The 68,957-nt window shown below is 48.2% G+C and overlaps 5 protein-coding genes and 1 pseudogene across 11 annotated transcripts; 1 reads left to right on the forward strand and 5 right to left on the reverse strand.

Moving 5' to 3' along the window:
• Positions 1-675: 675 nt before the first annotated feature.
• Positions 676-5,521, reverse strand: LOC118621915 (HLA class II histocompatibility antigen, DM beta chain). Its single transcript, XM_036249352.1, has 6 exons — positions 5,266-5,521; positions 4,383-4,664; positions 2,927-3,211; positions 1,485-1,601; positions 1,308-1,343; positions 676-1,002 (listed from the first exon to the last, which is right to left on the reverse strand). Exons 1-6 carry the CDS (start codon positions 5,318-5,320, stop codon positions 986-988), a joined length of 792 nt encoding a protein of 263 aa, XP_036105245.1. The 5' UTR covers positions 5,321-5,521; the 3' UTR covers positions 676-985.
• Positions 5,522-14,307: 8,786 nt separating this feature from the next.
• LOC118621193 (HLA class II histocompatibility antigen, DM alpha chain) lies at positions 14,308-17,714 on the reverse strand. The gene is made up of 5 exons (XM_036248529.1): positions 17,571-17,714; positions 16,109-16,378; positions 15,277-15,555; positions 14,923-15,051; positions 14,308-14,599 (listed from the first exon to the last, which is right to left on the reverse strand). The coding sequence occupies exons 1-5, from the start codon at positions 17,656-17,658 to the stop codon at positions 14,595-14,597; spliced, it is 771 nt and encodes a 256-aa protein (XP_036104422.1). The 5' UTR covers positions 17,659-17,714; the 3' UTR covers positions 14,308-14,594.
• Positions 17,715-23,894: 6,180 nt separating this feature from the next.
• On the reverse strand, positions 23,895-25,447 carry LOC118620895 (amine oxidase [flavin-containing] B-like). Its single transcript, XM_036247943.1, is given in 2 exon segments — positions 23,895-24,073; positions 24,076-25,447. Coding segments are annotated over 2 exon segments (1,551 nt in total).
• Positions 25,448-34,412: 8,965 nt separating this feature from the next.
• Positions 34,413-46,254, forward strand: BRD2 (bromodomain containing 2). 7 transcript variants are annotated; one of them, XM_036247942.1, is made up of 14 exons: positions 36,706-36,971; positions 37,338-38,649; positions 40,220-40,523; positions 40,776-40,867; positions 41,141-41,278; positions 41,725-41,863; positions 41,944-42,158; positions 42,249-42,623; positions 43,127-43,255; positions 43,451-43,690; positions 43,816-44,081; positions 44,796-45,100; positions 45,297-45,419; positions 45,527-46,254. In XM_036247942.1, the coding sequence occupies exons 5-14, from the start codon at positions 41,168-41,170 to the stop codon at positions 45,661-45,663; spliced, it is 2,040 nt and encodes a 679-aa protein (XP_036103835.1). In that variant the 5' UTR covers positions 36,706-36,971; positions 37,338-38,649; positions 40,220-40,523; positions 40,776-40,867; positions 41,141-41,167; the 3' UTR covers positions 45,664-46,254. The 7 variants fall into 7 exon arrangements, with proteins under 7 accessions (XP_036103830.1, XP_036103834.1, XP_036103829.1 ...); XM_036247937.1 differs by lacking the exons at positions 36,706-36,971; positions 40,776-40,867 and adding an exon at positions 34,413-34,865; XM_036247941.1 differs by lacking the exons at positions 36,706-36,971; positions 40,776-40,867 and adding an exon at positions 34,461-34,693.
• A 6,986-nt stretch (positions 46,255-53,240) lies between these two features.
• On the reverse strand, positions 53,241-54,143 carry LOC118621320 (annotated as a pseudogene).
• A 4,428-nt stretch (positions 54,144-58,571) lies between these two features.
• LOC118621486 (HLA class II histocompatibility antigen, DO alpha chain-like) lies at positions 58,572-62,780 on the reverse strand. The gene is made up of 5 exons (XM_036248793.1): positions 62,643-62,780; positions 60,861-61,109; positions 60,155-60,436; positions 59,943-60,066; positions 58,572-59,709 (listed from the first exon to the last, which is right to left on the reverse strand). The coding sequence occupies exons 1-5, from the start codon at positions 62,722-62,724 to the stop codon at positions 59,706-59,708; spliced, it is 741 nt and encodes a 246-aa protein (XP_036104686.1). The 5' UTR covers positions 62,725-62,780; the 3' UTR covers positions 58,572-59,705.
• Between the last annotated feature and the right edge of the window lie 6,177 nt (positions 62,781-68,957).

Genomic DNA, 68,957 nt, shown 5'->3' on the forward strand with positions numbered 1-68,957 from the left:
GCTAAGGGCACGTACCAAAAGGAAAAAAAAAAAAAGAATTTGCTATTTTACCTTAGATTATTTAACCTGTGTGAACACTTTCTTCGTGTGTGACGCAGAGGGACCACCTGTTCGCCGTGGGGTTATGGTGAGACAGAAACAAAGCTCTCAGCCCAGGGCAAAGTCATGGTGGGCCCTCCAGCTCTGTTCGCTTCCCGCTTGGGGCCTGGAGGAAGCAGCTGCCCAGAACTCAGATCTGAAGTTAAGCTCTGGCCCCCGAGCCCTGACTGCCTGAGGTTCTGTCAGGGTCGGATGAGGGTCGTGAAATGATGGACGTGAAGCACCGGCCCAGCGAGTCGGGTAACTGATCACAGCTAGTGTCGCTGTCCTGGCTCGCTTTGTGCCACGCAATGGTCAGTCGTAGCCATTTACCAGTACGAGCTCATTTAACCCTCATAAGATCCTGTATGAAGTAAAATGAACTGTTAATCCCTTCCTCCACCTTACTCTGTGATTCCATCCCACCATAGTTCAATTTCTTATAAATCATCAATTTTAAAACTGCCCCAAATTCTGTCTTTCTAGATGGAGAAATGGGAAAAGAACTCCTCCACTCAAGTAGGAAAGAATCAACCCCAGCTCCCAACTCTGCCCGTGGCCCCTCCCCAGAGCCTCAGGAAAAGGCAGGGAAAGCAATACGTCCACCAGAATTTATTCCTCAGAGGAATCACCAGCGCCGCACTGCCGTCCGTGTCACAGCGGCCCCAGGGGGCCTTTAGCCTCCCTCCCCCGATTATATTCACCCCAGAAGTATGGCCTTGGACAATAACTTCGTTACAGAATATTCCCGAAATAAGTTCCCCCAAGTTGCTGAGGTTACATAGGGAGGACACTGGGAAACTCAAAGGATTGGATGGTGAAACCATGGAGTTCCAGAAAAGTTGGAGGTTTTGAGGATGTTGGAGGGGTGCAGAGCACTTGGAGTGGAAGTTGTAGAATCCTGCCTCTAGGAAATGTGCCGACCTGCAGAAGAAATAAAAAAGAGATAATAAGGCTTCAAACCAACTTGACTCCTTCATGCCAGAGCCCTTAATAGAGTAATATCCTCCCTGTAGACACTGCAGTGGGTGGAAGGGGAGCGGGAGGGGTCTCTCCTCTTTCCTGCTCCAAACCCAACAATGGTGGCTTAAATCATGCTCTTGGTCCCATCCCATCTGGAGGGGGAAGCTCACCCCTCCAGAAGCACCACTAACTGAACCCAACGCTGACCCCTCAAACTTCACCCCTTCCAAAGGACCAGTAGGCAAACAGACCAACACAGATGTTACCTTCTGGATAGTTGGACCCAGGGAGAGCGGTGTAGCCTAGGAGAGGAAAGTATCTGATTAGAGCGCAGCCTTTGTGGGTGAAGGTATCTGGCATCATTCACAGCGAACGATGCAGCAGCGGGAGAACCCCTCGCAGACAGGAAGGGAGAGAAGGTGGGAGTTCAGGAAGCCACTCACCCGAGGAGCCAGCTCTCCGCCAGCTGAGCAAACCAAGGGAGAAGATGATGAGGCCCAGGCCCAGAGTCGCTGCAGACACAGAAACCTTCACTATCTGTACCGGAGACAGTCCAGGTGCTGCAGAAACAGAGAGTCCCCAGGACTGCTCTATGCTGCTCATTCCCAGAGCACTTTATTTACTTCAGCCCCCGCCTAGCAGATTCAAAGGTGCTTTATCCCTGCTCCAAGGGTCTAGCTCACACCACCTCACTCCTCAAAACTCCCAACCTGTGAATCTCTCTATTCCTAGAGTACCTAGGGGTCCCCTAGAGTTAGCACCCTGGCTTCTAGTTCCTCTCTAACATGGTGGGGCCTCTCAAGGCACCCTACTTTCTTTCTTCACCCCAAAGGTACCCTCGCCAAAGAATAAAGGATTCCTCATTCCCCTTTCCATTGACCCCCATGTGACAGTCTGTGCTCCCTTACTTGCTCTGAGTTTTTCTTATTCGAATGTCTTTCCACCTTCCTGACTGCCAGCGGTTCTGTCCCGAGTGGTTCTGTCCCGAGTCATGTCTCTTCCTGTCCACATCCGATTTCCCAGGTGCTCTTCCAGAACCTGTCTCCAGCCCATTCACAGTCCGAGAGCTGACCCTCACCTGAGTCCTGTCCCACCTGGACTCTCTCCTATGCTGAAACAAACATTTCCGCCAGCAAAGGCACCTTCGTGGGCAGGCTGTGAAGGACTCGCCCAGGACAGCCCGGAGCCTGTGGGCTCCACTCTGCTCCTCGTGCCCCCTCAGCTGCCCAGCAGGGCACACGCGCCCCGCAGGGGGAGGTCTGGTCTCAGCAGCCAGTCCGGGATCCTTTGTGGACACCCTTCTTCTTCTCTTTCCCAAGAGTCCCCAGACCCGTGTGCAACTTCTCTCAGTTCCTTTAACTACTTCCGATCCCGGGGTTTGAGCAATCGTGACTGGCTCCTTGTTCATACCCCCAAGCATACATGTCCAAGCGTCTACCGGCCACGGCCTTTCCTCCTGCCCTATGCCAGGAGAGAGTCCCCTTTCTTCTAGAACCTTCTTTATTTTTCTAATTCCCATTCCTGACCTGACAAAAGAATAGTTGAAATCTGAGGGTCCTAGAATATTACATCACAATTTTTGGTTCCAACATCTACATCCTCTTTTCAGGACAGTCCTGCTCCCCTCCCATCCTCAGGCAAGCATGTGACATCGACCAACCACCATGGCAACAACAACAACTGACTTTCTGCCCCCGCATCGCATTGCCCCGTCTTCAGTCATAAACCCCCCATAAGCCGCTCCTCATTCGCAGCACCTGCCTCTCCACCACGCACCAGGGACTTCACATCTCGCTCCCTCTGCTGAAACCGTGTTCCTTGTCTACCGCCACTTGCAGACCCTTTCTGCTTGAACCCTACGTCCTCCCTCCTGCCACGAACTTACTCCAGTCCTGAAGGATGGGCTCAGGAGCCCCCGCGTGCTCCACCACACAGGTGTAGGTGTCCCCGAAAGAGGGGGTTGTGGCTAAATAGGAGAGGGTCTGGTATGTCCAGTCTCCATTGGGCTGGGCAATCTTATGGGCATGGCCATGAGGGGGTACAAGCTGCCCATTCTTCTTCCATGTGATGGTCACCTCCGCTGGGTAGAAGCCCCACACGTAGCAGGCCAGCATCACGGGCTCCCTGGTGTTAAACGGAGTGGCCTTGGCTACTTGCACAGATGGCGGCCCTGCACAGAGGAAACGTGGTCAGGATGGAGGGAGGGCCTTTTCTCCAACCTGGCTTCTCTCCTTCTGTAATTCTTCATGGATTTTGCCAAACTTCCCTCCCCACACCCACCCCCGGCCACCATGCATCCCTTTGAAAACAGGAATTAGAATTTACTCCTGCTTCTCTCTTTTTTGCTCCCATCCCTTCACCACCCTTTCTGTTTTTCTTCTCCAAAATTATGTCTGATCACAAGCATAAGCCGGGTCTGAGCTGCAAGCTGTTCAGATGGCCCTGCATTTATCTCAAACACATAAGCTGACGGATGTGAATTGGGTTTTATGCAAAGGTAGAAAAAAACTTTTGTCTTCAAACCTCATTTAACAAATTAATTTGCTAAATCAAGCCCCTTTTCCTCCGATGATTTGAGGAAACAAACCAGAGCTCCCTTAAATTTGGATAAGTGTAGTTCAAATTAATGAGATTGTTAATGTATACATGTTTTACTAGTTTATTCTCCTAGGTCACCCTCTTGTTTGCCTCTTTCTTGGTGCTTTCCGAACAAAATCCCAGAAACTGTGTTGCCATGCAGATTCCCTAGCCCGCATCCCCAGATATGTTCATTCCTGCAGGGCTCTCAAGGGCTTGCATTTTTAAAGAGCAACTTCCCAGGAAGTTCCGAGAAAGGTGGGTCAGAAACCACACCTCAAGGTACAATACTCCGTCCTGTGGAGATCAAGTTCCCTTCCACCAATCTCAAGTCACTCTCAGCGCGGGGGTTAAGGGTGACAGAGCACACATCGTCTGAGGCTTTCCACAGACCCCATGGCTGGGTCCACCCAGACCTGGAAGCTCAGATTCTGGGGCGGAAAGGCATGCTCGGGAGAAGGCCATTCTGGCTATTCTGACGGAACTGGGACCTGCCTCGTGAGAAGCCTGCCTAGGAGGAAGACATTCCGCCTGCCCCTCAAGGGCTCCTTGCGGACTCAAGCCTCCCCTCCCCTCCTTTATTCCTGCTCCACCCACACCAGTCACCTTGTGTCCCGGTTAGGGTCAACCCTCCCTCTTTCTATAGTCAGGTCCACACATTTTCTGCCCAAATCTTAAACTCCTTGCCTGCTGAGGGATCCTCCCTGGCCTCCCCTCTCTTAACTGTGCTTCCTAATAGCCCCTCTGTACCCCTCTCTCCTTACGTGTCCTTCGGGTCAGTGATCCCCAAAAGGGCTTTGTGTGTGTGGCACAGTCCTGGAGCCCCTCAGACAAGCGCTGGAGGAGGTTTTCTTGCATGTTGAGGTGAGTTGAGAGTTGAACGGCCAACTGATACAGCACCCCAAATTCACAAGGGGCCATTGCTCTCTCCTTTGGATCCCAGCAGGTCAGCAAATCCTTGTTGAAGGAGACACAATATGTGAAGTCCAGTGGAGTCCCATCATCATCCAGCAGACAAGTGCTTTCCACATGGGCCACAAAGCCACCTGCAGGAGCCAGAGAGGGGCGCGTCAGAAGCCAGACTCGGTGACACCTAGGGAGCGGGGTACACATTTCCCGCCTCAAGCAGCATCTACTGACCAAGCTCATGAACTGGAGTCCCCAGGAGCCCTGATTAAGAGATGAGATGGTATTAGTAGAGGTGTTTTTAGAACCTGTTTCCTCTTTATGTGAGACTAAGTATAGGGACAGGAGTGGCCCAAGATTATTTGCATTTTTAAAAATGATGACTTACCTGGGACAAGACCTTCACTAAGGCACATTAAGAAAAGGGGTCAGGGGGAAGAGTCAGCCTTGTTCTGTGCTGCATGTGTTACTAAACTCCGTACATAAATATGAAGTGCGGGCTGTGTGCAGGCACTGCTGCAGGAGCTGGGGATGCAGCAACAAGACAGGTGTGGCCCTCGCCTACCTCCCAGCAGTCCTGTACTACACGAACCATTACACAGTTTCGCAGTGCAAGTACTATCGGAGTATGTAATAGGGAGACAAACAAGTCTGGGCCGTTCAAATCCAATAACAAAACTGAACCTCCTCACCTGGAAACAGGAGCAGAGGAAGGCAGGTCCCAGGAATTAATGTCCTTACCTGCTCCGGTGCAGCCCAGACTGAGGCCCAGCAGCAGCTGCAGGAGTGTAGTCATGATCTGCTCTGAGAAGACACAGGAAATTCGGTCCCCCGGACCAGCTCTTCCAGGGGCCTTGAGTCCTCACGTGCCCCAGAAACCCCAGCCCGGTAGTTGATCTCCAGACCCTGAACGGAATATGCTATTTCCCTACTACATAAGTGATAGATACTAACTTGTTTCTACCAGCTCAACTAAGTCACATCCGAAACTGAGGGTTGTCAGATTGGCTAGGTAGTCCGGGACAAACGTACAGACAAATCGGTGAGTGCCTCAGCTGAGTGTCATCAGTTGCTAGGTAAATCTCATCCTGCCCTAGGCTCTACACTCCTGTCTCTTTCTTAACTCTTTGTTGTGGGACAACTAGTCTGTTGGTGAATGGCCCTGGGCCCCTGGAGGGAACACTCCCAGTATTCTCAGGATGCATGTAGCCTGTTCTGCCCACCGGATGAACTGTTTCCTCTCAGTGTCCTCCCCGAAGACCAACTAGATAACCTCTTTTGTTCCTTAAAGGGAGGTTGCTTGGGAAGATATTCCATAACCCTTGGTCTGCCCTGTCACTCAGCAGACAGAGGGCATGGGCCCTCTGGGGAGGGTGGCAGAGGCAGGAATGCTGAGAAGGAAAGAGGCCCGGGAGAGTGCAGGGTTTGCTCTGGCCCTAAAGCAAGACAGCAGAATAAGGAAGGCGGTTCCACCCAGAGTCAGGGACATGGGCCTAGAAACCCCTCTGGGCCTCCGGTCTTCTTTTGTCCAGACAGTAGAGTTTCATTTCCTCCTTTCTGCTTTCTGGAGCAGGAAACCTTGTCCTCCTACGCTCTGAGCCACCTCAGGGCAGCTGGCAATGGGCCAGCGCCCAAAGCTCCCTTGCCCCAACCTCAAAACTCCCCTGTGTGCTTCCCTCACTGGCCCCATCTGAGCTGGGCAGGCTCCTGCATTATGAAGCCATGAAGAAAGTAAGATAAAGCTTCCCTACTTTTCTTCTCCTGGAAAAGACGGATTTAATTTTATTCTTTATTTATTTATGTTTTTATTAAATTTATTGGTTAATAGGGTCATATAGGTTTCAAGTGTCCATTTCTATGATCCATACTCTGTATACTGCACTGTGTGCCCACCACCCAAAGTCAAATCATCCTCTGTCACCATATATTTGGTTCCTTTCCCTTTACTACCTCCCACCCCCTTCCCTCTGGTAACCACCACACTGCCGTCTGTGTCTATGAGTTTCAGTTTTATATCCCACATATGAGTGAAATCATATGGTTGTTAGCTTTTTCTGACTGACTTATTTCACTTAGCACAATATCCTCAAGGTCCATCTATGTTGCTGTAAATGTCTCTATTTCATCTTTTCTTATGACTGAGTTGGTAGTATTTCCATAGTATATGTGTACCACATCTTCTTTATCTAATCCTCTATTGAAGGACACTTTGGTTGTCTCCATGTCTTGGCCACCATGAATAATGCTGCAACGGACATAGGGATGCATATGTCCTTGCATATAAATGTTTTCCAGTAGATACCCAGAAGATGGATTGCTGGGTCATATGGTAACTCTATCCTTAATTTTCTTAGGAACCACCATACTGTTTTCCACAGTGGCTATACCAGTTTATAATCCCACCAGCAGCGAATGAGGGTCTCTTTTTCTTCACACCCTCTCCAACATTTGTTATTACTTTTGTTGATAACAGCCATTCTAACACGTGTGAGGTTGTAGTTCATTGTAGTTTTGATTTGCATTTCCCTAATAGCTAGTGAAGTTGAACATCTATTGGCCGTTTGTATGTCTTCTTAGGAGAAGTATCTGTTCAGGTCCTCTGCCCATTTTTTAGTTGGATTGTTTGTTTGTCTGGTGTTGTGCTGTATGAGTTCTTTATATATTTTGGACATTAACCCCTTATTGGAGCTGTTGTTTGTAAATATCATCTCCCATTCAATAGGCTATCTTTTTGTTTTGTTGTCAGTTTCTTTTGCTTTGAAGAAGCGTTTTAGTTTGAAATAGTCCCATACATTTGTTTTTGCTTTTACTTCCCTTGCCTCTGGGGTCAAATTCATAATATATTCTCTACAACCAAAGTCTGTAAGTTTAGTACCTATGTTTTCTTCTATGTAATGCATTGTTTCAGACATTTAGGTCTTTGATCCATTTTGAATTAATTTTTGTACATGGAGACAAACTGTAACTCATTCTTTTGCATGTGGCTTTTCAGTTTTCCCAGCATCATTTATTGAAAAGGCTCACTTTTCTCCTTGTGTGTTTCTGTCTCCTCTGTCAAAAATTATTTGCCCATATACATGTGGTTTTATTTCTGGGCTCTCAATTTTTTTCATTGGTTAGTGTGTCTGTTTTCCTGCCAATAAATACTATACTGTTTTCATTATCGTAGCTCTGTAGTATAATTTGAAGTCAGGTAGTGTGATACCTCCAGCTTTGTTCTTTCTTCTCAGGATAGGATTGCATTGGCTATTCAGGGTCTTTTGTGGTTCTATACAAATATGATGATTAGTTGTTGTATTTATTTTAAAAATGACATTTGGGATTTTGATGGGAATTGCTTAAAAGCTGATGGACATTTTAACTATGTTGATTCTTCCAATCCTTGAACATATATCTTTCCATTACCTTGGAAAAGAAAGATTTTTAAGTGGCAATTCATTCTTCATTCCCATTGTGAACTATACCATTGGTGGCTTTTTCCATCACAAGTTTATAACCCTAAATTCATTTCTCTCTGCTTCCCAACAGGCTTCAGTGTTGCCTCTTCTCACTTGGTTTCTGAAAGCTCTTGGGTTTGATTTAATAGTGAGTTAAACAAAAGAGGATTAGGAGGGAGCCCCCGTCACCACACTTGTCTGTCCTCCACCCCAAGAGATTTCTGATCTTTATGAAGAAAAATGGAAGCAAAAAAAGCATGCATCAAAGGTAATAATAAGATGAATGAATATCAGAAACAAAAGACTTTTGCATATAACTGAGCTTAGCTGAAGGTGTGCCTGGTTCCCAATCACCCTGGTGATAAGACTGTTCTAGACTCTAACTCCTCTAATGAAACATCATGTGTGTTGGAGTGGGCAGAAAATGGGTTAGGGAATCCAGAATTTGTTGGGCTTTTACTTTGGGACAGATACTTTTACATGCTGCCTCATTTCATCTTAAAAGACCTGTTAAGCCCTGGCCGGTTTGGCTCAGCGGTTAGAGCATCGGCCTGCGGTCCGGAGAGACCCGGGTTCGGTTCCCGCTAAGGGCATGTATCTCGGTTGCAGTTTGTCCCCGGCCCTGGTTGGTCGTGCGGGTGGCAGCCACTCGATGTGTCCCTTTCACGTCGATGTTTCTCTCTCTCTCTCTCTTCCTCTCTCTCCCTCCCACTCTATCTGTGCAAAAAGTGGGAAAATATCCTCGGGTGAGGATAAAAAAAAAAAAAAAAAAAAAAGGACCTGTTAATTATCCTCATTTTATAGTTTTGGAAACAGGTCCAAAAATACAAACCCAAAGTTTAGAGGTACACACACACACACACACACACACATGCTTGAGTGTGCCCACACACTTGCTACCTCCTGGGATTAAGAAGATACACATAGCTAGCTAGCGGTGGCCTCCACTGAGCAAAGGAGAAAGGGAAGAGCCACCAGCTCCATCCAAGTTTTGTCTTTCCTGTTCTCAGAACTCCTTCTGCTCTTAGAACAAGTGTCTCTTCCACTTTCTCTTTCAATGGTTTCAAACTGGGTGAATTCTCCTACATACACACACCGTCCTTGCCTCCTCCCCCTCCCCCTAGGTAGAAGGGATCCTAATGTTGCAGGAACTAGGCCCTGGGATCCTTTGCATGTGTACAAAGCCTGGCCTGGCACAGCACTGCTCACCGCCCTGTGGTCCTGGGGCCACTCACATAGGCGTTGACCTTAGCCAGCTCGCTGAGGCTGAATGCAGTGCCCTCAGGCGCTGAGGTCTCTGCTCTGGCAGCCCAAGGAGATGTGAAACCTGTAAGGCAGCAGCAAGAAATGTAGATTTCACATCTCTATTAATGAGAAGATTGAGGGAAATTTCTAGAATAAAGAAGGACAGAAAACCCAGCCACCTGTGCCCAGTGAAGCAATTTCTTCCTTCCCCTCTTCCTCTTAACCCTACTATATTTTTACAGATATAGTTCTGTCTCCACCTCCAGTCAATCCAAAAGAATATTGCAAATGCCCTGGCCTTTGTTGGTGATTTGACAACTGTATGTAGCACTAGGACCGAAGAGGTTGGGGAGCCTCAGCTGGCTTCCCACACTCTGTCCCAATGTCACTGCTACGAGGCAAGGGCGCCAGGAGTGAGTCCTTCCTTTCCCACGTGCCAGACACAGACTAACCAAGGCGTTTACACGCAAAGCACTACAGGGAATACGCAGAGCTAGGAGATATGGTTTCTGCTCCGATCATTTGTCATTCACTTAGAGGTCAGTTGGGGAGTGAAAATAAACATCTATAAGGAGAAGCATTTACATTAAAGCGAGTAAGGAATAAAGTCAGTGGATTTAAAAGAGAAATGAGAAATCACGGTGGGCGTGGCAGACAGGGAGTCCCCTCCATTGAGGGGTGGGATTCATGCCAGAAAAGAGAAGGTATTGGAGTCTCAGTCACCGGCAGGTAGCTCCACAAGTCTGGCCATGTTGTGAGGTGCTGTCCCAGGTCTACCAGGAGCCTGAGCTGCTCAAACAAAAATGAACTACAATAATGTCACTGGCATTGCACATTGAAGGAAGTCACAAATGTGATCTCATGCTTTTCCTGAGAGTATGGCCATAATAATAGATCTCTTCTAGGTACTTCCTAACGTCACTCCCCCCAAGTTCTCAGTTCCTCTTCTGGACAGTTGATTTTTAATTCAAGCCTCTAGTTTATAAACTCAAAAATTGCTCAACCCATCAATCATTTGTAACCTAAAACCAGTAGTGTGAGACCACATTTGTGACTTCTTAAAACTACAACACCTGCATCTTCAGGGATTACACTACTCCCCAGTTTGCCCAACCTCCCCTCCCCTCCTCCCACTCCCTCTTCCCTCCCAGGATTCATGCTCTAGACCTTGACCTTTGGGTTATAGTTGCTGTAACTAGTTCACCATCCTTCTATCCAGCAGCCAAATTACTTGAACTACTAGAGGATATCCTACCTGATTTGCCACCAAAACTCTTGACAAATATTTATCTCAATTTTAACTATGAGAGAATGGAGGCAGAGAGAAGTTAGTGTTGCCCAGATTTACCCAGATATGAAGTAACAAACCATAATTTGAACTCAATATTTATAATTCTAAATCCTATACTCCTAATAATTGATTGAAAATTCCCAACCATTTGTAATAGTAATAAGAAACATAATATATCTAAAAAGTAACATAAAAGTATAAGAACTTTATGAGGAAACAACCTGTATTAAATTACATAAAGACCTCAAGAAATAGACATGTCATTTTCATGGATGAGCATCCTGACATATTGAAAATGTCAATTTCCCCCATATTGCTAACTGAAATGATGTCCTAACTAAAATTATAGCAGGATTTGGGGAGAAATTGACAAGTTGATTCTGAATTGTACATGAAAATAAGGTCCATGAGTATCTTAGACAATTTTGATAAAAAAGAGCATATTACAAAGCTATAGTAATTAAAACAATATGATGCTGACACAGGAACTGAATGACCCATAGACAAATCCATGCATATAGGGAACTTGGTGTAAAACCCCCGGGAATAAATTGAATATCTGGTAATTCATATTAGAAAAATCAATTTACTATTTGGAGGAAAAGAACATTATATCCTTACACTGCATAGAAAAATTCTAGATCAATAGAGATATCAATATGAAAGGCATATCACATACAGACAGATAAATGTAAGGCCAAGTTTTTTATCCAAACTTATCAGAAAAAAAGGAATTACCATATATGTAAGTCCTTAGGATTTTTTTCTTTCCAAATTAAGACCATTTCTCAAAGATTTTTGAAAAGATATATTATCCTAACATGATCTCAATAAGTTCATGCACTGGCCAATTTGACTCAGTGGTTAGAGTGTTGGCCTGTGGACCAAAAAGTTGTGGGTTCAATTCTGGTCAAGGACATGTTCCTGGGTTGTGGTTCATCCCCAGCCCTGGTCAGGGTTGTGTGGAAGGCAACCATTCAATGTGTCCCTCTCACGTCAATGTCTCCCCCCCCCCCCCCATCTGAAGATAAATAGAAAAATATCCTCAAGTGAGGATAAATAAATAAATAAATAAATAAGTTCATGAGAAGAATTAGAATAAAATGTGAGAGTAGAAACAGCAATATGCCTACATTAATATATTACATTAGAAAATGTGATTTTAAATTTGCAAGTTTGTAACTAAATAAAGGTTTGACTATTTGACTATTTCCCTATAACTTCTATATCCCTAAAATTTTATATTTTAAAATTTGTAAAAAAAAAATAATAATAATAACTTTAAAATATTCTCATTGAGAAAGTGGAATTACCTTGTCACTTTATATTCCAGTAAAAATTGTAACTTTACTGTCTTGTGGTTGGAATGGATTTCTTAAGATCATGAAAGCATAGACCATAAGCATTTTGAAGGTCAAATTTAAATCTATTCAGGGAAAAAAAAACTGTGTATAAATTTAACTGATGAGCAGCAAATGGAAGAAGGTATTTTCAATATTATACTCACATAAGATTACTATATAGAATATATTACAAATCCCCACAAATTCACAAGAAAGACAAGAAAATGCAAATTTTTAAGTAGACAAATTATGTGAATCAGCAACTCACAGAGAGAGAGCCCTGTGGGAAGATGCCAGCCTCGCTAATGAGAAAAGCGACTTAAAACCAGATACCACCTTACACCCACCATATTGCCAATGTTCAAAAGCCAAACAATCTCAAGGGTTTGTGTCAAGCAAGGAAAATGAGAACTGCCTTGCTCTGCTAGTGGGAGTGTAAACAGTTTGTGATCCCTGAATTGTAGAAATTACAAGACTAGTTGGGTGAAAAAAGTTAACATGTGAAACAAGGCAGGATATCCTTGAGAGTAAAGCCTGGGTCGAGCACTTCCAAGAGTTCAGTAAAGACCAGTTAGGGCTGCAGGGCCAGGGAGAGGTTCATGGAAGCGGTCAAACCTGAGTTGTATTTACAGCCTTGGTTAAAATGGAAACAAACAGAGCAGAATAAGAAAGGCATTCGGGTGAGAGAAAAAACCTGGGCAAGTGTTCTAAAGTAAAGACAGACAGGATACTGTTGAGGAAGAGGGAGGAAATTTGGTCATTGAAGAACAGGACTCTTGCTGGGAAGAGTGGGTGATATTTTTTATTAGAAGCTGGACCCAGAGTAGAGAGGGTCTGGAATGCTTCTCGAGTATTATAAGTGACAGTCTAACAGACAAAAAATAAATAAAAAGGAAAAAAGTGACAGTCTAATAGAATGCTTGATCAGAAAGCACCTAACCTAAGCCCATTGTTTACAGTTGAGGCATTTGAGGCCTAGAGAGGGATGTGACTTGTCTAAGGTCACCCAGCATAAAGGCTTCACTGGCAGGAATTTCTGGATAAGTTGGAAATAAATAGAAATCAGGACAAAGTAGAAAGCAATAAGAGACAGATGTAGAATGGTAAAGTGGAAAGAAAAATATCTCAAAGGGAGAAAATATAATACTTGAAGATTCTGAGTAGGTTCCAGGAAAGAAAAAGAAATCAATCATGCTGTTACATCCCCCTGTGAAAATCTTTGCTAAGTTATTGAGTACCTTTTCTGTGTGCCAAACACTGTTCTAAGCATCTGACAGGTAGTAACTTATTTAAGCTTCACAACGATCCTGTTAAGGTGGACACTACTGTTAGCATCATCCTTTTACAGAATATGATACCAAGGCACAGAGAGGTTAAGTAACTTGTCCAAGGGTACACAGCTAAAATTTGACAGTCACGATTGAATTCCCAGCAGTCTGGTTCCATAGTCCCTCCTCTTAACCAGTACATATGCTGTTCTTAGAAACGAAGTGGTTCAGAGAGCTTCCACTCCTAGAAAGAACTAGGTTAGATTCACTTAGGTTAGATTCTGGTACAATGCAAAGAACAGAGGCTCCCTCATGAAAACCAAATTAATTGAACTCTTAACTTAATGCCCATGCCCTCCTCCAAAGCAATTCCCAGACCCTAAAGAAAGCAAGAGGCAAAGCATATGCAAAATGATTTAGCCCAGTAGCCACGTGCCCCTGGCCCCACTATGGACCCAGGACAGCACTGTCAGTTCTACTTAGAGGAGCCACTCAGGCCAAAGAACAGACCGTATGGAAGGACACGTGAATTCTGGGCCCTTCCAGGATGCTCAGACGTCACTTCAGGAATCTGATTATACTGCTTTCACAGAACGGAGCTGATGAAATTAGAATAACCTCTGGCCCAGCCAGTGTGTTTCAAGTGGTTGGGCATTGTCCATGCACCAGGAGGTCACAGGTTAGATTCCTGGTCAGGGCACATGCTTGGGTTGTGGACTCCAGGGCGGGGCAGGCAGGAGGCAGCTGGTGGATGTTTCTCTCTCATCGATGTCTCTCTCGCGCGCGCGCTCCCTCCCTCTCCCTTTCTCTCTAAAAAAAGTCAATAAAAACATTAAAATTCATCTGAAGGCTGGCTTTCCCCTCCCCTGCACTCTGTTTCCCGGCTGCGGTGAAGGCGGAAGGGAGCTCTTCTCAAGGCAGTGCATCGCAAAAAGGCCCACAAGCCAAAGCTGCACCGTTTTGTGAGCTGGCGATGAGGAGCAGCTCTGCCTGCGTTCCTGTTTGCACACACTGATGGGAGTGGAAGCCCCCGCGCTGCTGAGACCAGGCAGCAGCAGGCAGCTGAGGAGCCAGGGGCCCCCATTTCCCTCCCTAAGGAGGCCAAGGTGTTCAGGTTAAGGCATGTTGAATTTCAAATGACAACTCACTCAAGCTGAGATATCCAGAAACAAACACCATGAATTAAAAAAGAAGCCACACCTGTAAAAAGTAATGAAATTTATTGCCTTGACGTGGGAAGGATTGCAGTCATGATAGAAAGGCACTCTGGGTTCCCCAGGATACAAGCTGGGGACAGCAGAGCCCCCAGCTGAGAACCCTGCGCGCGCACACACACACACACACGCGCGCACACACACACACACACACACACACACACGCAGGCCTTTGCTCTGAGAAGGAGCGATGCTGGCCAGGATGTGAGAAGTCTGAGCAGCCACTGCTAGGGAGGCCGAAGGTGCTGCCATCAGACTCCGATCAGGAAGACTCAGTCTGAGGAGAGAGAAGGGTGGAGGAAAAGCCCTCAGAGGGGTCTCCCTCCTCCCCGAAGGCCCCTCCCTGCCTGCAGCACACCCTGGGAAGTGGAGCTCTCCTTGACCCCAAATCATCTCCGCACCCTTCCTCCAGCTCCCCATGTCACTCCTCTGTCACTCAAAGCCATCCCTGGGACCCATAACTGTGTGTGTAACTGGGACCCCAACCAGGCAGTGCCATGGTGCCGAGTCAGCCTCCCCACCCCAGGATAATCCCGGCCCGCCCACGCACGCGCCGCGGTATGGCTCCTACGCCCCCAGCCCCCCGGGGGCCTGACGTACCGCCCGAGCAAGGCTTCCGGAACCTGGTGATGAGGACGGAGCCAACGATGATGCCCAGCACACCCAGGCCGAGGGCCACTCCACACAGCACGTTCTCCAGAAGATCTGAGGGCAGCGCGTTGTGGGGCACTGGAGACAAAGGGGAGCAAGTGGGCGCCGAGACCTGGTTGGGGAGCCCCCACCCTGGGGAATGATGGGGTTTCTGGGATGACAAGGGAGAAACTGAGGTGTGGGTGACAGGTTGCCTCAGAGGGAGAACGGACTAAACAAGGTCCACGTAGAGAAGAAGGCTCTCCCGTGGGTCTGTCCCTTTGTGCCCCCAAACAACCAGGCTTCCAGGGAGGAGGGTCTCACCCCAATAGGCAATTGCTGTGTAGCCGTCGATCTGATGAGTCACCAAGCAGGAGAAAAGGTCCGAGGGTTCTGGTGTGAAGTTCAAGTAAGAAAAGGCCTGGAAGCTGAGTCCATCAACGGCTGAAACAAAAGTGGGCCCAGAGCCTTCCACGGGGCCCAAGTGGTGCTGCCAGGTCACCGTCAGCGTGGGTGGGAAGAGATTACTGACAAAACACACCAGCGTGTTGGGCTTGCCGAACTCCAGGGGCTTCAGCGTGAACACCTCAGCGACAGGAAAGCCTGGGGAAGGGTCGAGGTGTGAGGGCCCGGAGGGACTAGCTGAGATGGCACCCCAGTGTTTGGAGGGGAGTGACACACGGAGGGAGGGCAGAGGCAGTCCACCGGGCTGCCTTTGGGGAGAAGAGAGAGGTACTGGGGTTCTGAGACCTTCCAGCCAAGAACCAGAGCTGGACCTAGAGCAGAGCCAGGCCCGGGCCTCTCTGCAGCCCACCGGACTTCCTGCAGCACTTCCTGTCTAGACCCCCCATCTCATCACAGGCTGTCTTCTCAGGGGAGCACCAGCACATGGGCAGGTGCTTCTACTCCCCTCTTCCTCCTGCTGAGAAGGGCAGCCCATCGCCCACGGTTCCCACCTCACCCGGTGAGTGCCCCGCCCCAGGCACTGTCTTCCGACCACCCAGCCGGGCTCAGCAGGGGCTGGTAGAAAGGGCAGGCCCCCGGGCAGAACCAGGGGGCACCAGAGGTGGGGGCTGGTGGGAAGGGGAACACTTCGGTGTAGAGATGAATGAGGGTAACAGTGCAGCTCCCACCCTGCCCCTGAAAAACCCCTGACCTCTGGACACTGGGATTTGCCCTTCAAGGGCTGGGCCTACTTCCTGGACCATGGCTTGGCAGAATGCCTTGTCGAAGAAAATGCTGGGAATGTCTCCGGACGGCTGGGCCCAGTCCGCAAATTCGGGCAGGCGAGGCACTCGCGTGTTCTGGGAAAAGTCGAAGGAGAAAAGCAGGTCCTCCTCGTAGGCCTCGGAGAGCGCCACGCCGGGGCTCCAGTCCTGACAGTACACGGTGTGCCGGAACGTGTGGTTCTGCAGGTCCCGCCGCCCTGCAGCGGGCAAAGGAGACAGCGGGGTCCAGGGAGGGCCGCCCCTCCTCCTTAGCTCAGAAATAGGCTTGCTGAACCCGAGGGGCAGGGGTGGGTATAACCCCTCTGGTGTTTGTTATTTGGGCTCTCCCACCCAGGGGGGGTGCAAAGGAAATTACTGGGGTCTCTCCAAACCAGCCCGCCCATAGGAAGGCCAGCGGTGTCACGCTGTGGGGTGCGAGTGGCCGCAGTTTGCAGTGCCACAGCCGGCTGTCTGCGTGCGCACTGCTGGCGGCTGAGACCCAGCCTGCGCTCTGCTCCGGGCCCTGCATCCCGGCCCCGGGCGCGTCCTCCCCAAGGGGGACCTTGGTCTGGTTCACAGGCCGCCACGGTGACTTGTGAAGGGCCTGGATGGGCTTCCCAATCTCAGAAGGTGCAGCAAAGGGATGGTCACGGCCTCCCCAAGCTGTAGAAGACACCCCTCCCTCCTCTGCCCAGACACACGGTGAACTGAAAACAGTCTCCAGGCTTCTTTTCAGCCACCTCGTTGGCACCAGGCCTCTGAAAACATCTTCCCCTCACCCAGCTGTCCAGCCCCCCACAATGACAGGACTGGGGGAAGTGACCCCATAGCTTCACGAAATGATCCCTTTTCTGTGAAACTTCTGGCAGGATTCCCCGCAGTGAGCAGGAAACCTACCCCATACCCAAGACCTAGAACAACAGGCATTTATAGTAAGAGGGATCTTCCCGATTATTCTTCCATTCTGCCCCATCCTTCTCAGGGAAGGAAATTAAGGACCGGTGAAGATCCTTCAAGAACCGCGTGGCAGCGCTGACCAAGTGCAGTGACTCGAGCGGAACAGTGGACATAACATTTGCTTTGTTCAAGCCCCAGTGCGACCACGTCCCCATGTGTGAACAGCACACGTTCCTTAAACTCTGAGTCTCAGTTTCTCCACCTGGAAAGTGGATATAATAGTCTCTGCTTCAAAAGACTCTTACACAAAATGTATCAAGTACCCTGACACTGCCGCCCATCCATAGCAGCTTTGCCCTCATCTACTAGTTTTCCCTACGCGGCAGCACTTCCCACCACTCACAGAGCGTGGGCGCTCTCCCAGTGCTCTGGCTGGGCGCCCAGGGCTGCTCTGGGTGGGCTCCCAGGGCTGGAGCCCGGCAGGACTGCAGCAAAGGGGAGGTGCAGTCATACCCTGAGCAGCGGTCCAGGAGAGAGGCAGCAGCCACAGGACGTGTAGCAGCCACAGCAGCGCAGGTCCGGGGCCCCACTCATGATCCATCGCTTCACCCACACTGTGGGCGAGGAGCTACCCCAGCTCCCCAGCTCCCTCCTAGATCAAGTTCCGCCAGCGCACTTCCAATTGTGTCCCTACCATTTGGGCTAAACCAATCACAGAAGTGAAGGCTTTAACATCACCAGTCTCTGGGGAGAGAGGCCTGGGACCAGCAACCTCCTGAAGAGGGCTCCTTCAACAGGCCAGAGTGGGTGTGTAACTGGGCTGGGTAGGCTGGCAGGAACGTGTGCCTCCTAGTGGGGATCCCTCTCCGTGTCTGCTCATCAGCCTGGACAGGAACCCGTGCGGGTCTCTGCATTGGAAATCCCCTCTTCCCACAACAAACCCCAGGACTCTTCAGACTCCACTTTCTCTGAGAGGTATCCTCCTTCCATCATTAGCTCCAGTGTGTCCTGCAGTGCTAGAAAACACAAAGGTGAATAAGACAAAGTCCTTCCTCCACAGAGCTCAAACTCTAGTGGGGTGGTGGTGGTGGTCAATGAATAAGTACACAACAATGTAATGTGTTTAAATCAGAACATGCGAGTGTTTTGGAAGTAGTGATTTTATGAAGTTGAAGGAAAAGGTGAGACATATCAGGACACCTTCTAAGAGTCTTGAAGAAAAAAAAAACAATTAGACCGCCCTGGCCGATTTGCTCAGCAGTTAGAGCGTCGACCTGCGGTCCAGAGAGACCTGGGTTCGGTTCCCGCTAAGGGCATGTACTTCAGTTGCAGTTTGTCCACGGACCAACCCTGGTTGGTAGTACGGGTGGCAGACACTCAATGTGTCCTTTTCACCTCTCTCTCTCTCTCTCTCTCTCTCTCTCTCTCTCTCTCTCTCCTTCTCTCTCTTTCTTTCCCACTCTATCTGAACAAAAAATGGAAAGGTGTTTTCAGGTGAGGATAAAAAAGAAAAGAAAAAACAATTTGACCAACAGAACATGAGGGAAGAGAAAAGCATTTCAGGTCAAGGGATAGGCGAGTGTGTGAAAGCCAAAGGCATCAGAGCGCCTTCCTCTGGGGCCCTCTGAGAACTGGACGTTGTGGAGACTGCTCACGTGTCCCTGTTCCTCTTGGGGATGCTGGGGTGTCAAGAGGAGCTGGAAATTTAGGCAAGAACAGATCACATGAGCCCTGTTATGTCACAAGGAGGGTCCAGCTTTAATTTAGCAGATGATGGAGATATTAAAACTGGTGCACAATCATTTCAACCTTTTAAAAGAACTGTTCTGATATTTGAAACAATGGACTGGAGTTTAGAAAGAATTGATGTAAAACTGCTGGTCACAAGTCTGTAGTATATGATATGAAAATAAAAAGTTGTACACACACACTGCCCTCTTGTATCAATATAACAATGATTTAGGTGATGAATGTTAAGATCCTGAGTTAAGTCATGAAGAGAGGACATGGGGGAGTCGAATACTGATATAATTAGGAAGTAGAATCTAAAGGGCTTGGTTGCAGGTTACATATGAGGTGAGATAAAGGGTCAGGGATAACACCCAGGTTTCTGATTGGGTGGCAGGGTGAGTCATGAGTGATGGACAGAAATGAAATAGAAAAAAATGCCATAAAAGCAGGTTTGATGATGAAGAGAATGAATTCTGTTTGGGACATGTTGAATTTGAGATGCCCGTGGAACAGGCATGCAGGAGGCATGAGGTATGTGGGTGTGGATTTCAGCTTTGGGCTGAAGAATTTTCATTTGAGAGTCACAGGCACAGATGTCGAAGCAGAGGCGGTGGACGAGATCACCCCAGTGAACTGTGCAGAGACGAGCAGGGTGTGCCACAGGACACGGTCTGCATGAGTTCAAACGCCAAGCCTCACACCTGCCAGGATCCAGGATTCAGTCAGGAGCACATAACCACACTAGGTATTTCAGACTGGCAGGTTTACTCTAGGGTTTGTTACAAAGGCAAGAAGTGCAAAAGGGGAAAAGAGGGTGGCTGGAGGTGCACGTAGGAGAGGAATGCCTGGGGGTCAAGAGCTGCTGTGGCCCCTGAGCTGGAATCTGTGTCTGCACCTGCTGTTGCCCTGGGGGACACACTGTCATAGTCCATTCTGGATCCACTGAAAAGCTGTCATCTCCAGCAAGGCTGGCTCATCGAGAAGTTACGTCCTCTGCCCAGCAGGCTAGACTCCAGAATCACCTGTTCTTGCTGCTGCTACAACTACTTGCTACTGCCAGTCTGTTGGAGACAAAGCAGGAAGCCTTGGTTTCTTCTGCCTTCTGAGCTGTCTCCTGCTGAGAGAGTCTAACAGGAAGCCGGCTGCCAGGAGGCTGGAAGTGCACACCTGCAGACCCCTGGGCTCAGCCGCACGGAGCAGCGTAGGAGGGCGCCAGGCTCCGACGCTCCCTGGAACCAGTGCACTGAAACGCGCTGCCGGAGCATCTGGTGGCAGCAGGAGCATCCAGAGAGCGAGAAGAACGAGGAAGAAGCAGATTAAGAGAAATAGAGGTGTTCCGTGAAGAATGGCAAGGTCCCCAAGTACTCCCCTGAAGTCGGGAAAACGAGAAAGTGTCCTTCGATGTGGCAGTTGTGAGCCGGTTAACGAGTTTATGGACAGCAGTTTCAGTGTTGCAGCGGGAGCAGCTCCAGATGGTGGTGGACTGAGAAGTGGGAGGTGAGGAAGAAACTGTTGGTGTATAGCTGCAAGTTTGATAGAGAAGAAAAGAGACAGAAGGGGTGGGGGAAGAGGCAGTGAGAAAGATCTAATGTGGCAATTAAGGAATCAGAAATTGATCTATGTGAGTATGGTCCATCCATGTGTCTGAGACTTTCAAAATCCATACTCCCTTTTGAAAGCAATAACAGCCCAAAACAAAACCAACCCCATGACCTCCTAGATATTCTGAGATGTATGGGGGTGGGGGCAGAGTGCCAGGGTCGGAGTAGGGTTTGGAAATCACTATATTACACTGCAAAAAGCAGAGCATTTCCCCAGTGTCCCTCTTTGTGGACTAACCCATGCTGGTTGCTGTGGTGGGAAGATTCAGGCCCCTAGGAAACAGTCTGTGACATGCCCTGGCCTGGAGCGGGAGGTGTATGGCACACTGCCACCCAGGGTGTCAGCACACTTTGGCAGTGAAGGACCAGATAGGAAATACGTTAGGCCATCTGGGTCCTGCATGCTCAGCCCGCGCGCAGACAGCCCTAGGACCGCGAAGCTGGGAGAGCAAGGCTGGGCCCTTGCCTTCCGCTCCTTCGACTTCTCTGGCCTCTCCTTCTGGCTCCTCCCTTGACTCCTTTCTTTCAGTTATTTTTTAAATATTGGTGTCCTTGGAGTTTTGTTCTTAACCTTTTTACTTATGGACACTGAAATTTAAATTTCATATAATTTCCATGAGTCACAAAAGATAATTTTTTTCAACTATTTAAAAACTGTTCCTAGCTCTCAGGCCACGTTAAAACAGAAAATGGGCAGGATTTTGCTCACAGACCATAGTTTGCTGAACACTGTTCTACGCATGTGGCCAAATTGGGATGGGAGACCCAAAATAAACCCACCCTCCAAAGAAGACCCCCAATGGCCCTTGGGGATGACAACTGGTTAATGAACACACCGTGCCCTGGATACAAGATCCTTTGGGAGGCCTGGGTGGGAGGAATGAGGCGAAGGGTAGAGGACAAGACCAGCATGAGAACTATAACCCCACCACCTGGATAAGTGGCAAAATGTTCACACTTATAACTACCTTTCCCTTTATGTGATCCTTCTTCCAACCAGGGCCCTCCAACAACAGCCATAATAGATGATCTCAAAAACAGCCTCTCACCAGTTTGGGGTGATAATTGTGGGCAAGAGGAGCAAGGCAGCCAGGTCAGCCTTCCAGAAACCGTCTACTTTGGTTTTCAGATACGAATGCCTCCAAGAACACCAGCGTCACACCATAAACCCAGCAGGCCACGGCTCTCTGACACTCGGTTCTCCCATCCTTCTTTACCTAGCAGAGTCGAATTTTCTAAAAAAGTTGCAGCAACCATCTCTCCACTTTCATACTTGCCTTTTAATCCTTAACCCTCCGCAGTGAAATTGTTCACTAGTATTTTTGTGTTGCTGAATCATGTGGATTCTTTGCAGTCTGCAACATTTGACACAGTTGGCCAGGCCTCCTTCCTACCTTTTTGGCATCCCGGGCTCCGGGCGGTGCCTCCCATTTCTCTGGAGTCCTGACTCCTTTGCGCATGCCTTCCTTTCAGCTACCCTTTAAGTGTTAGTGTCCCTGGAGGTTGGTCCTCAACCTTTTCTCTTACACTGTACATGTGCTGGATGGCACTGACTCCCACGTGCCTCCCCTATCCACCAATTGGCTGACGTTGTCCAATCTACCCCTTTGGCTCAGTTCTGTTCTGATCCACACCCCTCGACCCCAGCTGCCTGTAGGAGGCTCCATTTGGATGTCAGGACAACAGTTCTCAAACCGTATTCCCCACAAAATCTCCCTCAAGACATTTTTAAAAATTTTTCATTTTTTAATTTATTTCAACACCAAACACATTTACATAATAATTATGCAACAATTTATTATTTTTAACAAGGTTATTTTGGTGATAAGCAATAGAAACCAATTCTAGCTAACTTAAAATTTAACATAGCAATTTATTAGAAGGAAACTGAGCAAGCTCATGAAATCAAGAGTGGAATTAACTGGCCCCGGAAGGGGAGCCACAGGCCCTCCCAGCAGGGGAAGTGCCATGACCATGCCGCACCTTCAAAGGCCTCCAGCCTCCAGCTTTCCAGGTTCACACTGCTGGGTGAGACAGCCCCTCTGGGCAGCTTGTGTGAGGTGCGACCTCCAGATGGATGAACTGCGGCCAGGCACACCACCTCTATGCATGAGAGCTATTTCTGGAGAACGGAGAAGCATCAGGAACCAGACAGCCACCTCTACATAGCTCTTCAACGTATGGATCTCGACGACGTGAGGTCGGCAGAGGCATCAGCTGAGTGCAGTCTGCAGTAATGCCCAAGTACCTGCCTGGGTGACATGTCTTCTACTTGATGATCTCTGGTCTGTCACAAGTCTTGCCACAAAAACAAAATATACTTATGATATGATTTTATATTAATAAAATGTTTATATTCCACTAACTGATTTCCTTTGGATCTATGACTAAAAGAACCTTTTAAAAATTCTACTATAAAAATTACAAACACAGCCCTGGCCGGTTTGGCTCAGCAGTTAGAGCGTCGGCCTGCGGTCAGAGAGACCCGGGTTCGGTTCCCGCTAAGGGCATGTACCTCGGTTGCAGTTTGTCCCCGGCCCTGGTCGGTTGTGCGGGTGGCAGCCACTCGATGTGTCCCTTTGACATCGATGTTTCTCTCTCTCTCTCTCTCTCTCCCTCCCTCCCACTCTACCTGAACAAAAAATGGAAAAATGCCCTCGGGTGAGGATAAAAAATAAAATAAAAATAAAAATAAAAATTACAAACACAAACAAAAGAGAAGAATCTGATAAACCCTTACATGCTCATAATTTTCAACTTTATTCTTAAAGTCTTCCATTCTTTTTTTTTTTTTTTATGGTGAATCAACTTTATTATGTAACAACAGTAGGAGTAGGACAGTAGTGATAGTGCATAACAATTTAGTACAAAGTAAACCCAAACAAGGGGACTCCATCAGGAATCATGGCAGGGAGTAGAAGAGGATCAATGGGGCATATATCCCAGGAGATAGGAAAAGCAATGGACCTGTGTTCTAGTCTCCAAGATATCAGTCTTATTTCAGACCTTGCAGTTATGTTCCACCTCTCTGAGCTTTAGTTGGCTCAACTCTAAAATAGAGGGTGAGGACTAGATGGTCTCTAAGGTCTACCAGCTATAACAATACAGGATACTAAGGACAAATGCAGAGAACTTAAAAGATGGGGATGTTGCAGGTAAGAGGAAGGAGAAGCACAAAGCCACAGAGGTGGGGAAAACTAGTTTTTTGAGCATGGGCAAGGTGTGCTGTGGGATAGCAAGGACTTTAAACAAAACTGCCTAACTCCTGTGAAGTTTCTGGGGGCAATAAATTTGGAAATGGGCAAGACAGAGTGCTAAGCCAAGCAGGAGACAATAAGCAGGGGACCAAATAAAGAGATACTGTTTCCTGTGGTCAGCAGTCTGACTTATCTTCATGCTCCCCACCTTAAGCTGGAATCTGTATATCTTCATGAAACTTTACCACAACCCCTTCCCCAAACCCACACACCAAGTAAAATAAGATGTTGTTACAGATGCCTTCTCTTTAGAGCCTCACAAGTAGCTCCTTTTGGTGGGCCAGGAAGCCAAGAGCAGTTGCTGACAAGATGGCAGTCAATCCAATAAGCCTCGGCAAGCCTGGCACAGAAGGCAAATGTCTCTCCAAGAAGGTTTCGGTAATGGGCTGCGCAGGAACATCCATAGACTCTGGTTCAGACCGCCAGATTCATCCTCTGGAATCTTCCCCATGGCACACAGGATCTCTCCGCAGCTCTCTCCAGCCTCCACAGCCCCCTCCATGTAGCCACTCCAGTGTGTACCAGTCTCCCTGCCTGCAAAATAAATCCTGCCCCCCGGCTGGCGCAGAACTCTTCCAAATTGAGTCATAATCCCCGGGGGGGAGTAGGTCGTGTGGCAGCCTCCTGAGCACTGTTCCTCACACCAGTTCTTCTCTTCATAGTGCACCGGTTTCAAAGCTTATTGGGATCCCAGAACTTTTGCGTAGAGCTCACACAATTTATTCAATCTTTCTTCTTTGGTGAGACATGCCAGTTTTCTAGCTTTGTGGGCAAGGATAAATCCAATTATGGCAGGATATTTGCCATCAGGTTTGGTATCATCCAATGTGTAGGCAACCGCAGCTTCCTCTCCTTCGATAATCATGCTTCCAGAGTAAAATTTTTTCCTCCAAAAGGTCTCTTTATATTAGACGATACACTTGATGACTGAACCCAAAGGCACACGAGTGATCAGCTGGTTTCTCAGCATTGGCAGAGGAGGGTTGTAATGAATCTTCATGCCCAGAACAGGAGGAAGAGCACTTATCACATACTTAGCCTCATACACCTCATGGTTTAGTGTCTCCACAAGGATATTTTCTCCTATCTGATCAATGTGGGTCACAGGCCTCTCCAGCTTCACTCGATCCCCAAGGATGTCCATTACCCGCTCACTTATTTGACCAGATCCACCCACAAATTTTCTCTCCTGCCCTCCATTGGTTGTTGAGGTGATCCTGGTCGTGCCTCCACACTGCTTCACATACACAGGGACCAGAGCAGAGACCTCATGGGGCTCCGCAGTGACACACAGGTTTACAAAGAGGGTGGTGAAGTTTCTTGCAGACTCGGTCCAGCAGACCTTGTCTAGCAGCTCCTTCATTGTCATGCGGTCCCACTCTTCTGCAAGGGGCTCCTTCCATGGGACCTCACTGGGAATCTCTTTTCCCATGTCATCTATTGTCCGCCAAAGGTTGTTATGATCTAGGTAGGCAATTGGATTCCACACAGGTGGGAATGCGCCCCGGAATTTGTATGATTTGCCCTTTACGTAGTGGATCTCATACTCCACGTCATTCACTTTGTAAGTCTCCAATCCTAGTTCCTTGGCTAATCTTAAGACATGACTCTGGGTTGGCCCAACATAGGATCCTCCAAGGTCTACATATTTAGCCATTTGATTCCTAACAGTGTAAGTCCTGCCTCCCACATGGTCCCGGGCTTCCAGAACCACATTCAGGCCAGAATCATGCAAAAGTCTGGCTGCTGCCATACCTGAGATGCCACCCCCCACCACAACCACATCACATTTGCTTCCCATGACGCTTGCTCCTCTCCAGGCCTCCCAGGTGCCCGCTGCTCTGGTCTCTGGGTCTCTACCCCTGCCGGCCGCGATCAAGTCTTTCATTCTTGTTTCATCTATTCTCCTGTTCTATAGTTTTTTCCCTGGAGTATGTTAAAAAAAAAGGGGCAAATTTTATTATTATATTCCACAAGGAAATATTTCTAAGGGTATCTATAACAGATGATAACTTTTCTTTATAACTATTAATACTATCATCAATAACATTAAAAACAATCACTTAGCCCTGGCTGGTTTGGCTTGATGGTTAGAGCACTGGCCCGCGGACCAATGAGTCTCGGGTTTGATTCTAGTCAATGGCACATGCCTCTGTTGTGGTTCGTCCCCTGCACCGGTCAGGGTCATATGGGAGGCAACCAGTCAATGTGTTCCTCTCATGTCAATGTTTCTCTCTCTCTCTCCCTCCTTCCCTCCCACTCTATCTGAAAATAAATAGAAAAATATCCTCAGGTGAGAATTAAAATAAAAAACAATCGCTTAACTTCATTTAATACAATCTGTGTTCATTTTTCCCTAACTATCTAAAAAATGTCTAAGAGATTTTTTATTTATTTATTTATATATTTTCTTTATTGATTTTAGAGACAGGGATATAGAAACATCAATGAGAGATAACATGGATTGGCCACCTCCTGCTGGGCACCAGGAATCGAACTGACGACTTCTTGGTACATGGGTCCACGCTCAACCACTGAGCCGCACTGACTGGGCTAAAAGATGTTTTAAAGTGGTGTCTTATGGTTTTCAAACTGTGCTTTCATTTTTTAAAAAATTGGTGAGTTTTCTATTTTATATTGTCTCATGATGGTGCAATAATGAATTCCAGTAGACGAATTAGGGTTAGCAATTACTCCTCTGAACTGTGCCTCCACCTCAAAATCCACAAAACCGAATGCATCGCCCTTCCTTCCCAGCATGTTCCAACTCTTACATTCAACAGCTTGCCCTGGCCACTTTGGCTCAGCAGTTGGAGTGTTCGCCCACAGACCAAGGGGTCTCAGGTTCAATTCCCAATCAAGGGCACAACCTGGGTTGTGGGTTTGAACCCAGCCCCAGTTGGGTTCCTGCAGGAGGCAACCAATCGCTGTCTCTCTCACATCAATGTTTCTGTTTCTCCCTCCCTTCCACTCTATCTAAAAATCAATGGAGAAATATCCTAGGGTGAGGATTAGCAAAAAAAAACACAAAACACCTTAATAACTTAAGTGTCCAGCCAATTATCTGAGCTACAAATGTGAGTCAACCTTGACAACTTCATTTTCCTCAAACTTTCTCATCCCATTGTTTACCAAGGCCTACCAATTCTCTCTTCAGTAGCTCTTAAATCTGTCTTCCCTTTTCTTCTCATTCCCACAGTTTAGGACATCATCGGTTTGTTCCCTGGACATTGCAACTTTCTTATAATTGGTCTCTCTGTCTCCAATCTCATTCTTTTCCAGTATTACTAAAGGAATGTTTTTATTACGCATATTCAATCACATACTTTTTTTTTTTTTTTTTTAATCCTCACCTGAGGACATTTTTCCATTTTTTGTACAGATAGAGTGGGAGGGAGAGAGAGAGAGAGAGAGAAACATCGACGTGAAAGGGACACATCGAGTGGCTGCCACCCGCAGGACCAACCAGGGCCGGGGACAAACTGCAACCGAAGTACGTGCCCTTAGCGGGAACCGAACCCGGGTCTCTCCAGACCACAGGCCGACGCTCTAACCGCTGAGCCAAACCGGCCAGGGCTCAATCACATACTTTTGATCTGGACCCTACTTACTTCTATATTCCTGAGACGAAAACTCACCTCCCTCAGGAAGCCTTCTGGACACTGAAGAGATCAGTGCATCGCGCCTTCCGTGTGCTTCCACAGCACCCTGTGCCTGCCACTACCATCATTTTCATTATTCTCTTCTTTCCATGTTGGCTTCAGTCACCTCAACCCCACTGCAAGGTCCTTAAGGGATCATGTCATATTCTTTTTTACCTTCTCGGCACCCACCAAGGGACCGCTCATTGGACCAAAAAATAGGCTGCTAGTGTCCTGGTGGGGGTGGCTTAGTGGTTGAGTGTCCTCTGGAGCACGGAAGGGTCACAGTTCTATTCCAGATCGGGGCACATGCCCAGGTTGCAGGCTCAATCCTCAGTCGGGTGTATGCAGGAGGCAGCCGATGGATGTTTCTCTGTCTCTCCTTCTAAAATCAATAAAAACATTTTTTAAAAATAAAAAAAGTAACAAATGGGTTGCTGGTTTCTAAAGGTGTTGTAGCTGAGCCTGGCAGCCTTCAAGCTTTAGAACAGATCATCCCGTCTAACAGATTTCAACAGTAAATCTCACCAGGAATATCTCTACTCTACAAACATCTTCACCCCACTGCCGTCCCTGTGCACCCCACCACTCTTCCCACTCCATTCTAGGTCCTTCCCAACTGCCCTTTCTCCCTCGTTCCCTCCTACTTCAGAGATCAAACCTAACCACCCAGCTCCCACATTTACCTCATTCCCAACTCAGAATGTCTCTTCATGTCCATAATCATCCTCTCCTTTTAGCTACATTTCTAGGAGCAGCAATCTTTTCAATTGCTCTACAAGGTTGAGATTTATTATCCCCATTATATAAACAAGAGCTGTGGCTCAAAGAGGATCATTCATTTATTTATTTAGCAAATATTTATTGACCACCCTTTAGGTACCTGGAAGTATGCTAGACACCAGACACCTACCATCAAACTTGCAACTGAGTGAAAATAGAGACATTAAACAAGTAAACTTACAAATTTATAAAAGCAAATTGTAAAAGGTACTATGAAGGAAAAGAACTATGATTCCCTAAGTGAAAATAACTGGAGATCGGGACCTTCTGATATTGAGATGAGATCTGAAGGTCCAGTAAGAGTTAGTCAGGTAGGGTGGGAAGAGTGCACCAAATGGGGGGGGGGGGTGAGTGGGGGTGTCGGGGGACAGCATGTATAAGAAGACCCTGAGGCAGGAAAGGGGCTGGCTCCTTCTGGGAAGTGAGGAAGGACCAATGCAGCTGAAGCATAGTGACAGCAGATGAGGCCAGAGACAGGCAGAAGCAAAGCCATGTGGGACCTTGTGGACCACAGAGAATGGGGTTCTCTTCTAAGTGCAGTTATTTCTGATGCTGCAACTACTTCATCTCATGTATGAATGCGCTACGGTTGCTAGCTGACCCACTTCCAGTCTCTCCAAAGCCAATCCATGGTGCACACTGTTGCCAAGTAAATCTTCTTACAAAGGTAGCTCTCACTTCGCCAATTAAAAAACTTAAATAGCCCTGTTTGGTTTGCTAAGTGGTTAGAGCATTGGCCCACAGACCAGAGTCACAGGTGTGATTCCCAGTCAAGGGCATGTGTCTCAGTTGCAGGTTCAATCCCCAGCTCAGTTGGGGTCGTGCAGGAGGCCACTAATCGATGTCTCTCTCTCACATTGATGTTTTTCTCTTCTCTCTCCTTTGCTCCCTCCCATTCTATCTAAAAAATCAATGAGAAACATCATTGGGTAAAGATTAGGAAAAAAAAAACAACTTAAATAGTCCCTTCCTTGCCCTGGCCGGTTTGGCTCAGTGGTTGGAGCATTGGCCTGCGGTCCGGAGAGACCCGGGTTCGGTTCCCGCTAAGGGCACGTACCTCAGTTGCAGTTTGTCCCCGGCTCTGGTTGGGTCGTGCAGGTGGCAACCACTCAATGTGTGACTTTCACATCAATATTTCTCTCTCTCTCCCTCCCACTCTATCTGAACAAAATATGGAAAAATGTCCTCAGGTGAGGATTAAATAAATAAATAAATAAAATAAATAGTCCCTTCCTTTCTACTATATTCAGTCAAAATTGCTTGGCCTGGATCCCCTATACTCTTCAGTTCTATCTCCAGATAACAGAAACTGCTCTCTAAGATCAACAGTGAGCCCCATATCAACCAGTGATTGTTCCCTTTTCTTTATTCTCCCACACCTATCTGTGGGGTATCACTTCCTCATCAGTCAGAACAGGGGTCCTTAACCTACAGTCCACATGTCATAAAATGCAAGGGTACATGAATTTTGAATAAATAAGTCACCTTTTTTTCAATATCTAACTGAAATTTAGTTTTGTGAATGTAGAAAATAAATCTTTTTAGTACTAGCTGTATGATAATGTCATCAATAGAAATCACCAATTAATGTTTTCATATCACGTGTACAGACATTTCGAAATATCTCTACAATTATGGCAAGTATTAGACCTGAGAATAAATCATTTTATTTAATGTATGAGTTAAGAAACACATGTATTGTATTAATAGGAAAACATATATTGTCCTGGCCGGTGTGGCTCAGTTGGTTGGAGTGTTGTCCTGAGAACCGAAGGGTCACGAGTTCGATTCCTGGTCAGGGCACATACCCAGGTTTCAGGTTCAATCCCTGGTCAATGTTTTTCTCTCACACCAATGTTTCTCTCTTTTCCTCTCACTAAAATCAATTTTCTAAAATCTTAAAAACACACATACACACATATTACTAAAGCATCATACATTTCTTTAAATATTTTGATAATTGTATATTTTATTTATGCAAATAAATATTATTTATTTATTTATTTATTTATTTATTTTTTATTTTTTATCCTCACCCGAGGACATTTTTCCATTTTTTGTTCAGGTAGAGTGGGAGGGAGAGAGAGGAACAGAGAGAGAGAAACATCGATGTGAAAGGAACACATCGAGTGGCTGCCACGCGCACAACCGACCAGGGCCGGGGACAAACTGCAACCGAGGTACGCGCCCTTAGTGGGAACCGAACCCGGGTCTCTCTGGACCGCAGGCCGACACTCTAACCGCTGAGCCAAACCGGCCAGGGCTATGCAAATAAATATTTACAAATATTATTGCTGGACAAAGTCCAAAGGTGCCACCAAACTGCCAAAGAAGTCCACAGCACAAACAAGCTTAAACTCATTCAAGCCCTGGCTGGTGTGGCTCAGCAATTAGAGTGTCAGCCTGAGCACAGAAGGGTTGAGGGTTTGATTTCAGTCAAGGACATGTACCGGGGTTACTAGTTCGATCCCTGGCCCCACCGGGACTCTTGTAAGAGATAAACGGTCGATGTGTCTCTCTCCCATCAATGTTTGTCTCATTACCCACTCCCTTCCTTCCTTCTACTCTCTTACAAAAAAAAAAAAATCAATGGAAAAAATATCCTTGGGTAAGGATTAACGAAACAAACAAACAAAAAAACTCACTTGACAAACATAAAGTCCTCTTGTTCTGCCTCACTCGTATTATGTTGTTCTGCTTTTCCTTCCTGTTTGATGCTCTGCCGTTGGTTCCACTTCCTATTCTTGCTCCCTGGGGAGCTAACTCAAAGCCCAATACTTGACCCACAACTAAATTCTGTTTCCTACTTCCTCCCTTATAAATCTCACCTACCTGCATGACTAATTCAGACACTGCCTCAAAGATGATTCCCAAATCTACCTCTCCTAATGTTTTTTTCCCCCAACTTCAATACTAGATCTTAAACTACCTGCTGTGCTTAGCAACCAGAATAACACACTGTCTAGGGGCAGACTGCCTGGGTTCAAATCCCAGCTTTGGTCACTTATTAAAAGTGTGACCATGGGCAAATTACTTAACACCTCGTGCTTCAATTGCTTCATTTGAAAAATGAGGGTGATAACAGTATCTATGTTATAGGGTTATAATGATTAAGAGAATTAATACATATAAAGGACTTATAATAGGGCCTGATACATATCAAGTATTCAGTAAATGTTAGCCATCATCAGTTTCATCTCCTTCCAACCTAACATTTTCATTTTGTGTTTTTAAATTTTTTATTGAATTTATTGGGATGACACCGGTTAATAAAATTATGTATGTTTCAGGTGTACAATTCTATATCATCTGTATATTGTACTGTGTGTTCACCACTCAAAGTCAAGTCCCCTTCTATCACCACTTATCCTCCCTTTAGCCTCTTCATTTTGTGTTTATTAATAGGTATAGTACTAGTTACCAGGAATATGAAAATAGTGTCCTTATCTTATGACATAATCCTGATCAAGTCATTGCTCAAAAACTTCCAGTGGCCCCCGCTAAGTCCAAATTTAGCAGTACTAGAAATTCTTTACAATATCACTGCAAATAAATTTACCTCCCAGTCTTCTCTCATACTGCTTTACTTCTTGTAGTTTATGTTCTCTTCTGGCCAGACGGGACTGCACTGCTCTCCACAAAAGTGACCCGTGCTGTAAGGCTTCATCCTCCTCACACCATCCCAATGTCTCAAATATGTATTTGACAGCAGTGACTGTGTCTTACTATGATTATTTCCCCAATACTATGCATGGTTCCCCATAAACATACACACTTACTTAAGCATCAATTTCCTTCAACTTTGTGAGCACCTCATACTGGCCCAGTACTATGCCAGGAGCTGGTGATATATCCTGGGGGGGGGGGGGGGACAACATGGCCCTATTCTTAAGATCAAAGTCTAACAAGGGAGAGGAACATGTAATCACATAAATGACATTCACTTGAAAGGTATAATCATAAGGACACCAAGGAGTGAGCAGTCAGCTGAATTTGGGAGGCAAGAATAAGCTTTTCAGATGCTTTGCAGACTTAAATGGATTGGGGAAAAGCCTATTACGTTTTAGACTGCAGTATGTGTAAAATACAAAAGCACGAAACAATGGTGTGTCTAGAAAACAGTTCATTGCGGCTGGACTATAGAGTACAAGAAGGGACTAGACACAAGACTGAAAAGGAAGGCAGACCCTTGTGTCAAGCAGAAGAATTTGGACTTTATCTCACAAGCAGTGAGGAATTAATATAGGGTTTAAACAGTAGCATATGGCCAGAGCTGTTTGGAAACCTCACTCCTAACAGCACTGTGGCAGAGGCAGAGAGAAAATCTAGAGCAGCACTGTCAACAGGGCTTTCTGCAGTGATGGAAAAGTTCTATAATCTGTGCTATCCAATAGGACGGTCATTAGCCACCTGTGGCTAACCAGAACTTGAAACATGGCCAGTGCAACTGAGGAACTAAATTTATGATCATATTTAATGTTAACTTAAAGAGCCGCACGTGGCTAGTGGCTACTGTATTGAATAGTGCAGCTTCAGCGGTAAGAAAAAGCAGTTAGGAAGCTGTTGATGCAGCTCAGGTGATAGGACAAGAACAGAGTGTGATTCAATGAATATTTCAGAGGCAAAATGATAAGTCTAGTGGACATAAAGTGAGAAAAAAGAAATCAAGAATGTGCCAGATTCCAGGCTTTGTGACTGATTAGCTGCCATCAGCCCGGACAAGATAGGAGCACGTCTCACGTGCATAAAGACTGCATCAATTTTGAATAGGTTGAAATGTCTGGGGGTTATCCAAGTGGTTATATTTAGTAGCAAGTTAAGCTCAGGAGATTTGTCTGAACTTAAGGTACAGATTTGAGAAGCTTTGAGTCATTGAGTGAAATTAGAGAAGATGAACAGAACTGGAAGCAAACTGAAGCAAAATCCTGGCAAACATCAACATGTAGGAATAAAGGAGAGTCCATGAGGAGACTGGAGAGGAACAGATGGACAAATAGGGAGAGACCATTGAGACTGGTCACAGAAACCAGGTGTAGAGAATTTCAGGAAGGAAGCATGATCAAGTGTCAAACTTTTCAGAGGTCACATAAGGAAAGTGCTCCCTGCCTTTGCCAATGAGGAGGTCCTTGGTGACATTTGCCAGAGTTTCAGTAGTGGAAGAAAGGAGCAGAGAGGAAAATTTAGGTAATTTCAGGTCTTGACTGCAGGAGAGAGAGATGCGAGGTAAATAAGAGAGATACAATAGTGATAACGTTATTTTCTTTCTTTCCTTTTATTTATTTTTTTGGACTGGGAAACTTGTAGAATGGAGAAGTTAAAAATGCTAATTGCTAGAAAATGGAAGTTAGCTTCAGAGTAATAGATGACAATGACCAGGTCAAAAGAAAAGGCATTTCCTTAAACAGAAGAGAGAACTTCTAGTACAATGCTAATAGTCATGGCCCAGTTTACAAAAGGGTGAGGGAAAGCTGGGCGTTCTCCAGCTAGGTGGCCTTTCTGTTCTGTTATTGGTAGGGGGTGAAGGGTTATGGACTACAGACCAAACATCTTAACTATACTCCGAGGGTCAAAAGAGATATTATTGTCTATGAACAAGTAAAAGGTCTATTTTAGGTGACAACTCAATTTCAATTTTATCCCTAGATTCGATTTTTATGGGACTGACTCAAGATCGAAAGAGGACAAAGCCTTAGGAAAAACAATTAGAGTTTTAATTTCGGTGGTCGAGCACGAGATGAGTAAAAAAGTAAAAGGAAGCCCAAGGCTGTGCGTTTTGTAGAAGGCAGAGGAGTCCAGGGACTAGCAGGTCCCAATGAAGTAAGGCAGTCTAGGTAGGTTCGGGGGAAATGAGAGGTTGTAAAACTCCCTAAGAGGAAGATGGGTACAAAACGCCTACATCTTGCGCCCGCACCTCAGCCCCCGCGGCAGGCAGGTGACAGTCCCTCGCCCCGGTCGAACCACACTACTACCCCGGGGAAGGGGTCCCACCTGCAAACCCTCCCATCTCCAGATCCAGGCCCCATTCTCCTTCACTGACTACAGCTCCGTAGCGCGCATTTCCTCTGGACTCCGGTCAGGACATGTCGAGCTGTATCTTATACCTGAGGAAGAAGAATCGGGTTAGGCCGCCCCGCGAGGCCGGGGGCACCGGGGAAGGGGTGGGAGAGGCAGGAGGTCCACGCGCCGCGCCCGCTTCCGCCCCACCCACCGCGCGCGCTCCCAGACGCGCCGCGGGAGCGGCGGTGCCTGCCCGACGCCTGCGCTCTGCTGCTCTGCCCGCCGCCTCCGGCGCTCCTTCCCCTCCCCCAATCCGGTCGCACCCTTGCGCCTGCGCGGTGCAACGTTCCCGGGCTGCGGCAGCCATGCTGAACCCGTAAGGAGAGGTGTGGGGGGTACAAGGTCGGCGACAACAGGACAGGAAGCCGGGGTTAGAGAGAAGCAGCGGCATTAGAGCGCACTGAGTCTCTGGAAATAGACCTGGGCTATGCAGTTCCCTTGGCCCCTTGTGCGAGCCCCAGGAACCTTCGGAAAACTGGCCCCCGTGGAGGAGGAAGGAGGGGGTCACCTGGCACGTGACCCGGGTCAGCCAATCTGGGTGTTGCTGACGTGTCCGCGCGGCCCAGGTGATTTCCCCACCCCCCTACTCGATCAAGAAGGGAGGGGCTGGGGGCTATACCCCCTCCCCCAACACAGCTTCAGTTTCCGGGGTGGGGGGTGACACCCCGGATTACATCTTCCCCCCGCACCAAGCCGAGGGGAACATTAGATTCCCCCCTGGAAGATTCCAGGATCCAGGTAAGAGGGGCACTTGGGCGGGGATGTTGCCAGTCATTTACGTGCTTAACCAATGGTGGGGAGTCCGGGAGGGAAATTCTTGGGGTTCAGAGTAGAATCCTGAGGGTGGGTTTGTCCTTCAAATATTTCACAGCCAATGGGAGCATGCAGGGAGGCAAGCAGGAGAGGGCACCTCGGATGGGGGAGGGGAATGGCCAACCTCATGGCTCCCTATCAATTGGAGGGCAAAAGGGCCTGGAGCGGTGTGTCCCCCACATTCCCTTCGTCCTCTGTGGGATACAGAAGCCCGTGGCCAGGTGAGGTTTCCTTTTGATGGGCGGGATGTGTGGCGACGGGGAATGACCTAGTGGGTTGAGGAGTGGGAGTGGTGACTGTAGTTCTTATTTGTGGGTATGAAGGTTTAGAGTGGGCAGCCAGGGTGTGAACGGAGATTGTTCCCAGGCGCCCACTCCTTTTCTCCCCAGACTCTGGAAGGAGCATATCTGTGCTTCCTTTGTGTCTGCGGTAGGAAGCTCGCAGTCGTCACATGGCATGCTGGAGGTTACGCTTCGAGGTGCTTATGGAAATTGTGTGTATTCACGTGGACACGGCCAATGGTGCCTTCTGTACAAACCTTCTTTGCCCCGTTGGGGTCTTAGCTGAGCATGTGTCTACCCCAGGCTGGGGGGTGGGGGGGCTTACAGATTGAAAGCTCGGGGCCTGCTCGCGAGCAGAAACCAGGCCCAAGGTGGGTGTAGAAGGGCAGCAGATAGTGTGGTCTGAAACCGGAGGGAGTGAGGCTTAGAACCTGCAATGATTTCACAGCTCACGAGGTTTCGGGTTTCTCCAGGGTGGTGTCTTTCGTCTCCATCCCCTCCCCCATTCCTAACAGTTCACTCCTTGTGTACTGCGGGGGAGGGAACGGAAAGGAGGGAAGAGTTACTTTTCCAAATTACTGAGTAGCTGTAGCCTCCTGTGTGACTCATGAGGGGGAAGGGAGGATCGGGAGGGAGCGGGGAGCAGTGATTTTCCGGAATGCAGGGAAACAAGCCAGAGTAATGTCTGGCTGCCCTTTCGCTTTCTAAGGCCCAGTATTTTCTCGACCTCCTAAATTTTTCTTTCCTGGCTGGCCTCTGTACAGACTTGCATAGAGCCCCGGGAGGAGAAAAGCAAATTTGGGAGGCTGGGCCATTGGGGGAGGGGAGAAGGCTTCTGCAAAGTTGCTGTGTCATTGCCCTTCTTGCTGTAGCCACCGGGCGGGCCCGCCTGTACTTTTGGGGCCGAGGCCTAATCCCCGGCGGAAGGGGGGCCGGTGAATCTTCTTTCCCGGGGCGCACTCCCCCTGCAGCTTGCCCCACTGGGGAAGTCGTGAAGACAGGAGATTGACGGCCATTTTAGACGCAGTAACGAGGTTGAGGCTATAGAGCTACTGCAGAGGGAAGGTGACGTGGTTGGAACTAAAGGATCTAGGCCCTCAGGAGCCCTTCCGAGGGGAGGGGATTCTTGTATTCGTTGACTTGCATTAATTTCTTTTCCGATATGCATAGCCTGTTTTCTTGATCTCCAGAAAGGGAGAAATGGGGGGGCCCTAAGGGGACGGGGAGCCCCAGAGGTGGTGGCTTTAGAGATCCTGATCTTGGAATGCTCTGGCATTTATTCGTTCGGAGTCTAACCCTATTCAGATAACCGAATTGTGGGGAAGATTCCGAGGAGTGGGTTGAGGGGGAGGGGGGAAACTGAGCTCCCAAAATGGCTCCTGCCCCTCCTCCGAGGCGGACGGCCGGGGGGGGGGGGGGAGGGTGGGAAGGGGAGAGAAGGAGGGGGAGGGCTAGTGAGCCGCAGCGGCCGCCTCCTCCGCTCGCCCTCCTCCCTGGCGCTGACCGATGGACCAGCCGCTCCGTGGGGAGGACTCCGGACCCTGGTGGGGGGATGGGGGCCCTTCCGCCCCCCTCGACGGAGGGACCCTAAGGGGGGTGCGGGCATGCCCTCGGGGTGGGGGAGGCAGGGAGCGTGGGGCAAAGGCCGAGCTCTCCTCAGGGGAGGGTGGCTCGCCCTGATTCGCCCCTCGCACGACTTGTTTTTTTCCCCTGCCCTGAGCCAGACACCGGAATGAAGTTTGGGGAGGAGGTGGGTTTCATATATAGGTGTGTTTGCATATTTTATTCCCACTTTAGGGCCGCTGAGGTTTTGTGGAGCCTGCAGGTATTTGTATTGATAAAGTATGAGTGGATAGGGATCGGAGATGTGCTTGGTTGGTGTGCAAGTTTTAGGAATGAATTCTAGGTTTTACCTTGTTGATAGCAGCTTTGGGGATTTTTTTTCTTTTTTTTTTTTTTACCTTTGTCTTTCTGTTGTTTGAGCTGGGGAAGGGCAGGGACGCTTTTGAGACTCTGGGAACATAGGGACCTTGGATCCCGTCTTCGCTGGGTTCTTAGCTGTTCGCTAGAGTACCAGGCCGTGGCTCTTAAGATGGCGTCTCCTTCCTCGTTTCAGACTCCTCGCTGCGGCGGCCTCACTGTCGAAAACAAGCACCGCCAGGCGTCCTGCGGCCACACCCTGGCAGGCGGAGGTTGGCTACGCCCACGCGGCCCCCACCAGTCCTCTGGTCTGGCCTATGGAGGAGCTACGAATGGCACGACCTGCCCGACCTCTGCAGCCGCCAGGCGCACCAGGCCTGGAGGCCTGGGAAGACTTTGTTGGAAAGGGAGTGGGGGCAGGGTGCTGCACCCTGCCAACGTCCTTCTTTCCCTGGAGTCGCCGAACCACCGCGCGGCCAGCTGGCTCAGTGATATGGCGGGTTGCCGCTTCCCTGTGGGTCTATGCGGCACTCTTCTGCCTGGTGACTGACACTTGGAAATGAAGTTTATGACATAATCGCTTCAGCGGACCAATCGAAAATGCTCCCGCGGACAGGCGTTCCTTCCCCTTCGACTGGACATCTTCACGCGCGTGAGCGAGCGAGCGTGCGCGCGCGGAGGGGGTGGGGGAAATCTCGAGCACGGTGGCGCGCATGAGCAGCGAAGCTCCTCCCCTCTGCCTATATATAAAGGGCTGGCGCGGGGCTCGGCGGCGCCATTTCGCGCTGGAGTGGAGCAGCCTCTAGAACGGGCTGGAGGATTCTGCCTACCGATACAGAGCCTTCAAGTCGTCGGGGCCCGCCATTGCAATCCACGTCCATCCGCTTGGAAATGGCCTTCGTCTCGGCCTATGACCGTTCCCGGCGGACAGTACAGACCCCATAGAAGCCCCCGAAGCTCCCCTTTTTCGGGCCCCGCCCAATCCTCGGAATCTGTCCACCCCCTCTACTCCGCCCTCAAGAGGATTTCAAAGATGGAGGCGGCGGCTCCCTAAACCACTTTTCGTGTTCATCCGCCTCCATCGAGATCGAAACGGGACCTTGTCCACCCTGGACGGTCTCCGCAGGAAGAGGGGATCTTTGCAGACCAACAGCGAGCAATATTGACGACGGTGTCTGGGATCGGGGGGCCTTCCTAGGGTTTGGAAGAGTCCGTCTCCCCTCGCTCGCCCGCCTCTGCTGAGGCCGCCGCCATTTTCTCGCTGTCCGCCTCCTGCGGAGCGCGCCAAGCTGCCGGGAGCTTTCGTGAAGCAGCGGAGGAGACTGCTTTCGTGCCTGCCCACTGGGGGGGGTTGTCGCCTGGAAGGCAAGGGCAGCGGCCCCCCCTACTCCCCGGGTTATGCTGGACCGGGCGGTAAGGGGAACCGAGGCCACCCGGACTTCCCGCGGCTGAGTGCAGCGCCGGTTGCCCGCGGTCAAGATGCTGCAAAACGTGACTCCCCATAACAAGTACGTCGTCGCGAGCGGGAAGGGGACGTTGGGGTGGGGGGGCTACGGCACGGGAGCGAGGGACGTCGGGTTCGGAGGAAATACCGAACTGACTCGGGCGCATTGCTAGTTCGTGGCGCGACTGTTGACTCGGGGGCTCGCGGAGGGGGTTGAGCGACGGTTTTGGAACCGTGGTAGTGTCCCGGACACTGCGTATGGAGGGAGTATAGGTTGTTATGTCTGTGTTACTCTCCCCGCGGTGGCCCAAACGTAGTCAGTGTTAGGCTGGCCGCGGAATGAAATAGGGAAGGACAGCTTTGATTGGGCTGTGGGTAGTGGGCCTGGTGTTGACCAATGGTTTGTCATGGCTCTTGAGGTGTTCGTGGCCACATCTAGTGCCTTACAGGGTTGTCATGGTGACAGCTTCAGGGACTGGCACCGGGAATACCCAGAGTAAGGTTAGAGAGAGATCGTTTTAGCTGGAGGGTTCTTGGAGTCTAGGTTAGGTCATTAAACTCCTGCTCGTCTTTCAATGACTGGGTCGTTTTGTGTAGGGGGGTGTGTGTATTTTGCTTGGTGGAAGGAACGTTTTGATATCCTCGCCTTTTATTTAAGGCGGGAGGGTGGGGCTGAGGATCCTAGTCCAGCTGTCTTGGGGTGTAAATAATGAGATCTTAAGGTAGTGATTTCAATCTTAGGCCTTAGGAAACACCTGTTTCAGAGCAGCACCAGAGAGAATGCAAACTTGAACCACTGTTGGCCTTTTATTTCCAGAGTTGATGCTACAGTGAGAACTGTTGGAATCTTGTTTTTTGGCAAGATGGGGGGGTGGGGTACTATTCCTCTTAGGAGGGAACTTGCTGACCTTGACTGAGCAGCTCTATTTTGTAGTCCCTTGGAGAAAGGAGACTGGAATTGCAAAAAAATTCTGGGGGCTGGCTGCTGGGTTATATTCCAGGCTGTGGAGTCAAACAAATGCTCCTTGTCTGAGTTGTTTTTTTTCCTTCTTCTGAGTTGGTATGGTTTTCCGTTAGATTTCTGGTCGATTTTCTGCCATGCAGTTAACTATGCAGAGCATGTGGAGGAATCCATCTGCCCAGATGGCTTCTTAGCTGTCTCATCAGCACTTTTAAGAAATTCTCATCCCCTTCCTTTTGCTTTTTTCACCTGTTTTTCCTCAGCCTCGACCACCATGGCAACCACTAAGCCCCTAGTGGATGAGATCTTTCTCAGGCCTGGGGCTTGAGTTTCTAGCTCCACCCACTTTGCTTAAGTCTTCTTCCCCACAAGCCCTGTTCTTTTCTGTTACGTCCTATAAACCATTTGGGGGCTTTTTTCCCTACATAAAGAAAAAATACAGAGAGAGCACCTATCAGACTCCAGAAGGTGGGACCTAGATAAATGGGCTAAAAATAAGGAAACAAAAAGTGTGAGGGTGGGAGACAAGAATGTGTTTGAGTACTGGTTGTAGTTAAGCTTGCTCGCCTCTCATTAGGTCCCAAACCTGGATTTATTGGGTATATAGTGTAATTTGCACTCTCCCTAGTTTCTATGAGATTACCACATCTAATTTTGTTTCCCATTTTCACAGGCTCCCTGGGGAAGGGAATGCAGGGTTACTGGGGCTGGGCCCAGAGGCTGCAGCCCCTGGGAAAAGGATTCGAAAGCCTTCCCTGTTGTATGAGGGATTCGAAAGCCCCACAATGGCTTCAGTGCCAGCTTTACAACTGACCCCTGCCAACCCACCACCTCCGGAGGTATCCAATCCCAAAAAGCCAGGACGGGTTACCAACCAGCTGCAATACCTGCACAAGGTGGTGATGAAGGCTCTGTGGAAACATCAGTTTGCATGGCCCTTCCGGCAGCCTGTGGATGCCGTCAAACTGGGTCTGCCGGTGAGTTGAGGAGTTGGAGTTGGGGAGGTGTGTGGGAATGAACAAGAATGTGTGTGAGTGGGGTGGGCTGTCTAGAATAGGTGCTGCGGCCCCTAGGGATTTCCCATCTCTCCCCCATTGTGCAGATAGCCACCAGATTTCTCGATTTTTTTGGTCCTTTGTGATTGATCCAACCGTTTGCTATCTTGGCATCTCTCATTGTGCCCTCCATGTGTCCTTCCTTAACTTTTGTGCCCTGGCTCCATTTTACAGATTCCCACCCCAGGTTGGGAGAGGACCACGGTGGCCAAAATTCTTAGCTTCTTCCTCTCCCTCATGCAGCCCATGGATAGCCAGCCCTAGAGGTAATGTCACAGGATGGGAAACTTTCCATAGTGGGTGGGAGGTGGGTGGTTAGAGAAAGACAGTAGGAATCTCCTTCCTGCTGAGTGTTAAGAATCCTATTCCATTTTTTTCTGTCCTGCAGTTTAATTGGGGCCGCAGTTTAGGGGACTCCTTTGACATGGGCGCTGTGTGTGTGTGTGTATGTGTGCGTGTTGGGGTCAATAGATTGCTTAGGAGAACAGGCATGCATTTTTCAGTGGCTCTGACCTATTTGGGGTTTTTTGTGTTTTTAGGATTACCATAAAATTATAAAGCAGCCTATGGACATGGGTACTATTAAGAGAAGACTTGAAAATAATTATTATTGGGCTGCTTCAGAGTGTATGCAGGATTTTAATACCATGTTCACCAACTGTTACATCTATAACAAGGTGAGTTTTTCCATATTTATTAATATGCTATACAAAGTCTGAGTCTTCTATAGGAGGTATCCTTAGTCAGAATCTAGAGAATGTGAGCTCCAAAGCATACCACTACTTACAAGGATGTGGCTTCAGAAATGCAGAGTTAAAGGTTCTTTAACCTTCATATTTAAGGGTGGTGAACCTGTTTGTCAGAAATTCCCAGAGACCTGAATAGAGCAGGATTTATTTTCCTTGTAAGATCTCCTTCCCTTATTTCTGAATTTTCTTTCTTGGTTGAATTTTGAGGGGGACAGGTTGGGAGAGAAAGTGGGAATTAGTAGCCCCAGTGTAGGAAATTCTAGTACTCCGTGACAAACTGTATCTAAGGGAGTGGTAGTAATGCTTGGGCTAGAAATTCCTTTGAGAAAACTAGTCTATCTTTGCTGATACTTGAACCTTTCTGTTTTCTGTAGCCCACTGATGATATTGTCCTGATGGCACAAACTCTGGAAAAGATCTTCCTACAGAAAGTAGCATCAATGCCACAGGAGGAACAGGAGCTTGTGGTCACCATCCCTAAGAACAGCCACAAGAAGGGGGCCAAATTGGCAGGTAGGAAGAGTGGGAGTTTTGCTATGGAGACCAAAAGATGGGAAAGCTTGATCAAACTAACTCTTTTTTTTCTTTTTTAGCACTCCAGGGCAGTATCACCAGTGCCCATCAGGTGCCTGCTATCTCTTCTGTATCTCACACAGCCCTGTATACTCCACCTCCTGAGATACCTACCACTGTCCTCAACATTCCCCATCCATCGGTCATCTCTTCTCCCCTTCTCAAGTCCTTACACTCCGCCGGACCCCCGCTCCTTGCTGTCTCTGCAGCTCCCCCAGCCCAGCCCCTTGCCAAGGTACAGATCTGGATTTCTTTTGGACAATGGGGAGGGATAGCTTGATTGAGGTGAACCTGAAGTAAAGGCTCCTGTTTTGTTTCTTTGCAGAAGAAGGGAGTAAAGCGGAAAGCAGATACTACCACCCCCACACCTACAGCCATCCTGGCTCCTGGTTCCCCAGCTAGCCCCCCCGGGGGTCTTGAGCCTAAGGCAGCACGGCTTCCCCCTATGCGCAGAGAAAGTGGACGCCCCATCAAGCCCCCACGAAAAGACTTGCCTGACTCTCAGCAACAACACCAGAGCTCCAAGAAAGGAAAGCTGTCAGAACAGTTGAAACATTGCAATGGCATTTTGAAGGAGTTACTCTCTAAGAAGCACGCTGCCTATGCGTGGCCTTTCTATAAACCAGTGGATGCTTCTGCTCTTGGCCTACATGATTACCATGACATCATTAAGCACCCCATGGACCTCAGCACTGTCAAGGTACCCACTGCATGGGGCAGATGGGATGCTCAGGCAGTGATCGGAGTCTAGGGATCAATAAAAACCATGTCACTTCTCCTTAGGGGCATACAGAAATCTTTGGTTCTTGGTATTTTATAAAATAGTTATGTGGAATTGGTCAAGTACTTGATAAGAGTTCCTAATTTCTGGAGTTTGAAACTGCATCGTGGGTTTTATCTTCAGAGCAACACTAATACTGTATACAGTTCTACTTACTGGGGCTGTTGGGTTAGGGGATCTAAGGGGTGAAGGATAGAGACCATTGACCCTCCTCTGTTACTTAGAAATGATTTTTTTCCTAGACGTAGATATTTCTTCAACCCACCCAAATTCCTTTGACTTCAAACTTGAACCCCAGGGCACAGATCCTTAAAGTCATCCCCACTGTGCTCTCAAGAGGGCTGCTCTTGCGGTGTCTGGGGTTGGCAGGGAAAGGTGAGTCTCCCTGCCTGTGCAGCTTCTGACGCTGCCTCCTTCTGCAGCGGAAGATGGAGAATCGTGATTACCGGGATGCCCAGGAGTTTGCTGCTGATGTGCGGCTTATGTTCTCCAACTGCTACAAGTACAATCCCCCAGACCACGATGTTGTGGCCATGGCACGAAAGCTACAGGTGAGTGCCAAAGCTGGAGTTGGGAAAATAAGTAGGTCTGGGGAGAGATTTTTGTCATCTGCACTGCACGATCTTAATGTGAGGCTCACTTCATCTTTATGGTTGTAAAGTGGAGCCGGAGCCATATCTTGGAGTGGCTGGGTATAATCAGGTCACTGTCTCCCAGCATGGTTTTGAGTCAGCCTCTCTTTCTAGGATGTATTTGAGTTCCGTTATGCCAAGATGCCAGATGAACCACTAGAACCAGGGCCTCTGCCAGTCTCTACTGCCTTGCCTGCTGGCCTGGCCAAATCCTCTTCAGAGTCCTCTAGTGAGGAAAGTAGCAGTGAGAGCTCTTCGGAGGAGGAGGAGGATGAAGATGAAGATGAAGAAGAGAGTGAAAGCTCTGACTCGGAAGAAGAAAGGGCTCATCGCTTGGCAGAACTGCAGGAACAGGTACTTGTTGCTGTTCAGTATACTAAGACATTTCGTGCCTGTCTGCCCTTTTTTTCTTTAGTCTTTTTAAATTGTTCTACTTCATTTGTTTCTTACATTTCACATCTTGATTCTTTTTCCTCCAGCTTCGGGCTGTACATGAACAACTGGCTGCCCTGTCCCAAGGCCCAATATCCAAACCCAAGCGGAAGAGAGAGAAAAAAGAGAAAAAGAAGAAGCGGAAGGCAGAGAAGCATCGAGGCCGAACTGGGGTAGATGAAGATGACAAGGGGCCTCGGGTACCCCGCCTCTCTCAGCCCAAGAAATCCAAGAAAGCAAGCGGCAGTGGGGGTGGCAGTGCTGCTACATTAGGTACCCCTGGCTTTGGACCTTCTGGAGGAAGTGGCACCAAGTGAGTTGTAATGGATGGATGCTTTCTCCCATTCCTTGTGAAGTTTTCTTTAAGTGGCCAGGTTACGGACATGGGTCATGAGAGACCACAGGGTCTTTCAAAACTATTTAACTCTGACAAATACAGTGCAAAAGTAGCCATAGGCAATACAGATGTGAACACGAATATATGTTCCAATAAAACTTTATTTACAAAAACAAATGGCAAGCCAGAGCCATAGTTTGACTACCCTCATCTCTAAACCAATGTATCTATACTGTTTCTTTCTTGTTTTCTGTGGTCTGGTAGGTTAGTAGTGCTTTGGGCAACTAGAAGATGTATTCATACCAGCATGCCTATATCTAGTTCTTTTTATTTATTTATTTTCTAAGACTTTTAAAACTGATTTTAGAAAGGGAGAGGGAGGTAGAAAAAGTGATGTGAAAGAGAAACATCTGTGGGCTGCCTCCTGCACACCACCTACTGGGAATCGAACCAGCGACCTCTTGGTGCAGTGTGTCGATGCTCAACCACTGACCCACACCACCTGGGCTATATCTAGTTCTTAAAGCCCAAAATGGTTGGCATTCCCCAATACACCTTTTACTCATTTGTTTTAATGGAAAAAGCAAACTGCATGCAGGCAGGAAATCCAAAATGCTGGCTTGAACAGTAGGAACCTGTGGGGATAGGTTAAGGATGCCTCTCTAATTGAGAGTTTTCTTTTGCCCATAGACTACCCAAAAAGACCACAAAGACAGCCCCACCTACCCTGCCTACAGGCTATGATTCAGAGGAGGAGGAAGAAAGTAGGCCCATGAGTTATGATGAGAAGCGGCAGTTGAGCCTGGACATCAACAAATTACCTGGGGAGAAGCTGGGTCGAGTTGTGCACATAATCCAAGCCAGGGAGCCTTCTTTACGTGACTCAAACCCAGAAGAGATTGAGATTGATTTTGAAACTCTCAAGCCATCCACACTTAGAGAGCTTGAGCGCTACGTCCTTTCCTGCCTTCGAAAGAAACCTCGGAAGCCCTACAGTGAGTATGAATGAGGTCCACCGATCCCCATGAGATTCTCAGGATGGTTTAGAAAGGGGGGTAGTAGGGCGTGCCTTCTAGGTGCACTTGTGACTCAGCTCCCAGCATGGTGTTCAAGAAAGGAACTTGGCAGCACCAGGGTACGATAAAACTAGAATGTTTCCAGCAATCTTAGTCCTGATACGTCTCTTTCTAGCCATTAAAAAACCTGTGGGAAAGACAAAGGAGGAACTGGCGTTAGAGAAGAAGCGGGAACTAGAAAAGCGGTTACAAGATGTTAGTGGGCAGCTCAATTCCACCAAAAAGCCCCCCAAGAAAGGTGAGTATTCTTACACCACTGCAGGCTCACTGCATTCTGCCCTCTTGGCTATCTTCAGAAATGGAGATCAGACTTACCCATCTTTAACCTTCAACTTTGTTCTGCAGCAAGTGAGAAAACAGAGTCATCGTCTGCTCAGCAAGTAGCTGTGTCACGTCTCAGCGCTTCCAGCTCCAGCTCAGACTCCAGCTCCTCCTCTTCATCTTCCTCCTCTTCAGACACCAGTGATTCAGACTCAGGCTAAGGGGTCAGGCCAGATGGGGCAGGAGGCTCCGCAGGACCGGACCCTTAGACCACCCTGCCTCACCCCTTCCCCCCTTGCTGTGACACTTCCTCATCTCACCCCCTCCCCCCACTGTAGGAGAGCTGGCTCTGCAGGGGGGAGGGATGCAGGGATATTTACTGAAGGCGGGACACAATGGACAAAATAAGGTTTGAGTTCCCGGCTCCATTGAGAGTGACCTCTTGGGCATAGGGCCCCATTCAAAATGACTGGGACAGGGCAGGGAGATGGTGGGAGTGGGGAAAGACCCTCATGGGTGGTTACCTGAGGCCATAGCTGCCCTGTTTACTTGTAAAGGCCCAGTTTTGAGGTTGGTTGGTTCTAATTTATTTTACGCTAGGGAAGGCTGAGGGGTGTGAGGCTGTGGTCCCCTTGGCCTCCTTGGGGAGGTAAGAAGGGGGAGCTCATTTTTTACGTTGACATTTTTCTACTCTGTTTTCCCTTTCTCCATTTGGGATCCCTGGGGGTTTGTGTCATCTCCCCATTTGGTCCCCTGGATTGTCTTTCTTTGTCTGTTGATTATAACTTGTAAATAAAGAAAGTATTATTCAAGTTTTGAGTTGTTTTTAACATTTGTTTCTGTGGTGTTTCAAAGGAACATGGTAAAATTGAGAATTTTGAGGTGAGAAAGGGGCAGAGCCATCCTGCAGTTGCATTGTGTCTTAGTTTTTGTACAAACCTGTAGGCTGTTGCTGTGGTGGTAGAAGTAAATGCATCTGCCCCTTGTCAGGTGAGTCCATGAGAATAACCTTTAGGTTCATGGTTCGCTCTGGTTTAGATAAGAAAGCAAACCTTCCGACTCCTGCCTGACTTCATCACGAGGGGGAGCTCAGGGTGCAGTGGTGCATGGGTGTGTGGGTCCTCTGAACACAGACTGAAGGTTTAGGAGGTAGCCAACAGTGAGTGGGTGGGGGGCACTGGGCATCTGCCTAAGGTATTTGTTCCTGCTTTTATCATTTGCTGCTTTGGCTTACAATTGTAGATTGACAGGGCCCTGCATTATTTTTCAATAGAATGACGATTCAGAGCATTCCAGCAACTGTTACCAACAAAACACCTCCACATGTCTAACTCCTTGTTTTGCTCTAAAGGGAGAGGGGCTGTATAGTTAAGGGAGCTGGGACATGGAGAGTCCCTGTCCTGTGCCGTGACCCTTGAGGTTTCAGTTGGAGCCAGTCTGTCCTTTGACCCCCAGCTCCTATCCCTTTTGGATACTGTAGTAGTTGCAGAAGTCTGAGGGCGGTTTTGGGATTACCGCCTTCCACAGTAACCTCAGCACAACTAGCCCTGTGGGCGTCCTTTCCCATGTGCACTCCCAGCTCTTGGAATTGTGTCCCGCTTTTTGTTTCTTCATTCCATGCCTTTTGCTCTTCAAGTGTTTTCCGTAGGAAGTATTTATTCAGTCAACGTGTTTTATTGTGTTTCCTTAATTGCTTTTTTTTAAAGAAAGTTTATTTTTTAGGGAGGGGGAACATCAGTCAGCAGCAGCTTGCACACACACACACACACACACACACACACCCCACTGGGGATGAAACCTGAAACCCGGGCTTGCCCGGACCTCTCAGTCCATGGGACTAGGCTCAATCCACTGAGCCACACCAGCTGGGCAGCTTTTTATTTTTCAACAATCTGCTACATCAGGGTGTAGAAGTGAAGATAGAAGACGGGCCCTGTCCTCAAGAAGCTTGCTCTATAAATAGTTTGATCATTAATCATGGAAACTGATTGTACTCATTGACTTCAAGATAAAGGCATGATGACTTCATTTTCCCTTATTGAACCCCAATGTGTGACCCCAGTCTCAGCCCTGCAAACCTTTCTCTTAGGTTCATTCAGACTGTCATTGGAAAACGCTGCTTCCCTGTGGGACCAGCATAATGGGCCCCCAGGACAAGGACTAGAGATTCTCTGGGGCTTGTCCAAAATAACTTTGAGGGAGGTCTCCCTGAGCAACAAGAGAGGGACTGGGATAGAGAGCTGGGAAGGAGATGTAGAAATGGTAGAAGTGAACTCGTTTCCATGAACTCACGTCTGCTTCTTTCCCCTTTCCTGGATCACCTTAGTGCTAGTTCTTCAAATTCCTCCTAGCTGGTCTCCAACCACAAATGAGACACCTTTCTGCCCCCAGGCAACTGCAGGGTTTTGTTTTGTTTTGTTTTGTTTTATTACAATTGGTTTTCACAGCACAATATGCAAAGATCTATAACGATTTTATAAGAGGGTTTTGATCTGAAAGATGAGGAATCAGATCTTCAGACAGGTCTCAGAAGGCTGAGTGAGGGACCACATCAGGGAGGAGGTGAGGGAGCGAACATTGTCAGCAGAAGAAACGGAAGGGGGATTGCTTGAATGCAGGTGGTGCTGAAGCAGCAGGAATGAAAGGCAAGTGCTTTCAGAAAAGACCAGAAAGTTGGACAAACCGCGATAAGGACTCTAATTTTTATCCCAGAGACTTTAAGAGTAGCTCACATTTATTGAGCATTTACTACACTAACCACTGTACTAAGAAAACACTGTAAACTCATTTCATCCTCATAGCTCTATGAGCTAAGTTATGTATCCATTTAACAGAGGTGCAGAGAGGTTAAGGAACTTGCCCAAAGTCGTAGCACCCAGTGAGTGCTGGAGGGGGAACTTGAACCCAGCCCTCTTTCTCCAGGAGCTACTGCACTAGAATCCTAATCCAGTGGGCTCGTGGGCAGCTAGGATACACATACTTTGAAGAAATTGCAGTTGGGAGAGGCATGGATTTGTGGGGTATCAGAATAGGATGCCGAGTGATCATTTAGAAAGCAGTTGCCACACTTGGTCCCAACGAGGGAAGATAGTGGTTTGGGACAAAGACGTAGATTCGGACACACTGATAGGCCCAGAGCTTTGCAGTAGTGGAAGTTTGATCCTTTGTTGACTGAGTGCCACATGGCTGACTGGCAGGTGTGAATGGAACTCCAGCAAGGCCCGCAGAAAGGGCCGGCTCTGAGACTGGACATGACAGCCACAGGCTGTCTGTGGTGCCACCTAGTGAGCATGTTACCCATGACTTCCTGAATCTCTAGTAGGTAACTTTGTGCCCATCCTCCCATCTCTTGGTTCTTTTCTTCTTACTCCCTTGTTCCTTTGAGTCTTGAAGCACGAGCTTCACTTATGTGGTGCAGAGACCTCACCTCCTGGGCTTCCCCTGGCTCCTTCAACACCTCTTCTGCACTCACACTTTTCAGACAGCACCTCCTAGTCAGCTTCTCAACAGTCAGCCTCAGCCTTCCCTGGGACGTGTTGCCCTTGTGATACCTTCTTTGGCCCTCTTCTTATTTGCAGTGTTTCTAAACAATTTTACCCCTTCCTCTGGAGGCCACTCCCACCCGTGGTTCTGTCCAGACCTTGCTCCGAAGTTCCAAGGCTGTTTTCAGCTGCCTAATGGCAGTCTCCCACAGGCTCCTGGCACTCGGCACATCCAGAAACAGCCCTGTCTTTTCCTCCAAAGATGTCTTTCTGTGACTTCTGTTTCTGTAACAAGCACTCATACAGAACTCACAAACGCACCAGACACTGACGAGTGCCTTTACAGTTAAGTCCTCACTATAACGCCACAAGGTGGAGTCATCACGCTTTACAGATGCGGGGACAGGCTGAGATCGGGTACCAGCTCTACCATAAATACGTGGTGGCAGAGCCAGGACTTTAGTGTGTCCTTATTCTCCGGGTCATTTGAGCCAGAGCCTGGGATCTGCCGGGATTTCTGCCCTGGCCCTCTCGCCCCTCACTGCTCATCCATCCCTGGCTGGTGAGCTTTCCTCTCCCTTCCGTCAGCACCCCCATTGCGCTGGGCCATCATGACTCTCTTCTTGCTAGTCTGTCCACAGTCTCATTTCCCTCTGATTAATCCATGCCCCACACTAGCTGTCGGAGAGATTCTTTAGAAAATAAGTCTGATCATGTTGCTCATTATCCTTAAGGTTTAAAGCCCTTTGCAAGGCCTCTATATAGCCCTTGTTGCCTCCACAAGGTTATGTCCCTCATTATCCTTCCTTGTACTCTGTGCTCAACTCAGAGCAAAAGATGGGCCCTCTCAGATCCTCCCATGCTGCTTCTTGCCGCTGGGCCTTGGCACATGCTGTTCTCTCTTCCCAAAATATCCTCTCCCTCTCATCAGCAAATCCTACAGAGTCTCCAAGAACAACTTGTTACCTTGTAAAGACTTTTCTAACTGTCCTTCCATCTCCCATCACACACATGGCTACAGAGGACCTCTCTGGCTAATTGTACTGGGTCCTCTCCATTCAACCACTGCCCCGTCTCCAGACGCCAGCAGGAGTGTCCTGCATTGAGCTAGCGTGGCCTCTCTGCCTTGGCCCCTCCATCATGCCTGTTCTGCTCCTCAGCCTTGGAGGACTCTCCCAGTGAACAATCAGACTAACAACTCCCACTTTTAGTTCACACATAAGTACTTCCTTCCTCCTTATTTTCCCCCCTTGTGCACACACGCCTCCCACAGCTCCTTGCGATGTAGGGTCTGTGTCTTTTTTTTTTTTTTTTTTTTTTTTTTTTTATCCTCACCAGAGGACATTTTTCCACTTTTTGTTCAGGTAGAGTGGGAGGGAGAGAGAGGAACAGAGAGAGAGAGAAACATCGATGTGAAAGGGACACATCGAGTGGCTGCCACCCGCACGACCGACCAGGGCCGGGGACAAACTGCAACCGAGGTACGTGCCCTTAGCGGGAACCGAACCCGGGTCTCTCTGGACCGCAGGCCGACGCTCTAACCGCTGAGCCAAACCGGCCAGGGCGGGTCTGTGTCTTATTCTTTTTTTCTCTCTCTTAGAGAGGGAACATTGATGTGATAGAGACACATCAGTTGGTTGCCTCCCACATGGGGGTCAAACCTGCAACCCAGGCATGTGCCCTTGACCAGGAATCAAACCCGAGACCCTTCGGTCTACGGGCCAACTGTCTAACTGCTGAGCCAAGCCGGCCAGGGCATGTCTTGTTCTTTATAGCCTTGACCTGCCCAGTGCCTGGGGACAGTTTAAACATAAGCATAAATGATTGTTACACCACCTCCTGGCATTTGTGTTCATCCAGGTAGCTCAGCACAGATTCCAACAGGAGGCTCAGCAGAAGGTTTGGACAGGTGTATCATCAAGGTGAGCTAAAATGATAAGCCATCTCTGGTTTGCCCAGGCTGAGGCACTTTCCAGGACATGGGATGCGCAGCAATCAAACTGGGGAAATCCCAGGCAAATTGGTACAAGTGGTCAACCCCTGAATGGGAGACATTACAGCACTTTGGCGTGTAGGGAAATAGTGAGCCCTAACGTACACCAGGCATTTATCAAGGCATCCAAGTCTTTGTCATTAGATTCTATTATGCCCACTTAACAAGAGAAAACAGAGGCTCACAGAGGTCTATTAACTTGGCCTAAACCGTTGGTTCCTAAGTCCATGCCTTTCTGCTGTGTCATGTGGTGTCCGGGCCTGTCAGCCACTTTTCTCCCTCACGCTCTGCCTCGCCACCCACCCCCCTTGCCAGGAAAACTCCCTCCCTGAGAACCAGGCCTGTCACCTCAGCCTAAGGTGACCAAGATAAGAGAATACTCCTTGTGTAAGTAAGAGGAACCAGTCGTCCTTGCCAAATGTCATATATTTTTGTTTTTGTATGACAAGTAAATATTTATACATACTATTTCTCTCGTGTGTTTGCTGAATGAGTACATTGCTAATCTTGTCAATGAAGCTAATGTTTGATTTAAAGTTGGAGGAGAAAAGGGATTCTCCAGGGATAAAATGTTGTCAGGAGTTCATTGAAAAAAGTGTCTCTAAAGTGATCCTCAGCCCTGGCCGGGTAGCTCAGTTAGTTAGACTGTCATCCCGATACCCCAAGGTTGTGGGTTTGATCCCTGGCCAGCGCATATACAAGAAGCAACCAATGAATGCATAAATAAGTGGAACACCAACTGGTCTCTCTCTCTCTCTCTCCCTTCCCCCTCTCTCTTTCTCCTTTCCTCTCTCCCTAAAATAAATAATCTTTTTAATTTTAAATATTGTTTTTTATTAAAATAAACCTGACACCTGCATACTTTTGTTAACCAGTGTCATCCTAATAAATTCAATTAAAAATTTTTTAATTAAAAAAATAAATAAAAAAAATAAAGTGATCCTCTAGCAGCTGCTACTGTCAGGCCTCGGAGAGCCTGTAGCTGTTGGAATCCCTGGGACTAGGAGAACGGGTCAATTGATCAACATACCTTCTCCTCTTCTGCACCTGCAGTGTATGTATTGGAACTGGCTTTCCCAGAGGCGGGTTGTAGAGACACAGAGTTCTGAAGTGGTTATCACCTGCCCCCCTGCCTAGTCTACGTCTCAGCCAGAGCTGCTGCAAAAACGAGATGGTCTCATGGTTTCCCTCATCTTTTCCTTCTCTCTCTCTAAAAAAAAAAAAAGGCAGCAACAGAGCGCTCATTACAAAGAGCCAGGAAGTCCTCGTCCCAGTGAACTGTGGTGCTCCTTGACGGCGAGGAGAATAACGGTTGTTATTCTGGAGCCGTGGTTCTTGGTTTGAGAAGGAACAGCGCTGCCCAATCCCCCTGGGCTCCAGTATCAGACTCTGATCGCACCTGCTGCCTTGCCTCTCCTTACGAGGCCCAGGTCCCTAGGCCGTCAATGACTTGGTGCTGAGACTGGCCATGAACCTGTGCTTAGACTTCCCCTTAAAACTCTGCATCCTGTTCTGGACCTGATTCCAACCACAGTGACCCCAGCCCCTGATCTGTGGACACTGAGTCCATGTCCTGCCCCTCAAGCCGATCCCCAGGGTCACGCTCTTCATCACGGGCTCGGCCTCGCAGTAGACCCTGCAGAGTTCCACGGTGACTTCACCAAAGCTTTGGCCGGGAGAAACCATTGTGAGGAGCATCTGAGGTGGGGCTCGGGGTTGAGAACCCAGTTCAGAAAGCAGACTGTGAGTGGGGGTGGCGGTGAAGGCTCGCTTCAGAGCAAGGTACAAAACAAAACCGAGGACCTTGTTTCCCGGAGTCCCAGGGACCTGAAGGAGAAAGCGGGGACAGGAAGGGACACCTACGGAGCTCCTGCTAACTGCCAGGTGTTTTGCTGGGCACTTCTTACACTTACCTCTTTCATCCCTATCACAGGTGCTTTGCTCTTCCTAGTCAGGGATGAAGAAGCTCTAATTTAATGTGCACACAATCACAAAGCTCATGAAACAGGACAAGGCTGATTTCGAAGTTGATATCCTTTCTTCTGTACCCAACGTTTTTGGCTATGTTCTAGATATAAGCAAGAAAGGAATTCAGAAGTGAAACTTAGAAAAACCATCCAGATATGGTTAACTCCACCAACCTGAACCACACAATAAGGCTGGACACACACACACACACACACTCACACTTCTCTCTTGCTCTCACTCTCTCCATCTAGACTTTTTTAAAAAGATGTTCCAATGGCTTTATTAACTCACTCTTTCTAGGGGTGGCGGGACCTCGTAGCTGGAGAGCTGGAAAGGACACCAGGAAGCTGTGGTCTCAGCGTGGGTCATTAAAGGGATACAGAGGGTGCCCTGCATCACTTGGGACCCTCTTCCCATCCACCATAAGCAGGGGTCTGATGCGTGACCAGTTTTTATTCAGGGAGTCTAGCTGCTTCATCTCTTCTGGGTTAATGGTGAACTGAAAGTCTGGACACTCTGAAGGGTGCAGGAGGTGACACTGGGGATGGAGGTCACTCTCCACTGGATCTGCCACCTGAGCAAGACCCAGGCTGGAGACTGGCCACACTTTCCAGCCAGTGCCAGGACCCCTGGCTCCGTAAGCCAGGCAGGCTCACAGGATCATGCAAGCATTGGTCAGAGGGTCCCAGAGGGCTGCCAGCAGTCACTCCAGGCCACATGCTTGGCAGTGGGCAGTCAACTCGTGCTGAGCCAGACACAGGTGGCATTCCCCTGCAGGACAGCTGGGTGCACAGAGGCCACACAGAGCAGATCATCAATCTACCAACTGCTGAAGTGGGCCAGGCCCAGCGCCCACCCCACCCCACCCCTAAGCCACCAGTGCCTCCAGAGTCTCCAGTCTCCTTGTAGTCAGTGGCGTCATGGTGGATGGTCCCATGAGCATTCTCAGGGAAAGGGTCATCTGCCCGCTCAAAGGCATTAGTCCAGTGCATCAGGTCCAAGTCCAGATACTCCAGCTGGAGGTCTGCAGGGAGCAGGCTCCACATCCTCAGGGTGGTGCTCAGTGTCGCACAGTTCAGAGTCACAAACAACCCTCCTGAGACACGGCCTTGCCGGGCTCCGCATTCTCCTTCGGGGCCTCCCCAGTCTGTCCCCCTGCCGTGGACAGCAGCACAGTGTGGCAGCAGCCTCCACTCGGCACACCTAACACTGCTTCTGCCTGACAGATCGCTCCGTGTGCCCAGTCCTTCAGGGGCATCCTCTGCCCAGTGTGCAGGGGGACACAGGAAGCCGCCGTCGCCTCGTTCTGTGGCCCTGGGGCCCAGTCTTCCCTTCTCCACGGAGGAGGGCTCTGCAGTGGCTGGCTGGATCCAGGGAGCTCCACACAAGCGCTGAGCGTGAAAAAGCTACCTCTGCTTTGTGAGTGTAGCTTCTGCCCAAGATTCCTCCATGCTGTAGGAAATTAATTTTTTGCACCAAGTCCAACTTAAGCGAACTTGGCTGAAGAACTATTAGGACGTGTGAAGGCAAAGAAGAAATGAAACAGCCTCATCCCCCAAATACAGGCGAAGGAATTCCCAGTGACTGTTTTGCTGTGTGAGGAGGAAGACTGAGTGGAAATTCCTCACTCTGGACTGAGCAGTGCCTGAATGGCGACTAGCCATGCCCACCATCCTAACCCTCCTTTAGGCTTGGCTCACACACTGGGACCTTTATGAAGGTCGAGGCCTGTGCGAACCAGGGTGTAGGAGGTGAAGGTAAAGGAGAGGGGCCTGGGACCAGGTGGACAGCGCTACGAGAGGAAAGGGGGGGGTGATATCTGGGCTTGTGTTGGTCATGTAAGAAGGACAGAAAAAGAATGACAAAACTGCAGACCAGGAATAAACATTATAAGAACTTGGTAAGGTTTTGGAAACTCTGTATCTTCTCCATTTTTACTATTTTTACAAAATTATTATTAATCTTGTCTGTTTTCTGATTAGGATTGCCAATAAAATATCAAACATGGAAAAAAGCACAAAATTACAAACAATCTTAATATTTTTACAGTTGAATTTGTTCTTGGTGTTCATAAGATGTCTGTAGACAGTGTTATAATAATTTTAGGCTGCAGAACATTATTCTCAAAGGATAAGATTTAATGAAGCAATTGTAGGACTCCAAGAGAAAATGAGATTGTGCTTTGAACCTATGGATGAAAAAGTTGCTAGAAGCCGTAGCCAATGTGGCTCAGTTGGTTGAGCATTGTGCTGCCTAAAGGTCGCTGGTTCGATTCCTGGTCAGGGCACATGACCAGGTTGTGGTTCCATCCCGGCATATGGGAAGCAACTGATAGATGTTTCTCTCACATTAATGTCTCTCTCTCTCTCTCTCTCTATCTATCTCTCTTCCTCTCTAATAATCAATAGAAACCTATTTTTTTAAAGTTGCTGAAAGAAGTAGTCAAATTTTATGTGTATTTAATAATCATGTAACGAAGCAAAATGTTAAAGGCATTACATCATGCTTATTTTATTTTAATTAAAAATAAAAACAATATTTCGAATCTCTATTACAGAGGAGTAATTCAATTATTCAGTAGGTGGCATACATCAACTCATGGGTTCAGGCTCTAGTGATCTCTCATTTAATCTGCTATTTTCAAGTATGGCACAGCATCACACACACACATGGAATTTCATCTCTAAATACTTTAGCATAAAGATGTCTTGCTATATAACCACAGTACCATAATCATACTGAACAAAACTGAAAATAATTTCCTAATATCGTTGATTACCCATATTTAAGTGGTCCAATTTGTCTCAAAAATTGACTCTATATCTGTTTTCCCTCAAAGGTGTTGCCAAGAATCACCTACTAAATTTGATTGTAATGTCTCTTAAATCCCTTTTAATCTTTCCCCACCCCACCATTTCTTACACTGCCTTTGTAAAGAGAATAGGCCACTGTCTCATGGAATATCACACATTCTGAACTTGTATGATGTTTCTTAATGGTTCCATTGGACTTATTCCTCTATCTGATGTGTTTTCTATCACCGGAACTTTGAACCAAAGGCTTGGTTAGATGCAGATGAAAGGTTTGGCGGTAATTCTCCGCAGGGGTGCTGTGAGCGCCACTGTCCATCTCCTCAGGAAGTATGTGACCACTGTCCTGTCCCACTATTGAGGAGCCCAAGTTGGTGACCGAGTTGAGATGGTGACAGCCCAGTCTCTGTGCTCTGTAAAGATAATTTCTCCCTTTTGCTAATAGCAAACAGTCTGTGGGCATGAGGCTTTGGCACGATGTGACTCTGGCTCCCAGTCATCTGTTCCAATGGCTCTAACATCTCAACGCCTTCCCTGAACCAATCAGAGTGCAAAATGCTGACTTTCTAATCCGTTATTTCGCCTACATTGATTAGCTGGCAGTCATCTAAAGGGAAGACTTTTCTCATCAAGGGAACTATAGTTCCTCCTGAGAGGTCAGGGTACATAAGCTTGTTTTCTCTGAGTACCAGTTTTCTGCGTCAGGAATTCGAATCACACCCAGCGGTGACAGTCGTGTCGTTGCTTGTTTGTTTTATCTTTATTTGATCATTATTAGGGACTCATGGATTTTTATATAGTCAATAATTTAAGTCAATCATGGCCATTTTTCTGATGCTCAGATTGTCCCAAATTTGGCCAATGAGAGAACCTCTTCTTGCTGGCTGCTCTTCAAAACACACTTGCCTTGTGTTTACCCTGACCCAGACCTGAAGTCAGCCACTTCTCCGAGAAGCGCCATCCCCTTACGGGTAGTGGTATTTGGAAACCAGAGTCTGCACCGGGGGTGCTCATTGCTGCTGGGGATGAGGGGGAGTCATGGGTCCCAGGTCCTTTCACTGGCTGGGGCTAGGATTTATATAAAAAATCATTAGTTAAAATTGACATTTGTTATCATTCAGTTTCTTTTTTCTTCCTTTTTATACACTGAAGATCTTGGTTCCTAGTTACATTACATCAATAATTACTAATATGCTTTATCCTATAATATACATAACATAGCTTCAAAATAATATGCAATATCACTGTTAACAATGACTATTAAAACTACTGAGTGACATTTGACATTTTGGGTATTTCTTTTTGTCCTTAAAATATACTCCACTAGAAACATACAGTATTATTTTCTAATTACTTTACTATTTTAACTAATTACTTTAACTAATATTTTCTCTGTGTGGTTCAGTTGTTTCTGTGTTTTTAAATTTTACAATTTTCTGTTTAATTTTTATTATTTTATTATTTTTATTATTATTATTATTATTTATCCTCACCTGAGGACATTTTTCCATTTTTTGCACAGACAGAGTGGGAGGGAGAGAGAGGAAGAGAGAGAGAGGGAAACATCGATGTGAAAGGGACACATCGAGTGGCTGCCACCCGCACGACCAACCAGGGCCAGGGACAAACTGCAACCGAGGTACATGCCTTCAGCGGGAACCGAACCCGGGTCTCTCCGGACCGCAGGTGGACGCTCTAACCGCTGAGCCAAACCGGCCAGGGCTCTGTTTAATTTTTATAAAAATTGTAAAGTATTTGCGGACTTCAAGAGCCAGTGTTCACTCTTGTTTCAAACCCATTCCTTCAGGTCAATTCTCCTTGCTCTTCATTTTTCTCAGTTTCTGGTTTATCTTTCCAGCGTGGCTTTTGCAAATGTATATATCTCCCCTCTTTCTTACCCCAAAGGTAGCACATACTAGATATATTTTTTTTGTATCTTATATTTTCCACTACATCCTAGAAATCCCTCCACATCATGTCAAAGCGATCTTCCTCTTTCTTTCTATCAGCTTTGTACCCATCGCTTTCCCACTATTCCACTCCTACTGAACATGTATCTAATCTTTTTGCAGTTACAAAAAAATGGCATGTCTTATCTTAAATGGCAGATGACTATTTAATAATGACTATGTACAAATGTTTGGCATTTCCTTACACATATTAAAATATACTGTAGAAGAAAAATATTACTTATGTTGATTTTTGTTAAATCAGCATTCTTAGAAACACGAGTTTCATGGAACACTTCAGGGAACTCCAGGTGTGCCTCGTGCAGATGTGCACCCCAGACACCTGACAAACGGAGGTGTGCGGACTAGTGCTCAGCACGTTGGATGTGTTCGGTAAAGGAAAGAGTATTATAATAAAAGTAATCACTGCAGAAACCTTATTATTTATTTATTTTTATTTGGGTATGTCATTAAGAAATCTGTAGCTGAATGGACACATTTCACTCTTTAGTCAGTTCGTTGTTTCAACATTGATTGAGGAACTGCCCCGCTCAGGCCTTATGGGAAGACCTGTACATGGAGCAGTGAGAGACGGGAGGCTGAGGAGGGGACGAGGGGCAACTGGGAACCCAGCCAGGTCTCAGGACTGGGGTTGGGGCTCCAGAGAGGAGGCAGCAGAAAGCTTCCAAGGGTCAGAAATGCGGGGAGTCCTCTCCTGGGGAGGCTCGGGCTTGCTCAGGTTTCATAGTGCACCGTGGGAGGTGGGAGGACACAGGAGGAAATGTCGGCCCCTCCAAGGGGCTGGGCACTTCCCAGGAGGCTCTCGGAGGTTAGAGACATGAAGTAGGCCCACAGGGATGGCTGCATTAGCATCACCCGGAACCTACCCAAAACACAGACCCCCTGTGCTCTCCTGTGTCTAATTCAGCAGGTCTGGGTGGAGCCTGCACTTTTTAAAGGGCTCCTAAGTGATTCTCTTATGTTCACTCTGGTGTGAAACCACCACTCCATACTACTCATTCGATACTGCACGTAAACTAGTTGGGATGGTTACTGATCTCTCGGTGTGTACTTTTTATTTCGTTCACAGTAAACCAACATCTTCCAGACCACCATTTAGAGTGTTCAAGTGGATCTCTCTTAGACTAACCCCCTTACCAGACGCCTGCCATTTGCTCTGCTCCCCTCCTAACTGATATGCGTGACCCAGGTTGAGGAAGTAGCCGTCTGAGTCCCGCCTCAGGACACTCTGTGTCAAGCATATGACTCTTTAGGGAATGCAGAAAAAGAAGATAACGCTGTAGACCATGGCGAGACACCAGTGGCCCCTTCCTCACAGAGTGAATCTGGACAAGAATGGAATTCTCATGAACCTTTGCTCTCCCCGTGCCCTTCGGAACTGGTGTTGGTTTGTGGGCATTGCAACGAACAGAGTCTCTGCATCCCTTTCAGGGGAATCTGAATTCTGGAGGCAAAGGTCTTGAAGTCCTTGTGAAATAGCCCATTTACAAGTGACACACAGTGGGCCCTGAACTGATGAGTCAAATGAAGCAAGTCATAGCTGGACCAGCCTGCGGGTAACTGCCAATCCCCAGTACCAGGAGGCCATGCTCAGTGGTCAGCACCCAGAATCCCCTCTTCCAAGTCCTAGCATTCCTCACACCCTGAGAGAATTGGCCAAGAACTGGTAAAAGGATACAGTGCAAACATCACTACTGAATTTATTGCTGCTAGCCAGAGCTTTGGGTAGAGCAAAAAAGTGTGTGTGCAGGTGTGTGTGTGTGTGAATGCATGTATGTGTGCATGTGTGTGTATGCATGTATATGTGTGAGTGCATGTGTGTGTGTTGGGGGCGGGAAGAGTTTCTAGTTGGTGTCCTCACAATTCCTGCCATGAGTACTGGGGACAAGCAGGAGCAGACCTATGGGACACAGGTTGATCCCATTCAAAGTCAGCACCGGGGCGGTGTACCAGGACCGTGGCAGGGAGCATGCAAGGGCTGCCAGAAACTTCGAAGAATCCATAGGAGTCTCCCACAATCCATTTCTCTCAGAGGAGTCATTACCTACAGGAGAAAAACCAGGTGGCCAAGGCTGTTGAAACTCACAATTCTGGGATCCGTCCTCTGATTGCACCTCCCTCCCCCACCGCTCCCCTCGCCCCTGCTCTTCTGTCCCCTGCCCTCTGCTCATTCATCTTGCCCTTCCCTGACCCCATTCCTCCCCAGGAATGTCTGATTCTCCACCCTCATCCTGTTCAGACTCTTCCACTCCCCCCCCCACACCCCAGGCCCTGCACCTGGGGGCACTGGACAAACGTGTGCCTGTGATGACGAGGATGATGCCCACCAGGCCAGTGGCCAGGCCCAGGGCACAGACCAGGGTCTCTGTGGCGTCTGGCGGCAGGGGAGGCACCTGGGGCTCTGGAGAGAAAGGAAGGTCAGGGGTGCAGCGAGGGCTTCTAGGGTAAGGAAACGGGGTTGAAGAGTGGGCTGGAAAGCGGCTCCGTACCCCAGTGCCCGAGGAGCGGCCCGTCCAGGCCCCAGTGCTCCACCCGGCAGTCGTACACATCGTCGGCCGCGGGCACGAAGGGCAGGTAGTGGAACTTGCGGAACAAGTGGTCAGGCTGGGAATAGAAGCTGGTCTGGGCCACGCCCTCGGTGACTGTTTGACCATTGCGCAGCCAGGTGACATTGATCACAGGGGGGAAGATGTTGCCCACGATGCAGATGAGGACGTTGGGCTGGCCCAGCTCCACGTGAGACTTGGGGAGTATGGTCACCCGTGGAGGCACTAGGAGAAACGAGGCCCTGAATCCCAAGGCATCATCCCTGCTTCTGGGCCTTATTAGGACTGGGATTGAGGGACATTTTCTCCTAATTAGCCATCTGCGGGCAGGTAGCCAGTGGGGCAGGCAAGGGGAGGAGGGCAGAGGGAGAGGAGACTGAGGAAGGCCACTGGGGCACCAGGCGCTCCTGCATCTGACAGGCCCCTGAAGGGGAGTCCAGGTGCCAGGGGTCCTTCCTCAAGAAGGAAGAGGTTGATGAAGGGTCTGGGGGGATCTAGAGCCTCCTGGGAAAGAAAGGGGCTCAGCACCACAGTCGCAGCCGCTGGGAGCCGCGTGCCCCTGTGGGTAGGGGCCTGTGAGGTGGGGAAGAAGCAGCTCTGGGCCTCCCCTGCCTGCCGGTGGGGGAGCGTCGGAGGGACGGCCAGGTACCGTTGGTGGCTCGGGTGCGGTTGGAGCGGTTCACCAACACGTCCAGGTGGGCTCTGATCACTGCAATGCTGGCCAGCCCCCCCTGCGGGTCAAAGTGGGTGAAGTCGCCAAACTCAGGCAGGCGCCACACAGCCTCCCTCTTCTTCAGGTCCACAGAGAACAGCTGTTCCCCGTCGAACTCATGGGTGAACTGCCCCGAGGCACCGTAGGACTGGTAGAAGGCTGGCCCATAGGAGCCCATGTGGTCAGCTGTGTTGGTGAGTTCAGAGAGAGAGAAGAAAATGTATCAGTCTCACCCATGACACGTGCCACGCTGCTCTGAGCCCGTGCCCCAGCCACTCTGGCCAACACAGGTGCAGTCTGCACACCAGGTTGGGAAGAGAAGAGGCCTAAGACCATGCTTGGGATCCCCAAGGTTAGACTGTGGCTACGACCACCTGCTCGAACTGTGCTATCAGGTCTTGTGTGTGAGCCGCGGGTGTGCGGGGGCGGGGTGAGCAGATGATTCCGGAGAGGAGCATCAGAGGGGCTCTGGGCACAGAGATGCAGAGGGTGGGTGTGAAGGAAGAGGCGGCGGCGGCAGGAGTAAGATTTGTGGCAAAGAAACCAAAGGGCTAGGACAAGGCAGCCCAGGCGTGGCTGAGAGCCCTGGACCAGGAGTCAGAAAGTCAAGGTCGGGGTCCCCACTCCCCATCTCAGCGCACCACCGGTGAACGCGACTTCCCAAGACGGAAGCTCAGCTTTCTGGAAGTTAGGGTTAGGTTTTAATCAGTAAGTTTCCTTATTTAGTTCTCTTATTTTTGTTCTTTTACTATGTTGCCACTTCTGCTGTTTATTTATTTATTTGTACATTATATCTTGTTTTGCATTAGTTTCTGGTGTACAGCATAGTGGTTACAATCATACACATTACACCGTGTTATTTCCATGCTCGCCTGGCACCATACACAGATACTACAATGTTACTATTTCCCCAGTGGTTCTCAACCTTTCTAATGCTGCGGCCTTTTCATACAGGTCCTCATGTTGTGGTGACCCCCAACCATAAAATTATTTTTGTCACTACTTTATAACTGTAATTTTGCTACTGTTATGAATCGCCATCGGAAATATGTGTTTCCCGGTGGTCTTAGGCGACCCCTGTGGAAGGGTCGGTCGACCCCCAAAGGGGTCGCGACCCACAGGTTGAGAGCCGTTGCCTGCTGTAGGTTACGTCCCCCTGACTACTTGCAACTAATCTGTACTTCTCAGCACCTCACCTTTTCCGCCCAGCCCTCCCAACCCCTCCACTCTGGCAACCCTCAGTCCCTTCTCTGTATCTGGTAAGATTCCTTTGAAATTCTAGGAATTATTTGTTCAGTAGTCATTGAGGGACCGCCGCGTGCCCAGCCCACGCCCCGGAAAGACAGACGAACCAGCTGTGGGCCCCGCACACAAGGAGCTCGCATCTAGAACCGGACAAAGGCAGATGGACAGGTGACTAGTGACATGGTGATGGAGACCACAATAGAACTGAATTTGAACACACACACTCCAAGCCAGGAAGCGGTAGAGAAATCAGGCCCTGGGTGGCAGTGGGTGGAGGTTTGGGAAGGAGTTGGGGAAGCACCTGAACAGACAGAGCCTGAGCCAGACACTGCCCTGGCTGGACGGAGCCGCACCTGCGTTGTAGGTTCGGAATGGACCATAAACCGCACAGGGGGAGGTGCAGTTCATGCTCTGCCGGTCTCTTAGCCGACGCCCTAAACCTGCTCCCCTCACCCAGTGGCCCTCAGCACTCACCTTTGATGTCCCCAGCTCCCCCGGGTCTCAGGAGGGTCATCAAGGTGTGCAGCCCCAGGACCAGCGCCCCACTGAGGACCATTGCTCTCAGGTACGTTAACCAAATAAGTCCCGGTGGGTGCGGGGGTAAAGGAACTAGGCAGCGGTAAAGGTAAAGAGGAAGAACACAGAGTCTAGGTTGGGGGAGACCCCCCCCCCCGCTGTATTCAGCCAATCAGAGAAATCCTCTGCACTAATGTAGCTGTTGCTAGGCAAAGAAGTAAAGAGTCTGGGTGAGAAGACACAAGAATTCACCGGGTCCTGTGCACCAGGGAAGCTGGTCCACAGGAGAATCAAAAATGTTTGGGGGACTAGGAGGGACTTCGGTCAACTGTTACTTCGTCCTCCAAGAAGGGACCCAGGGGAGAAAACGCCCTCCAGCACCACACCCGCGCTCAAACCAATCCTCTGGGTCTTGATCCGCGGTGGAGAGAATCATACTCTTCTTACACATTTCTGCACACAAATTTAGAGTGAAAAATATAAATTTTACGAAGAAACTTGAAAGGGGAATCAGTGGATATTCAGTAGAATAAATATACCTTAAACCTTTAAATCACTTTAGAGAATATTACCCTATTTCACCGCGTGGGAAAACACTGCGTGTCAGAGCCGGTGAGTCTAAAGAACAGCCGTGAGGGCCTCAGAGGAGGGCACAGGGCGCGTGTGACCGCCATGTGTCCCCGCGGGTTCTGGGCACCCTCCTCCACCCCGGGGGACTGGCCCGAATCATTACCCTCGCCTTTGGCTTCTGGTTGGGTTCAGTCCAGGGAGGCATTGGCAGAATTTCGACCAATATAAAAAGTATATATGGTCCGGCAGCTGTGGCTCAGAGGGCTAAGCATCTTCCCATGGACTGAGCGGCGCCAGCTGGATTCCCGGTCAGGGCACGTGCCTGGGGTGTGGGCTGGATCCCCAGTGGGGGGCGTGCAGGAGGCAGCCTATCAATATATTTCTCTCACATCAATGTTTCTATCTCTTTCCCTTCCACTCTCCCTAAAAAATTAATAAAAACATATTTAAAAAATAAAATAGCCCTGGCCAGTTTGGCTCAGCAGTTAGAGCATCGGCTGGGGGGCCATAGAGTCGCAGGTTCAATTCCGGTCAAGGGCACGTACCTCCATTGCAGTTCCATCCCCAGGGTCAGGGTGGTGCAGGAGGCAACCAGTGGGTGTGTGTGTGTCTCTCTCTCCCTCCCTCTCACTTTGACTGAAGATAAATTTAAAAAATATCCTTGGGTGAGGATTTTAAAATAATAATAAAATAAATAAAAAGGATATATGTCAAGCTAACTGTGTATTCAGGTAAAGAGAAATCTGACCAAATATCTTAAGAGCATTTGTCAATAATCATGAAATAAATTATTTTGAACTTAGAAGGGATCTAAGAAATCATCTGAGCCTGTGGTTCCAAACCTGACTACACCTGGGCAGTTTGCTAGAAGCACCACAGACTGCTGGGCTCCATCCGGACCTGAGTTCAATTAGCCTTTCCAAGGGTAGGGACAGGGGACTTGTGTTTAGCGTGCTCCCAAGGCGATTCTTAGACTGACTTCTGGCAAAAAATAAAAAATAAGGGATCCCTACACTGAGTGGAGCAGATCAAGACTTCTGACTTCAAGTTAGCCAAATTACAGCTAGCAACAGACTTGGGTGGCACAGTCTATGGGAACCCTGAACTTAGCTCTTTTTGTTTTCATCCCCCGGCCTAGCACAGTGGGTGCTCAGTAGCTATTTGCACATGATTGAATGGTCCTGCCCTGGTTGGGTCCCTCACCGCCTTTCTCCTTTGGGGTGGGGGCTGGAACCACGGCACAGCGAGATACTGGATCAGTATCTAAATCATGGGAAGCTGGTAACAGAGAATGTTGCAATTAGGTTGAGTGTCTTGTATTTCAAAATATACAGGGATTGCCCTGGCTGGTTTGGCTCAGCGGTTGGAGCGTCGGCCTGCGGTCCAGAGAGACCCGGGTTCGGTTCCCGCTAAGGGCACGTACCTCGGTTGCAGTTTGTCCCCGGCCCTGGTTGGTCGTGAGGGTGGCAGCCACTTGATGTGTCCCTTCACATCGATGTTTCTCTCTCTCTCTCTTCCTCTCTCTCCCTCCCACTCTATCTGAACAAAAAATGGAAAAATGTCCTCTGGTGAGGATAAAAAAAAAAAAAAAAAAAATATACAGGGATTTTTTTTTTAATGTAGAAGGGGTTTTTGTTATGAACTTCTAATTTAATTGTATTATAACCAAAGTATCTTGTCAGTATACATTTTAGAACTTTATTGAGACTTGCTTTATGGTTTGAATGTGGCCAATATTTGTAATGCTTCGCATTGCTCTAACTCTTGGATGCAGAACTTTATCAATGTTTCTTGGGTCAACTGTGTTGATTTTTCTCATTCTAATCTATATCTTTTCTTATTTTTTTGGACTGACCTATAAATAACTAAGAGTGGTGTATTAAAACCTCCAGCTATGATTATATGAGTTTCTATTTGTTACTATTTTTTAAATCAATTTTTGCCCTCTATATGATTAGGTTATCTGGAGTTTACTTTGGGGGATTATTATAGTTTCAGTGAATTGAGACTTTTTCCAATTTGTACTGACAGTCTTGCTGTCTTTTCTTTAAAATACATTTTTATTAATTTTTTAAAGAAAGAGGAAGGAAAAGAGAGATAGAAACATTGATGTAAGAGGGAAACAAGCCTGCAACCCAGGCCTGTGCCCTGACTGGGAATCAAACCAGGACCTCTCACTCCATGGGATGATGCTCAGCTTCTGAGCCATACCTGCCAGGCACAGTCTTGCTGTCTTAAAAGTCTATTCTGTCTGCTATTAATATAGCAACACTGCTTTCTTTCTGTTAGTATTTATTTGCTATATGCACTCTATGCACTGATGCTTTAGATGCAGCTTTTGTAAATATCATAAAGATAGGCTTTGTTGCCCCAGTCGGTATGGCTTAGAAGTTACAGGGTCAGCCCATGGACTGAAGTATCTTGGGTTCCATTCCTGGTGAAGGGCACATATCTGGGTTGTAGGTTCAACCCCAACCCTGGTTGGGGTAGTGTGGGAGGCAACCAATCCATGTGTCTTTCTCACATCAATGTTTCTCTCTCTCTCCCCCTCCCTCCCTCCTTTCCACTTTCTCTAAAAATCAATGTGAAGAGCCCTGGATAGTTTGGCTCAGCGGTTAGATTGCCAGCCTGTGGTCCAGAGAGACCCGGATTTGGTTCTCACTAAGGGCATGTACCTCGGTTGCAGTTTGTCCCCGGCCCTGGTTGGGTCATGCAGGTGGCAGCCAGTCAATGTGTCCCTTTCATGTCGATGTTTCTCTCCCTCTCTCTCTCTCTCTCTCTCTCTCTCTCTCTCTTCTCTCTCCCTCCCACACTATCTGAACAGGAAATAGAAAAAAATGTCCTCAGGTGAGGATTAAATAAATAAATAAATAAATATCAATGGGAAGGACTTCCGGTCAAGCTGGCAGAGTAGGCAAACATGGTATCATGGTATCACGTTATCCCACAACCACACCAAAATTACAACTAAACTACAGAACAACCATCATTCAAAACCACCTGAAATCAGGCTGAATGGAAGTCCTACAACTACAAAATTAAAGAAGCCACATTGAGACTGCAATCAAGACTCAATTATAACAGAAGGTATAAAGTCCACATGAGGGGTGCACCTCAAGGACCCAGCTGGGAGACCAGGGAGGCTGTGCCACTGGACCCTACAGGACACCTACTACAGTAGACCACCCTAGAGAGCCCAGAAGACATAGCAACTCTACCTAGAAACAAACACAGGGAGGTAGCCAAAATGAGGAGACAAAGAAATATGTCCCAAATGAAAGAACAGAACAAAACTCCAGGAAAAGAACTAAATAAAATAAAGATAAGCAATCTAACAGATGCAGAGTTCAAAACACTGCTTATAAGGATGCTCAATGAGCTTAGTGAGAACTTCAGTGAACTTAGAGGGGGCCTCAAGAGCATTAAAAAGGACCAGTCAGAAATGAAGGAGGCACTTACTGAAATAAAGAATAATTTACAGAGATTCAATAGTAGAGTAGGTAAAGCCAAGAAGCAAACCATCAATTTGGAATATAAGGAAGCAATAGACACCCAACCAGAACAGCAAACAGAAAAAGGAATCCAAAGAAATGAGGATAGTGTAAGGAGCCTCTGGTACAACTTCAAGCGTGCCAACATTCGCATCATGGGGATGCCAGAAGGAGAAGAGAGAGAACAGGAAATTGAAAACCTATTTGAAACAATAATGACAGAAAACTTCCCTAACTTGGTGAAGGAAACAGACATACAAGTCCAGGAAGCACACAGTCCCAAACAAGTTGAACCCCAAGAGGCCCACACCAAGACACATCATCATCAAAATGCAAAAGGTTCAAGACAAAGAGAGAACCTTAAAAGTAGCAAGAGAAAAGCAGTTAGTTACCTAAAAGGCAGTTCCCATAAGGCTGTCAGCTGATTTCTCAAAAGAAACTTTGCAGGTCAGAAGGGAGTGGCAAGAAATATTCAGAGTGATGGAAAGCAAGAACCTACAACCAAGATTACTCTATCCTGCAAAGCTATTATTTAGAATCAGTGAGCATATAAAGAGTTCCAGACAAGAAAAAGCTAAAGGAGTTCATCACCACCAAACCATTATTATATGAAATGTTGAAGAGTCTTCTTGAAGAAAAAGAAGATTAAAAAATATGAACAAACAAAATGGCAATAAATACATATCTATCAACAATTGAATCTACAAACAAGATGAACAAGCAGAACAGAAACATTCTCATAAACAAGCGAGAGGCTTCTAGAGGCTGCAGCTCTTGCTCCTTGGACTGTCCGAGGTGTCATGGAAGAGTTGCAGATCTTGGTGCACACAACCTTGCACACGGACCGCCTGTGGATCTGGCGGCAGTCTGTGTACATGGACGAGAACCAGCACACATGGCTGCCCATAAGCATCGAGCAGATAGAAGATGGGCTCCAAGTGCTCATGCATCAGGAAGACATCCCCTGAGGGATGGCCATGTGCCCCAGCCAACTGCCCCCAAGCCTGCTGCCTTTGATGTGGCATCTGTACCCTGGCAGGCGGTACCGAGGCTCAGACTCCAGCTTCTGGCGCATAGTGTACCACATCGAGATCAGCGGCATTGAGGACATGCTCCTGAACAGCTGCCGGAGCAGTAGCACGAGTGACATGGTCCTGCGGTTCCAGTCTCCCTGAGGCGCAGTCCTGCTGGGCTTCAGTGGGGATGTTCATGCATCTGTTCACCTTTTTGATCAGTCCTGTTCTGCTCTGCCACACCTGGGTTCGGGAGAGAACAGACGGGCAGGGGATGAGCCCTACCCAGGGCCTGCGGGAACCTGCCTGCAGCCCCTCGGCCTGCCCTGGCAGATTGGCACTAGAGAGCAACCGGATCTGTATAGCTTCCCCAAGTGCCCAGGCTATACTTGTGTCTCTGGTTTTCTCTGCTGCCTGATACTTTTTGGCGTCTCTCTCTCTCTGGTCTGTCCCTCTCAGCAACTAACGTTGTGTGCTACACACACAGGGCTGCTCCCCCTTCTCTTCCCTCAGCTCCATGTACCTCTGGCTGCAAAGCCATGGGGCGCACTCGCCTGAGCCCAGGCCAGGCCTCCGAGCCCTGGGATCAGCTCTCTCTCATGGCACAGGCCTGCACGCAGCCATGTCCACAAAAGTCCCACCTGCCAAGCAGGTTCACGTGCAGTTCACGGGAGCCCTGAGAGGAGCCCTGTTCTGTGCTCAGCACTCAGAAGCCTGCTGGCCAAGAGTCCACAGCCCCTGACCTGCAGGAGGCCAGGCCAGCGAGCACTGTGGACGGGCCCTCGGGCAGCCCTCCTGTGGGACAGAGGTCAGAAGTCCCCCCTTTTATAGGTACCCGCACACCTGGGTGTTATGAGGTTGTAGGCAGCATGAACACTTTGTAATATTGATTGATTAAATGTAAGACAATTCAACCAAAAAAAAAGAAAGAAAGAAACATTCTCATAGATACAGAGAACATTTTATTGGTTACCACATGGAAGGGGTGTTGCGGAAATGGGTGAAAAGTAAAGGGATTAAGAAGTACAAATTGGTTGTTAGACCTCAAAGGGAAGGGGGGTGCAGGAGTGAGAAGAAATAAACAAAAGAACTTATATGCTTATATGTATATGTGCATAACCAATGGACACAGACAACAGTGTGGGAAAAAGCAGGAGTCGGGCGGGAGCGGGGAGGAGGAGGTCAATAGGGAGTAAGGA

The sequence above is a fragment of the Molossus molossus genome, unplaced genomic scaffold (genome assembly GCF_014108415.1).
Source record: "Molossus molossus isolate mMolMol1 unplaced genomic scaffold, mMolMol1.p scaffold_m16_p_8, whole genome shotgun sequence".
NCBI lineage: Eukaryota > Metazoa > Chordata > Mammalia > Chiroptera > Molossidae > Molossus > Molossus molossus.

Excerpts from the sequence above, each read along its gene's own strand:
- LOC118621915 (XM_036249352.1), bottom strand. The coding sequence starts at position 5,320 with ATGACTACACTCCTGCAGCTGCTGCTGGGCCTCAGTCTGGGCTGCACC. Across the intron at positions 4,665-5,265 it reads TCTGGGCTGCACCGGAGCAG|GTGGCTTTGTGGCCCATGTG; the intron begins GTAAGGACATTA and ends TGGCTCCTGCAG. Across the intron at positions 1,344-1,484 it reads GCGGAGAGCTGGCTCCTCGG|GCTACACCGCTCTCCCTGGG; the intron begins GTGAGTGGCTTC and ends TTCCTCTCCTAG.
- LOC118621193 (XM_036248529.1), bottom strand. The coding sequence starts at position 17,658 with ATGGATCATGAGTGGGGCCCCGGACCTGCGCTGCTGTGGCTGCTACAC. Across the intron at positions 15,556-16,108 it reads GCAAATCCCAGTGTCCAGAG|GCTTTCCTGTCGCTGAGGTG; the intron begins GTCAGGGGTTTT and ends ACCCTTCCCCAG. Across the intron at positions 15,052-15,276 it reads CACAGCAATTGCCTATTGGG|TGCCCCACAACGCGCTGCCC; the intron begins GTGAGACCCTCC and ends CTTTGTCTCCAG.
- BRD2 (XM_036247937.1), top strand. The coding sequence starts at position 38,621 with ATGCTGCAAAACGTGACTCCCCATAACAA. Across the intron at positions 38,650-40,219 it reads AACGTGACTCCCCATAACAA|GCTCCCTGGGGAAGGGAATG; the intron begins GTACGTCGTCGC and ends CCATTTTCACAG. Across the intron at positions 41,864-41,943 it reads GAAGGGGGCCAAATTGGCAG|CACTCCAGGGCAGTATCACC; the intron begins GTAGGAAGAGTG and ends TTTCTTTTTTAG.
- LOC118621486 (XM_036248793.1), bottom strand. The coding sequence starts at position 62,724 with ATGGTCCTCAGTGGGGCGCTGGTCCTGGGGCTGCACACCTTGATGACC. Across the intron at positions 60,437-60,860 it reads CCGCACCCGAGCCACCAACG|TGCCTCCACGGGTGACCATA; the intron begins GTACCTGGCCGT and ends CGTTTCTCCTAG. Across the intron at positions 60,067-60,154 it reads GCCGCTCCTCGGGCACTGGG|AGCCCCAGGTGCCTCCCCTG; the intron begins GTACGGAGCCGC and ends CTTTCTCTCCAG.